Here is a 69952-nt window from a genome sequence, read left to right on the forward strand (position 1 = left end):
TATTACACACCAATGGAACAGGTAGCCGTGTATATTGTCGTGTATGTAGTAGTTCAAAACATCTTTAACTCAAAAATAAAAATAAATAGGGCAATTAATTTTTTGAATAGTAATGTTTCCTTTGAAAATATGTGGTGTGTATAACAGTTTAGAGTTCTATGTTCCATGAAGTATATACATATACATTGGATTCTTTGTTAAATACATCTTTTAAGTTTATTATTTAATTAAATGGACCATGAGTTTTTTTATTTGCTGAGATGATCCATTTTTAAGACAAATCTATTATCTGTCCGACAGATCTATTATCTGTCCAACAAATGAGAAAGTAAAAGTAGATCATTTTGCTAATTAAAAACTTGAAAAGGGTTGGACATTTTGCTAAATGCAAACTTAAAAAGGCTTAATAGCCAAATTTTCTCCATATAATATGTACAGATTATTCTTTCACAATTTCAATTTCTCTAATAAACCCATGATCTCTCCGTTGACACTCTCTGTAACAGCGCAAGGTCAGGTTTTTTTTTCATTCTTTTTTGCTATTTTCTTTGTTATATATATTTGGCAGAACACTTCTTTTTATTCGAATCCCAGTGACCACTAACTGTAATAATGGATACTTTTAATGCTTTAATACTTTCTGGTTAGTTATCTCTAGATAATTGTTGCTCTTATAACCCCCAAGCAGCTAGCGGATATCAAATAAATAATTTATATGTATGTGGGGTAGCAAATTCACCCTAAACCTATTTGATCTGTTTAAATTTTCTTCATCTGTTGGGCATGAGCTATTTGTAGGAGAAACAAAAAAAATAATGTTTAATAAATGTACTACGATGAGAAAATACAAGTAATGCTTTGAGTGTCCTATTAAAGAAACTGTAGTCAAAGGAGATTAAATTCTTAACTTCTTAAACGTCAATTTAATCATTAAAGGAGGAATTCGAACTAGCAATTTATAGAGTTCATGAGCTGTTTTCTATATTATGTATAGTTTACTTCCCAGACCCCAGAATTTTACTGGGTATGTTGTTGCATATTTTTCTTGAACACTATGTGGATATTTGGATGAGTACCGTGTTAATTGATATCTTTAAAAAGAAGGAACGAAAGTTCTGTCAACTTGGCCCGAGGATTGAGCTATGGCTCATTTTTTAGTTCATCTTGATCTAACTTAACTTAGCTCAAGTTGACTTAGGGTTGGATTTGGCGATGACCCATTTATTGATTTAGCCCATCTTAGCCCATATTGCCCATTGCCACCCCTGCATGATCCTATCCAAGCAAAAAAAATCTTCATATGTTTCATGTGAAATGAAGAGAACTATATCCGTGCTCTATCCGTGTTGAGCTCACCTTTGGCTTCTCCTAGCAGAGTGGATCTAGGATTTTAACTTTATCAGCTTAATATTTATGACTTTTAGCATTGAATTCATTATATTTTTTAAGTGATGGGTTCATATATACTATTTGTTGCACTTCTCATGAATGTTTACGTATAATTTATGCTCCACGTTAAAAATATTGTGTTCAAATAAATTCTATACAAATCCATCTCTCATCTCTGGGAAACTGTTGAACATTGTTGAACCAAGTTCAACAATTTTTTACAAATTAGTCCGGACTTGGATCGGCTAATTGTTGGACAGAGAACAAAGGAAAAATTAAAAGACAAAGAAACAAGGTAAGCTACGAGAAGAAGAAAAACTGCGTCTCTTTTATTTTTATTTTTTTAACTTAACGTACTGTAAATAATAACACACTAGATGCCTAAATATATAGGCTAACAGATAAAACAACTATCCCTAAAATATAGGTCCTATAACATTTCAGCAACACTCATTAAACTTGAGTAAACATAGGAACCTACTTAACAGAATCCAAAAGACTAGTTCTACCAAACTACCCATGTCCTACGTTATTTGTTCCTACTTTGTTTTGAATCATTATTCAACATTCCCACTTGATTCAAAACTACATACACCAATCATTCCTCTGAAATAGACAATCCTTTGATAAAGCCTTGGTCAGTACACCAGCCAACTGCTCTTGCGTCTTGCAATATTCCAACAATATTTCCTCCTTTGCTACTAAGTCATGGATAAAATGATAACGAATATCAATATGCTTTGTCCTTCTATGGAATCTTGGGTTCTTTGTCATGGAGATTGTTGTTTTATTGTCGCAAAATATCTTCGTTGCTCCCTTCTGCTCTTGTTGAAGATCTCCTAACACTCTTCTTAGCCAGACTGCTTGACAAGCTGCTGAAGTTGCTGCAATATACTCAGTTTCTAAGGTTGATAATGTTGTTGTAGCTTGCTTCTTTGAACTCCAAGTCACTGCGCCAGAGCCTAGAGTGAAAATATTTGCTGAAACACTTCGTTTATCATCCAATGAACTTCCATAGTCGCTATCCATGTACCCACACAATCTGAAATTATTGGTACATTAGTACCAAATACCAAAGTTCAAAGTTCTAGCAATGTACTGCAAGATTCTCTTTGCTGCTTCATAATGTACCTTTGAAGGTTGCTGCATAAACCTGGAAACAACACCAACAAAGAATGCAATATCGGGTCTAGTGTGCGTCAAATATATTAGACCTCCAACCAAACTTATGAACCTCCTTGCATCTGTCAACTCTTCTTCTTCATTCACCTGCTGCAATTTTTCATTTATATTCATTGGTGTAGCCACAGGCTTGCAATTAAGAATGCCAAATTTATTGAGAAGGTCTCTGCCATATTTCCTTTGTGAAAAAAATATTCCATCATCGGTTTGGTGGACTTCAAGGCGAAGAAAATAATGTAATAACCCCATATCCAGCATCTCAAACTCATTCATCATTTGAGACTTGAAATTATCCACAAGAAAATTAGAAGAACTAGTGTAAATGATATCATTAACATAAAGACATACAATGATGAAATTATTACCTTCCTTCTTCACATACAATGTGGGTTCGTTCTCACTTCTCATGTATCCATTTTCCTGGAAGTAACCATCAATCTTGCTATACCATGCTCAAGGGGCTTGCTTCAAGACGTACAATGCCTCTTTCAGCCTGAACAACTTTGTTTCGTTGCCTTCCTTTATGAAACCTTCAGGTTGCATTACATAAACTTCTTCTACAGTAAGTCTCCATTGAGAAATGCAGACTTGACATCAAATTGGTAAACTGGCCATTGCAACTGTACAGCCATTGCCAGAACCAGTCTTACTGTCTCAAATCGAGCTACCGGAGAAAATATTTCTTCAAAATCAACACCATACTGCTGTGCATAGGCTTTTGCCACAAGATGAGCTTTGTGTTTTTGTAGGCTACCATTTGCAAAAAAAAATTTCTTAAACACCCACTTCAAACCAATTGCATTTTTTTCTTTTGGTAACTCCATTATTTCCCATGTTCCATTCTTTTCAATAGACTGCATTTCATCCATCATTGCTTTCCTCCACTCTTCTTTTTCGGTAGCTTCTTCATAATTTAAGGGATCTGAAATAAAGAGAGCAAATTGACAAGTCGCATAGAGGTTATTAGCATACTTGAAATTTGTCTTTTTTGGTCTTATTGATCTTCTTAATAGAATTATCTCATCTGAAGACTCTTCATGAGTTGCTGAAATTGGTGAACTTGGTAACTTAATTGAAGAACCTAAAAATGGACTTGCAGGGGTTGACTCTTTTCTATCATCTTCAATGATTCCAGGAGGCATAGGAATCTCTTGTCGGACCAACTTTTTACTCCACTCCCAGCTTGCATTTTCATCAAATATTACATCTCTTCTAATTGAAATCTTTTTATTAAGAGGATTATACAATCTACATGCTTTAGATTGAGTACAATAGCCAACAAAAATGCACTTTTCAGATTTTTCATCAATCTTTTGATGAGCTTATGAGTTTACTAAAGCATAAGCAACACTCCCCAAAATTCATAAATGACTTACATTTGGTCTCCTGCAATGCCAAGCTTCATAAGGGGTTTTTTTCATAACAACTTTTGTTGGTGAAAGATTCAATAAGTAAGCAGATGCTACCACAGCTTCTGCCCAGAATTGATTTAAAAGTTCCTTTGCTTGCAACATACTTCTTGCCATCTCCACAATGGTACAGTTTTGCTGTTCAGTGACCCCATTCTGCTCTGGAGTATAAGGAGTTGTTAACTCCCTATGGATGCTATTTTTTTCACAAAACGAATTGAATTCGTTGGACACGAACTCTTCTCCTCTATCTGTACGAAGAACTTTGATACTGCAGCTACTTTGGTTTTCCACCAAGGCTTTAAATTTCTGAAACTTTTCAAATGTTTCTGACTTGTTCTCCAGAAAATACACCCAACACATGCGACTATAATCGTCAGTAAACAACAAAAAGTAACGCCTGCCACCTAAGGACTTAGTCTGTATAGGACCACATAAGTCAGCTTGTATTAGCTCTAAACAATTAGAAGCTCTCCATGTTTTTCCAATGGAAAAAGGTTTTCTGGTTTGTTTCCCATAAATGCTCCCTTTATACAAATTGAGAGAACTAATTTGTAATAGTCCAAGAACCATACCTTTATCACCTAGCAATTTCAAGCCCTTTATATTGAGATGGTCGTACCTTAAATGCCATAACTTTGAGTCATCCTTTGCACTTGCAGCAAAAGCAAAATTTTCCATATTGGAACATCTAGTGGAAATATATTAGTTGGCGTCATGGTGATGCAAACCTTTTTGCCTTACTTCTTGTTTGTAATGACACGCATCGCCATCAAACCAAAGAGAATATCCATCAGTCATTAGTTGTCCAACACTTAACAAATTGTATCCTAGATCAGGTACAAACTGAACATTATCCAACACTTTTACTTTGTCGTGGCTAGTGTCGACAATCACCTTGCCTTTTCCTTCAACCTGCATTTCTTTTGTATTGCCAAGCTGCACCTTCTTTCTTTGCTTCTCATCAAGCTCTCGAAACATAGATTTGGCGCCTGTCATATGATTTGAACAACCACTCTCTACAAACCATAAATCACTTGACTTATGGTCTGTATCAATGCAAGCCATAAAAAGATAATTCTCTTCTGCATTTTCTTCTGTAGCAAAATTATTTTCTGGTCTTTATACCAACAATCAGCCTTTATATGCCCATACCGATGGCAATGGTGACATTGAATGTCATTCTTTGTGTTGCCTTGCTCATTGGACTGCTTGCGCCCATTATTTGTACCTCTACCTCTTTCGTAACCATGACCTCGACCACCGCGAAATCCTCCTCTTCCTCGACCTCTACTTGTAGGGCCATTATTATCTCTAGATTTAGCAACTGTATCTTTTACTTGGAATACTTTCTCTTTATTCTTCTCTATAGATCAATTGATTTTCATCTCATGAGCTTGAACAGATCCCATCAGTTAATCAAAGAAAAATACTGATAAATCCTTAGATTCTTCTATAGCAGCAACTACATGATCAAATTTTGGATTCAGGCTTCTCAATACCTTTTCCACAATGATCTGATCAGTAACTTTCTCTCCATAGGATCTCATTTGACTGACAATTGTCATTGCTCTTGACAGAAATTCAGCAATGGTTTCTCCATTATTCATCATCAAGGTTTCAAAGTCACACTGAAGTGATTGCAGTTTCACTACAATGACTTTTGAATCACCTTGAAATTCTTTCTGCAAAATGGACCATGCTTGTTTTGATGTGGTTGCAGTTGCTATTCATGAAAAAACGTTGTCATGGATAGCCTGTTGGATAAACACCAGTGCTTTAGCATCCTTTTTTTTATTATCTCGCAGTCTATTTTCTCCATCAGGATCTGCATATCCACGTTCTACAAAATCCCAAAGATCTTGAGATTTGAGTATAGTTTTCATACGTATACTCCAAAATTCGTAGCTTTCTCCCTTGAAGATGGGAATGAGTGGTTGTGCCACACTCAATGAACTGTCGTTACTCAGCATGTCTGTGATACCAAAGATTGTTGGACGGAGAACAGAGGAAAAATTAAAAGACAAAGAAACAAGGTAAGCTACAGAGAAGAAGAAAAAATGCGTCTTTTTTATTTTTTTTAACTTAACATACTGCAAATAATAACACACTAGATGCCCAAATATATAGGCTAACAGATAAAACACTATCCCTAAAATATAGCTCCTATAACCAACTAAAACTCTATTTCAGCAACACTCATTAAACTTTAGTAATATAGGAACCTACTTAACAGAATCCAAAAGACTAGTTCTACCAAACTACCCATGTCCTACGTTACTTGTTCCTAATTTGTTTTGAATCATTATTCAACATTAATAACCACTTTGTTACCTTGCCTGAAGCAATATCACACCTATTTCCTCAAATTAATTTAAAATTCTCATCGTCTGCTTAAGATTTAACATGTGGCATACTTCATTAATATTTTTTGATTTGATTTTTTCGCTAAATTATGAAGTTTGTTAATGATTGTTTTCATTTATTTTAATAAAAGGTGACAGAGCAATTAAGTTCAAGGTAGTTAGATTGTAGTTTCCACAACAAACCAATTGATATGGATGTTGTTGAGACTTGTGGAAAAAGAACTCGATCTATTCCAGGGCCTTCCATCCAACATATCTTTCCATCAATTGATGAGGATGTTGTGGGCTTTAAAAAAGATGCAACAAGTATAATACAGAAATTGACACAAGGAAGAAAGGAGCTTGACGCTATATTGATCTTTGGAATGTCCGGGCTTGGTAAAACATTCTTACTTTGATGTTAAAGTATGGTGTTCTGTTTCTCAAGAATATGCCGGTAGAACGTTGTTGGTCGATCTGCTTAAGTAAACAACTCATGGTAAGAGCAAAATCAATGAGGATGGTGACAAAGCTGACATGTTACGCAAGAGTCTAATAGACAAGAGATACCTAATTGTATTAGATGTTATTTGGGATGTCAAGCCATGGGATGATTTGGGCTTATGTTTTCCTAAGGATGAAAATGGAAGTAGAATAATGATAACTTGAATTGAAGAACTGGCTAAACATCTTCAACACTACAGTGATCCTTATCCTCTTAGATTTTAACGAGGACTGAGAGTCGAGAATTATTGCTGAAAAAGAATTTCGAAGAGAGAGTTGTCCACTGAGTTTGCTGTAAGCAGCACTACAAGTTGCCGAACAGTGTACGGGATTGCCTCTTGCCATTGTTATAGTTGCTGGTTAGATTACTAGGGAAAAGAAAAGGGAGGCGCCCAGCTTGTGGCTGGAAGTTGCAAATGATCTAAGTTCTTATGTTTTAGGACAACGGAGCATAAAAGTGATACAATCAAGTTATGATCACTTAGAAGGCTACTTAAATTCTTCCCTACTTTATATGGCATTATTTCCAGAAGACTATAAAATTCAAGTGTCGGATTTGATTATCTGGTGGATGGCTGAAGAGTTTGTACTAAATGTCGACAAGGAGAATATGGATGAAGCATGTAAAATGTATTTGAAGGATCTACTAATAGAAGTCTAGTAATAGTCTTTCAAAGGAGTTCTAATGGTGACATAAAAAACTGCATACTTCATGATATAGTGCATGAGTTCTGCTTGAAAAAACTTACAGAAGAAAATTCTATGCAGCCAACAGTGTCATACAACCCATATCAACATTCGTATTCCAAGGTACCATGGTTAAGCATTTATATTCACGACGAACTTGTTAGACAACTAGATCATTCTGAATATCAATTGGATAACATTCCAATGCTCGAGTCCAACAAAACAAACTGTTTTGATGAATGTCCTATGTTGTCTGTTGAGTTCATTGGTCATCCAAAATTCAACACATGGAATATATCAAATCCTTTACTTGTAAAGATAAGACTCATTCCAGTGTTGCATTTTCCATATGCAAAGCTTCCAAGTTCTTGGCCCAGCGCAATACAGTCGCTACGTCACTTGAGGTAACTTGTGATCTTTGTCAAAGAATTTGATTTCAAGTGGATATCTTACCTGTTTGATCTTCAAACTCTAGTTGTTCATTCATCTAATTCTCTAAGGATATCGCCAGCAGCTATCTGGAAAATGACGAAGCTAAGGCATATTGGTATACACAACTTGTCCTTGTTATAGGAAGATAATGATCATGCATTTTTTAAGGAATCTTCAATAACTTTGCTAGAGAACTTGAAGACATTCCGTGCTTATCGTAAACATGTGGATGATAGGACTCCAAGGTTCTGGTGGAGATTTCCCAATATAGAAGAACTCAGCTGCCTCCTTATTGAAGATTTACCTAGTTGCCCTATGTTTCCCTCAGTGGAAGTTCATACTCGGATTCTATCTCTTGATCTGGTGGTAAGGTATATGGGATTCGGGGATCCAGTTGGACGGGATAACTACTTAGTCTTCCCTTCAAATCTTAGACTTTTGTGCATTGGCGGTTGTTTCTCAACGAAAAAAATGATTTTAAACATTGCAAGATTAAAGAATCTTGAGAGACTCACATTAAAGAGGGAATTTCCTTGGGGAAAAATAGAGTACGATTGCTGGGATTTCACAAATGTTGAGTTTCCTGCACTCAAATACTTGGCATTACACTGTTGAGGATGGGCGAGTGTAAAGCTTCAGAGGAATTCTTTCCGCTTCTTGAGCAACTAGCTATAAAAGAATGTCACTACTTCAAGGTGATCCCTCCTAGCTTTGTCGATATTCCAACACTGCAACTTATTGAATTGTAATACTGCACCAATTCACTTGTGGTTACAGCTCTGAACATTAAAAAGAAAATAGAAGAAAACACTGGATGTGATAGTCTCTAGGTAAGCCAGTTGTATGGGTAATCATTACCTCTTTGTGGGTGATCAAGAAATAAAGACTGAACCTAATTCAACTCCAAATCTAGTTCATGAGATGAGGATTCCCCAGACCGGAGTCCAATCTTCCATTCCACATTCGATGTGGAACTCACCAGTGGTTGGCTAGCTCTTTCTGCTTTACTTTCTTTTTTCCGACAAAGATTAATGAACTTACTAGTACTACAAAGATGTACTTAATTAGTGTTGAACATTACATTATGCTGATCGATACATATAGTATAGAAACTCTGTTCGAGAAAGAAGTTAACCAAACAAATTTAAATCATTCACTTGTATAACCTTTAGGCATCAATTCTTCTTCTCTAAGTTGCGCTTTCTTTCCTCATACTGTTTTCTTCAAATTTCACATTTGTAGATATAGCTTTCTGCAATGACTTTTATTTTCCTAATATTCTTCGTCCTTATTACTATATCTGTTATTCCCCGTAGCTACACAATTGAAGAGATGAAAGTAGTTGTTCTGATTTGTGGATGGCTTGATTCTTCTATTATTTCCATAAGGTTAGCTTTTGTGTCATCTACGAGCTAATGTCTGCTGGATTCCAATGGCTTTTTAGTTATGAAATTTGGTAAAAAGTTTTTCACAACTTGTATTTGTCATGGATCAAAGTGCATGTTTCAATCTTACAATGCAATTACAACAACGTACCCAGTGTAGTCCCACAAAAGTGGGGTCTGGGGAGGGTTGAGTATACACAAACCTAACTTCTACCTTAAAGCTGAGGTCGAGAGGTTGTTCTTGATAGAACCCTAGGCTCAAGAAATCTTAAAACGCTATTGTAAGGACAAATTTGTGAAAGTTCTTATACTGTTGGGAAGTGTAGAACTTGTTGGCTCCTACTTCAGTCTACTTCTGTACCCTCACATTACCATCTGTCTTTTTGACTTGGGGATCTTCAAAATTTGACACTCAGGTTGCAATTCAACTACATATACTATTAGTCTTTGGTGTGTCTCTGCAAAGGTGAATCTTGATAGTCATTGACAAAATGCTGGATTTAGTCCAGCAAATATTTCTCTGTAGGTTTTATCTAAAAGTTGTAAGACTGAGGTTTTAGTTAATGTTGTTACACCTAAGTTTAATCTGGTGTTTGCAAAGACTCCTGTTATTCTGGTTAAAGTGCTTCCTAGAATTCCTAGGACTCAAACGAGGACTTCTAATTAAGAGTGAAGGGATCTCATCGATCCCACCACATTCCTTAGTGGTTGTCAATTAGTGCTTTCATTATTCATAATATTTTTGTATATTAGCTTTTTTTCTATGGCCTTCATTTTCCTAACATTCTTCTAGTGAATTTCTTATTTTATGTTCTTGGTCATACGGTTAAAGAAATATGAATGGAGTTGTTCTGATATGCTTCATTTTGTAGTATTGGGTCATCACTTATGTTAGAAGCAAGGCAATATGGGAACCATAAAGGCTACGAGTTGTAAACAGTAAAAATGCAGCTTTAAATTTCTACAAAATTGCACGGAAGAAGAAGAGAAAGCTGAAATTTTTTGAGTACTCTTTTATATTTCTAGATAGCTCACTACATAGGCTATACATATATATAATATAGTGTGTGTGAGGATTACAAACCATAAAATAAGCAAAAATATCTCACACTAACCTATTACATATGTGGTTCACTAACCACCACTCATTTTAATTAAAAAGACTTGTCTACTACAAAAAATCTACTAACTAGGAGTTTCTAATACTCCTTCTTAAGATTTTTCATTGAAACTCCCTACAACGACCTTTGAAACTCAAACTTATTGGTGGGAAGACCCTTGGTTAGAATATCGACTTGTTGTTCTTCACTTCTGCAATACACCAACTTAACTTCGTCATTATTCTCGGCATCTCAGAAAGCATGAAATCTGATGTTGATATGTTTCGTCCTTCCATGTTGCACTGGATTTTCAGCCTAGCAATGGCTGATTTATTGTCCACATAGTCCACTTTGGTTCCTTTGGCAAAAGATCCAATTCAAACAAGATTTTTCTCAACCAAATTCCATGATTTGTAGCCGATGCAACGGCTACATACTCGGCTTCAGCTGAAGATTGAGCTACGATATCCTATTTTTTGATGCTCCAAGAAAAAATGTCTACACCAAATGAAATGGAGTAACCAGTTGTGCTTTTTTTATCGTCAAATCATCCACCCCAATCACTATCTGAATAGCCAATAAGAGCTTCATTCTCTACACTTCTATACCAAACGCCATAATCAATTGTCCCTCTAATGTACCTCAGCACCCTTTTAGCAGCTCCAAGATGCTTGGTGCTAGGACATTGCATATATAGGGACAACAAACTAGCAGCAAACATCACATCTGGCCATGCAGCAGTCACATACAACAAGCTTCTAATAAGGCTTCTATAAAGTTGACTCTGCCCTCTCTTCTTCATCATCCTTCATTAACTTTTCATTTACAACAAGTTGAGTTGCAATAGGTTTGCACTTATCAAGCCTGAACTTTTTTAAGAGACTCAAGGCATACCTCTTTTGGGATAAGAAAATTCCTTCAGAAGATTGAGAAATCTCCATTCCCAGGAAAAACTTCATTTCTCCTGGATCAGACATTTCAAAAAATTTTAACATCGCACTTTTAACTTCTTGAACCACAAGAGAGTTTTCACCTATGATCATTAAATCATCAACATAAATAGATATCACAATCAACCTCTCATCAGCTTTTTTTTTTAAGTATAAAGTAGGCTCATTTAGGCATCTGTTGAAGCCTTGAGATAACAAAAAGTATCCAGCCTACTATATCAAGCTCTCGGAGCTTGTTTAGGGCTATAGAGAGCTTTTTTAAGCTTATACACCTTGTCTTCCTCACCTGCAACTATAAAACCTCCAGGTTGTTCAACATAAATATCTTCCTTAAGAAATCTATTTAGAAATGCATATTTGACGTCTAAATGGTAGATTTTCCACTTGTATTGTGTTGCAAGAGCAACTATAAATCTTACTGTTTCATGCCTCGCAACAGGAGTAAATGTATCTCCAAAGTCTACTCCATGCTACTGGGAATAGCCTTTAACTACGAGTCTGGCTATATGCTTGAAAATGGAGCCATCTGGATTGAATTTTGTTCTGTAGACCCATTTAACTTTGATGATGTTCTTTTAGTCAAGCCTATCAACCATCTCACAAGTATCATTTTTATTAATCATGTCAAGCTCCTCCTCCATTGCGGAAATCCAAGCTTCATGTACTGTTGCTTCTTCAAAAGAGGAAAGTTCAAGAAAAGTAAAATTGCATTGCTCATAAACTTCAACTAGTGACCTGGTCTTCAAAACTGGAGAATCAGTAGTCAATTCAACATCTGAATAGTGTTCTAGTCCAGTAGGACTAGAAGAAATATCACTCGTCTGCGGATTTAGAGTTGCAACTGAAGTACTCCCTTCTTTATTCTTTACAACAATATCTCGATCCCAATCATAGCGGCTAGACTCGTCCACCGCAAGATCTCTACTGATAAGCACTTTTTTGATACTAACATTATACACTTTGTACCCTTTTACAGTAATGCAACAGCCCAACAAAATACATAGTTCTGCCTTGTTGTCCAATTTTTCTCTTTTAACATACGGAACATGGGTATAGCACACATATCCAAATACTTTCAAGTGTCATACAAACAACTTTATACCCTTCCATGCTTCAAATGGCGCCATATCTTGGAGTGCTCTAGTTGATAATCTATTCAGCAAATAGACGGCAGTATTGACTTCCTCAACCCAAAAATATTTAGGCATATTCTTTTCTGCCAACATACATCTCACCATCTCTATTACAGTTCTGTTCTTTCTCTCAGATACCCCATTCTGTTCTAGAGTGTAACTAACAGTGAATTGTTGTTGAATACCAAAATCTTTACAGTACTTGCTGAACTGATGTGAGATATATTCAGTTCCATTATATGACCTGATATACTTCAATCGACAACTACTCTCCCTTTCTACCATAGCCTTAAATTCTTTAAAAATAGAAAACACCTTAACTTTGCTACTTAAACAATAAACCCATGTCATTCGAGTTAGATCATCTATAAAAAAAATAAAGTATTAATTTCCACTCAAAGAAGCTATCTTCATTGGTCCACATCTATCTGTATGAACCAACTCTAGCTTTTCCTTCGCCCTCCAAGGACTTCCTTTAGGAAAGGATCGTTTATGCAATTTATCAAATTGATATGACTCACAGACATCTCGACACATGTCAATTTTGGGTACATCAAGCACTATACCCTTGGATTGCATATACACCAATGAACTAAGGTTGTAATTACCGAACCTTTTGTGGCAAAGCCAAGTATCACTCATTTCAACATTGAAAGGGCAACTTTCAGCATAATAGCATAAAATTGGAAAGGAATTGCCAATCATGCTAATTTTAGCTATTTCACACTCTTTAGGATCATACATGACACATTTTTTATCCTTAAAATTAAGTGAATAATTATTGTGAAGCAACTGAGAAACACTCAACAAGTTTTGATTCAAGCTTGGCATAAGTTTTGGTATTTGTCTTCTTACAAATACCATAAAATGAAAATTTTCCTATCCTCGATGATTCAACTTGGTATCCACCAGATTTCACCTCTCCAGAATGGTCTAAAGAAACTTTTCTACCTTTCTTTTATTGCTTGAATTTATGCCTTACTTGAAAGGCATCTTTGACTATCCTTACACTTCTCATAGTTACCTGTTGCTCTTAGATTTGCAATTTAAAGATCGGCTCAGCTATTGAAAGACTAGTCAAGTTACAAGACTCTTAAATAGCTGAGATTTTTTATTCAAACTTGTCCGGAAGGCTGACCATGATCTTATCTACAACTTTCTGAATTGGAAAGTTTTTACCAAGTATCCTTATTTGGTTTACAGTATCCATCAGCTTGGAAGAGTATTCTTTCACACTATTGAAGTCCTTCATCCTCAAGAGCTCAAACTCCCTCTTTAAAGTTAAGGCCTTGATAGACTTGTCACATCCCAAAAACCTCATGGGTATGACTGGCTCCTGCTAACAACACTTGTCGAGAGAACCAACTTTCCACACATTCACAATATATACAACACTGAGATAAAAATGTGTACAACTTCAAATGCACGAAATAATCATTAAACACAAAGTAATGATCCAGCAAGATATCGCGTAATAATTTACAAAACAACAGTAATTTAGGTAATAAATCTCTAACCCAAACCCCGCACTAGACTATGGAGTATCTAAACAAAGTTTGATGAGTTCAGCTTACAGGCATGCAACCCAACAAAAAGAAATATAAGCTAAAAATAACTAAAGATGGATGACAGCCTCCACAAACAATGTGAAGGTTCACCTTAGCAACAGAATCCACACGTAAAGATCATCAGCCACAGGTCTCTCTCTATGCAACCGTATCTGCAGGTATGTAAGTAAGGAGTGAGCTATATAAATATAACCCAGTAAGATCCTCAGCTCACTATTTAAGTACTCCTAGGACAAGTATTAGAAAATACAAAAACACCAAGAACATATAGTTATTACACATAGGAAGTATATCATAATAAAATATCCAACGAGACCAACAACTATTCCTCAAAAACTATATATGTCAACACAATTTATACCAAGTACTTATCACCATTTGGAATCAAAGTAATTACCCAACACCAGAAGTTCTAACCCACATATGCCAAATATCAAGAGTAAACACAATATTCAGGAAACATACACAATGTCCCATATCAAATCAAAAAGCATACACAATGCTCAAGGGAAGCATACACAAAGCTCAAAAGAAGCTTACACAATGCCCCAATGGAATTAGAGAGCATACACTATGCCCCAATCTCACAGTACACAATCATATCATATCATGAAATAATTTATAAAGGAGTATTAGTATTCTTAAACAGAAAGTATATGTGTCTTGGCTTGAAGACCATCGATTCTGCCAAGCACACGTTCATCCCAACACATGGACCGGGCAGATATAAATATATCTTAAAAACAAATTTAAAAAGCAAGCACCCAAAGCTTAAAGTCTCACTTACCTCGCGAATGACAAGTTCCTCAACCTTGAAATGTGTAGTACACCAACCAAATAGCCTCCAATGATTTCAATCTAATAAAAATATTACTTAACGATGTCAATTGTGCTAGCCGATGTCATCTCAATACTCCTAACCTTCTAGTTTAAAGCTAAACCTTAGTATCTCATAGCTTAAGCAATGAATTAAAAATTATCTATATCCAACCTAATTTCTCAATAATAATCTCATACAAATTAGTTACCTAACCATTTGATCTCATTAGCCACAAACATTATAAGAAACTCTTAAATGTGTATTCAAAACTCCACTAATGCAAAGAATTTGCAAAGTTGTACAGAAAGTACTTTTGTTTTCACGTTCAGTAAGTTAACATATCTAAAATCAATTAATATCAATACAAAATTAGGAGTCCCATAACATGAATATGATCCCTTTTCTCTTTACTTATTCCTCAATCATTACATCATAAAAAATAATCATTAACTAATCAATAGCTTCCACTCTATCTCGTTAACTCCATTAGGACCAATCTTCCAAAATACTCTTTGTGTGCACAGTTTTCACGCAAAAGAATTAGGAACAAGATACATACCTTATAAATATAAAGTTTCACAGGTAAGTGTTACTGGCTAATGTTATTCTGCGTCGTTGGCTTGCTCTCTTCCAAGAGTAAAGAGATCAATTACCTTAATTCTTTTCTTTTCTACTCCTTTGAAGAAGTTGTTGCTTTTGAAAACTTAAGAAACTGTTTACCTTACCTTTTACTCCCTCATTAGAATGTACAGCCACAAATATAAGAGGAGAGGATTTTTGTCTTTTGGAGGGTTTTTGTCTTTTGGCTTGCCCACTTTAATTATATTAATTAACAATAATAATAATGGCTAATTACCCACTTACCCCTTATTAAAATATGGATTATTACATTCTCCCCCACTTAAAATAATATTCGTCCTCGAACGTGACAAGAGTCATACAAAAAATGTCAAATGAGTGCGAAAATCTAACTCGCATGGACAAGTGAAAAATAAGATGATCTATGAACAACCTAGGTAGCTCAAGAAAATAATCTGAAAACACACCAATAATTTCTCAAACAATAAGAACACTGTCAATAATTATATTTTCAGCTTGTGCAACATGAACAGTAGCAATAAAATACGAACACCTAAGATCAACCATTCGACGTACCCTTACATAAACTATTATCTTTTCTTCAGTCACAAAGTCATACTTTTCCACACTAAAGTTAGGTATAAGATTAGCATACTAGATCAAAGCATAAAAAAAATATCAATCGGTTCATATCCATAATTACATTAAAGTCAAACCTAGACAAGCAAATCAACTATATGGTGTCCCTACGCTGAACAAATATCACACAACATCCATAAACTCTATCCACTAATAAAGTGTCCCCCACTTGGGTCATAACCATATATAGCACAATAAAAGTCTCAACTCTTCTTTCTAAGAAAAAAAACAATAGATGGGGATACAAATAAATACATAGAATAAAGATCAATAAGAGAATATTTCCTTCATGAGAATTAACAATATAATACATATGACTACCGCATCAGGTGCCTCGGTATCCTGTCTATCCATAGCGAACAATCTCAGTGGTCCATCCCATGTTTGAGCAACCTGTGCACCCTATCGATTTTGTCCATAAGTACCTTGTGGAGTAGCTCTAACCGGATGAGCTTGGGCTTATGCTTCTGCAATATTCCCTTGCACCTGAGTAGTAGCTTGACTAGTCCCAGAATCTCCCTTAGGAAAAAATTTATCAATTATAATGCCCTGAGTCTGTACCCCGGACGCTACACGGGGCTCATAATCTCGAAGGACCACAAGCTAACCCATAATTGGTACCTGCAGCAATAACTGAATAGTAATGTTGTAATTATATAAAAATTAGGCGAAAATCTGCCGTAAGGTTCAAATCTGAAATAAATACTGAGTACGGTACATCAATACCAAAACTGAACATCTATCTATAAATACTTTATGTCTGAAAAGCCTCTACTATCTAACAAGGAGTTGATGGGACAAGTCCCCAACTAACTACGACTATTAAAATAAACTAGGTATTAAAATACTGAAATAATAAATCTGTCCTTGAACAATGAGGACTCACCACTAGTCTACTGCTGATGGATCGGGTTGCTAAGTATGATCAGGAGCCCGTGCATCTGAACCCATGATATAAGATATCATAACACAAAAGAAAGGTATGTGTCAGTACTTTGAATGTACTGGTATGCTAAGTAAGGTAGGCTGAGATGCATAGGTTCATATGCATGAACAATACTGACTGAATAACATGAGTATAACTGAATAAGAGTACATGCATGAATACGTAAATTGTAACTGAGGTCGTATAACACTGGATACTGAGTTCTGAATTACTGATTTACTAATATCTGAGTTTACTGATCCTGTATTACTATTAACTGAGTAACTATATCTGACAGTTCTGATTTTGTGGAACTATTCTGAGTTCCATACTGAACTGAGTGACTGCGTCTAACAGTCCTAATTTTTATGGAACTAAATTGAGTTCTATTCTGAAGACTGAAACTAAGACTGTGAGAGGTAATTATCTAAACGATATACCCCTTTCTGAAAAGATTGGGGTCCAACCTGTAACCCAAGTTAGAAGGGTGTCGATATCGTACCATGGGTAAAGACAAAATGAGTCACCCTCATCTGGCAGGTGCTCTAAATAAGAACGGTGGTACCCTTAATTGAGAGGTAGGATACCTCATCAACCTTCAACTGGAAGGTTGATGTCTCAACCTATGCTGGCTACGTAGTTTTTGAACACAAGGACTGTTTCTAAGGATCACACCCTTTACAGGCAGGTGAGTCCCCATCCTTGGGTTCACTCAGTGCTGAATCCTGCTCTCAACTGAATAGACACTGGACTGAATTCTAAACTATGCTAGGCTGGACTGAACTCTTACTGATCGTACTGTCTAACTAAACTGAATTGAGTTCACTGAGCTTCGTTAACTGACGAAGTACTACTGAATTGTAACGCCCTAATTTTTCTGGAACTGGAACATCACACGGTGCTCATGATCCCAAAGGACCACAAGCTAAGCCTATACTGATATCTATACCTTAGCACTGCATAATATAGATAATAAATGTGAAAACTAGCCATAAGGTTCAAAACCTTAAAAAAATACTCAAAATTGAAAACTAAATACTGATACATCTGTCCGAAAAGCCTCTAAACTATCTGAACTGTGGAGCTGATGTGATATGTCCCCAACTAACTCCGTCTACTGAAAATAAACTAAACCTGATACAATAATAAAGTAAAGATCATCCTCGACTAAAAAAGACTCACTACTATGTCTTCTGTTGCTGACTAGGACTAAGCTATTAAGGGTACTCTAGATCTCGTGCCTCTGAACCTATGGTGTCAAATAAAAATACCATAGTGCAAATGTGTCAGTATGGGAATGTACTAAGTATGAAAATGAGGTAAGGCTAAATGCAAAGTCTTATGCATAAATAATTACCTATCTGAATAATCATGAGAATACTGAATAAGGACATATGCATGAATGCACAAACCATAACTGAAAACATCGCAACTCAAAATATTGAAACTCGAATACTACTTTACTACATCTAAACTCACTACTAATACTGAGATATTGAACAACTGAATATTTTGATATTGATAACTGAGTACTAAAGTTGAGATCAGTCTTATCTAGCGAGTGATCTCAAAAACTGATGATACTGAAGCTGATTAACTGAATCTACTCATATCAATGACTGAATTTTGAACTTTCTACTCTCGACTGACTGAATCAAAGATCAAACCTCTCTAACAGATGATCCCAGAATCTACTATCAATGATAAGAAAAGATTATGTCTGAGATCAAACCTATCTAGCGAAAGATCTCTAAATCTGATAATGAGAATACTCAACTGAATCTGAGACTGAGATCAAGCCTATATAACGGGTGATCTCTGGATCTGATAATGAGATTACTCAACTAAATCTGAGACTGAGATCAAGTCTATCTAACGGGTGATCTCTAGATCTGATAATGAGATTACTCAACTGAATTTGAGACTGAGATCAAGCCTCTCTAATGGGTGACCTCTGGATCTGATAATGAGATTACTCAACTAAATCTGAGACTGAGATCAAGCCTATCTAACAGGTGATCTTTGGATCTGATAATGAGATTACTCAATTGAATCTGATACTGAGATCAAGCCTATCCAACAAGTGATCTCTAGATCTGATAATGAGATTACTCAACTAAATCTAAGACTGAGATCAATCCTATCTAACGGGTGATCTCTAGATCTGATAATGAATTACTCAACTAAATCTGAGACTGAGACCAAGCCTATCTAATGGGTGATCTCTGGATCTGATAATGAAATTACTCAACTGAATCTAAGACTGAGATTAAGCCTATCTAATGGGTGATCACTGGATCTGATAATGAGAATATTCAATAATTTTATGAGGGACCATGTCTATCTAGCGAGTGGTCCATGAATCAATGGAACTATCTGAGTTCCTTACTGAGATAGATGATTGTATCTAACAGCCCTGATTTTTAGTTTTACTCTGAAGATTGATACTGAAACTATAACTGTGGGAGTGCTCACTTAATCGACATGCCCCAAATCTGAACTGGTGGGGTCCAACCTGTAAACCCAGCTGGAAGGGTGTCAATACCATGCCATGGGTAAAGACCTCTCTGGTCAAGCCTCTCTAATGGGTGATCCTTACAGGAAGTCAAGCCTAAGGCAATATAATAGTCAAGCCTCTCTAACCGGTGATAAGTTTTTTTCTAATGGGTGACTCCTGCATCCTACACTGTCTACGCAGTTTTGAAGTTCAGGGATTGCTCCTAATGACTCTACCTCTCTAACGGGGAGCCTCCATCCCTGCACTCGCTCGATGCTAGCTCCTACTCCCAATTAAAGGCTATGAACTGATTCTCAACTAAACTATACTGAGTTGAACCTGATACTGATCATGTTTCTCGAATGATCTGACTGAGTTAAGCTGAATTTACTTAGTTTTGTATCTGACAGAATACTACTAAATCTCGTTATCTGACTGAATGATATTGATTACGGGATAGATTACTCGAATACTACTGAGAATTGGACTGAACACTTGAATACTACTAGATCTAAGTTGAGTACTGAACTGAGGCTAGAATATTTGCTATACTGATATTACTATGATCTCTTAAGCTCTGTAATTGTCTGAGAATACAGAGTTTTATAACTCGTTGGCTTCTGAGAATCGTGGCTCGACTAAGATTATCATGAAAACTAATACGGGCTCTAGACTGTAGCTAAATTGTCGGGTATAAATACCCCCAGGACTAGATAACATAAAAGTAAAACCTAACTATTCTTGAATAATCAAGACCACGGACAATCATTCACCATCACAATTACTAAAGCATTTCTTCAATCATCTAGGAATCATAAAAATGTAATAACATAGGGAGACATGCTATTGGCTCATACTCCTTTCAACAAGGTCTTGCATCAAACACTTAGCATGAATTAAAGAAGACATAATTGGTGGAATTTCATGTTATCATGTCACAATTCATTCACTAAGAATTTTCAATAAACACTTGGCATGCATGGGCTTGCACACAATTGGGGATTTCTAGTCAACATGCTATAATGGCTCTAATTCTTTCACTAAAGCATTTTATCAAACATATGGGGAGCATGCTTTGCTTATTCAACAATTTGTACACTTAATTGACATAAACACATCACCTAACAAGCAACTTGAAGAGGGTTTATCATGAATATCACATACTGGGGTCAAAGCTTGAAAACCTTGCAAACAAACATGAATCAAAACTCAATAATAGCATGAATATCAATTTCAACTCATACGAATCATGAAAACTCATAAACGTAAGATCTTTGAAATTTAAAAAAGGGTTCTTGAGCTTCTTGGATGAAAGGGACCCAAGAATCAATATCTGCATACCTTAGGAAACTCTTTCTTGAAGGCTCTTGGAGAGATTCTTGATTTCTTGATTTCTCTTGATTTTTTTGAAGAAGGAAGAAGGGTTTTGATTTTGTAGAAATCCCAGCTTTTGATGTTAAAGATAAAGAATGAAATTGTGAGCCTTGATCGGATATAAATAGAGGTTGAAAAGAGTGTAAAAAGACCAAAAAGTTCTTTTAAAAATCAACTTAAAGTGACAAATCGGGGACTAATTATTGAGGCTACTATTTGTGACACTACTGAGACTGTTCTATAACTACCACAGCTCCAGGTGAACAACTAAGTTTTGGGGTATTAAATACCCCAGGACTTGATAGCATGAAAATTAAATCATAGTATAAATTTAAAAGGGCAAAACCATATGCACTTGATCATAACTTATTCGTAGAGACATTTATCAAACACTTGCATGATATAACTTGCACATAAGCTAACATGACATGATTGTTTTTCCCTTTTTCTTTGCTTACATTGGTAATTTAGCAAACACTTAGAGGACATAATCCATGCACATGACACTAACCACATATAGACACCATAATTCAAATCCCCATTTACCATTTCAAGGGTTTAACATGGATTCACATAATTCTATATATATATATCAAATAACTCCACATGAAACTTATAACAACACATGGATTAGAAACCTAATTAATCATTATAATCATGAATATAATCAAACCCAACATGAAATTCATATAATCAATACACTTGAGATTTTAAAAATAGATTCTTGAACTCCAAGGGTGGAAGGGACCCTTGGATGAACACTTGGCATACCTTAACAATTAAATTCGGAAAGATTGATGGCAAGTTCTTGAGTCTTGAATTGAATTTGAAATCTCCTAGGGTTTGTTCTTGAGAGCAACTTGTGAAGAATGAATAGTTTTTTATCTTAGAAGGGTTTAATTTTGTGTTTTAGGGCTGATAGATGTGGGAAAAACACCCAAATGCCCCTGAGGACATGGTTTTTTTAATGATTGAAAACTGACCTAGCAACGCACAGAATAATGTGCCGCATCGATGGCATCAACACGACGCATTGAGTCCATATCGATTCACTAGAATTTGCACTGGAAGCTGGAGAAAAAATACTATCAACGCGATGGGCGACGCGGCGCATTGAGATCGCATCGATCTACTGGTTTGAGCTTTCAAATGAGTTTCAAATAAAGTCTGGAAAATCTAAAACTTATCCGAGAACACCTACTGACATTCCTGATCATGAAGTAACCTAAAAATCAATATTTAAAGGTCAAAAGGGTCATGAAAAAGGATTGCCAACTTGCGAAGGCTAAAATAACATTAAGTCTGAATACTTAGATAAAATTTTCTAAGTCTGGGACCCCTTAAAAAGCTTAAAGGACTGAGGCAATCTTAGGATTTTGTGGGGTCTTACAATATCTCCCTCTTGGGAATATTCATCCTCGAATGAGGCTGGATGAGCTGAGAATACTGATAGACTGGATTTAGATATAGGGCATGCATAATTGTAACATAATTTCATGATTGACACTTCTAATATACTGAAATTTTGTATCAAAAATGCATATCTCATGCATAAGTACATGCATGAACATAATTCATGAATGCATGACTGGAATTACTGATAAGCTGAGTTTCTCATGCTAAACATGCATATCTGATGCATGAATACATAACTGAAAATTCAATGGTAACTGATACCAAGTCTATAAAGGAAAATCTGATCATGGAACTGAGTAAATTCAAGGAAAAACTGTTACCTTAGGCTGAGTCTGAGTTTGTGAAGAAGAGGTAAGGATACTTGGTCTGCATATCTACCTCTTCTTCCCAAGTAGCTCCCTTAACAGAATGGTTCCGCCAAAGAACTTTGACTAGAGGGACCTCTTTGTTCCTCAATCTGCAAATCTAATAGTCAAGGATTTCGACTGGAATCTCCTCATAAGAGAGGTTGTTATAAACATCTATACTCCCTACAAGGACTACAACTGCTGGGTCACCTATGCATTTCTTTAAAAAGGAGACATGGAACACTAGATGGACTGAAGCTAAATCTGAAGGCAACTCAAGCTCGTAAGCTACCTTTCCAAAATAGCTGAGAATTTGGTAAGGACCGATATATCGGGGACTGAGTTTTCACTTCTTGCCAAACCTCTTCACTCCTTTCATAGGAGAGATCTTCAAATATATATAATCACCAATCTCAAACTCGAGATCCTTTCTCCACACATCTGTATACGATTTCTGTCATCTCTGAGCTGTTTTAAGACTTTCCCTGATCAGCTGAACCTTTTCTAAGGTGTCAAACACCAAGTCAATCCCTACTACTGCAGCTTCTCCCACTTCAAACCAACCAATGGGAGACCTATATCTTCTTCCATAAAGCGCCTCAAACGGAGCCATCTGAATGCTGGAATGATAGTTGTTGTTATATGTGAACTCAATCAAAGGCAAGTGGTCATCCCAACTATCTTTAAACTCTATCGCACACGCTCGCAGCATATCCTCTAAAGTATGAATGGTCCTTTCTGCTTGACCATCTATCTGAGGGTGAAAGGTTATACTAAGGTGGACTTGGGTACCAAGACCCTTTTGGAAGGCTTTTCAAAAATAAGAGGTGAACTGCATACCTCTATCTGAGATAATGGATAATGGAACTCTGTGTAATCTGGTAAACTCTCTGACATAGAGCTTGGCATAGTCCTCGGCTGCATAAGAGGTATGGACTAGTAGAAAATAAGTTGATTTGGTCATTCTGTCTACAATAACCCAAATTAAATTATACTGACGACGAGTACGAGGCATACCCATTACAAATACATATTCACCTCTTTCCACTTCCAAGTGGGAATACTAAACTCCTACATAGCCCCACTAGGCCTCTGATGCTCAATCTTAACCTGATGACATGTTGAGCATTTGGCTACAAACTCTATAATGTCTCTCTTTATCCCACTCCTCCAATAGATCTCCCGCAAATCATGATACATCTTAGTGGTCCCTAGATGAATAGAGTAACGCGCACCATGAATTTCTATAAGAATCCGCCGTCTTAGGTCATCTAAACCTGGCACACATAGACGACCCTAACAACGCAGAACATTATCACTCTCTTAGGAGAAAACCTCTCCCTTCTGATCTCTGACTGATTCTTTCAACTTAGCTAAACTGGGATCAACTTAGCTAGACTGGGATCCCTATCCTATTTTTCCTTCACTTTAGAAACCAGGGATGATTCTGAATTATTCTGTACCCATATACTACCTTATGCTAAATCGACTAAGCGGATACCCAGTCAAGAAAGCTGATGAAATTCCTGAGCTAACTTCTTCTTACCATCCTCTACATGAGCAACACTACCCATAGACATCCTACTTAGAGCATCAACCACTACATTGGCTTTACCCGGATGATACAGGACGTTCATGTCATAGTACTTTAACAACTCAAACCACTTTATCTGATGGAGGTTTAGGTCTTTCTGAGAGACCACATACTATAGGCTCTTATGGTCAGTGAACACATCAACGCACACTCCATACAAATAGTGCCTCCAAATCTTTAAGGCAAATACTATTGCTGCTAACTTAAAATCATGAGTAGGATAGTTCTTTTCATGGGGTTTGAGTTGTATAGAGGTGTAGGCTATGACCCTACCTCTCTGCATGAAAACGCACCCCAAACCAACTCTAGAAGTATCACAATCACAACAAAGCCGTCTGAACCATCTGGTAGAGTTAACACTGGGGTTGTAGTGAGTCGAGTCTTCAACTCTTGAAAACTCTTCTCACAAGAATTTGACCTCTAAAATTTAACCTTCTTCTGAGTCAATCTGGACATAGGGGATGCAATAGACAAAAATTCCTTAACAAACCATCAGTAATAGCCAGCCAAACCTAAGAAACTCTAGATATCTGATGGGGAGATAGGTCTGGGCCAGTTTATCATTGCTTTGGTTTTTTGGGGATCAACTCTAATGCCATCACTGGAAATAGTATGGCCGAGGAAGGCTACTGACTTTATTCAAAATTCGCACTTACTAAATTTGGCGAACAACTGATGGTTTTTAAGAGTCTGTAATACTATTCTGAGATGGTCTGCATGATCATGCTCACTGTAGGAGTAGACAAGGATGTCATCTATGAAGGCTATGATGAACATATCTAAGTACTGCTTGAACACACAGTTCATCAAGTCCATGAAATCTGTTGGGGAATTAGTAAGACCAAATGACATGACTAAGAATTCAAAGTAACCATACTGAGTTCTGAAAGCTATTTTCAAAATGTCACATTCTCTAACTTTGAGCTGATGATAGCCTAATCTGAGTTCTATCTTAGAAAAGTAACTGGCACCCTGAAGTTAGTCAAACAAGTCATCGATTCTTGGAAGTAGATACTTGTTCTTGACCACGACTTTATTTAGCTAATGGTAGTCTATACACATTCTGAGAGAACCATCTTTCTTATGTACGAATAGAATTTGGTGCACCTCATGGGGACACACTAGGTCTGATGAATCCCATATCTAGTAGATATTTCAACTATTTTTTTAATTCTTTGAGTTCTGCTGGAGCCATTCTGTATGGTGGAATAGATATGGGCAGAGTATCTAGAAGAAGGTCTATTCCGAAGTCGATTTCCCTTTTGAGAGGGACTCTAGGAAGATCTTCGGGAAATATGTCTGGAAATTCATATTCTACTGATACTGACTCAAGAGTAGGGGGTTTATGATATAGAGTCTTGGACTCGAATAAGATGGTAGACACATCCCTTAGATATCATTTTCCTTGCCTTAAGGTAGGAAATAATCTGACCCCTAAGTATTGAAGTACTACCCCTCCACTCTAGGATGGGCTCATTCAAAAATTGAAAATGAATAATTCTATTTCTGCAATCGACTGAGGCATAGCAGGAATAAAGCCAATCCATGCTGAGAATAACATCAAAATCGGTCATCTCTAATTCGACTAAGTCTGCTGAAGTGACTTTCTGAATTACTATAATTGGACAGTTACTGTATACCCACTAGGCTATGATAGATTTACCCATTGGGGTAGAGATTGATAAAGGCTCTACTAGAATTTTGAGACAGAGTCCAAAGTCAACAGCTATATAGAGAGTTACAAAAAATAAAAAAACCCTGGATCTAGCAAAGCATAAACATGAAAATGATAAACTTGTAACGTACTAGTGACCACATCAGGAGAAATTTCTTGATCCTATCGGGACTGAAGGGGATAGAGTCTGTTTGGGTGTTGCCCACTGATAGCACTGGAAGCGGCACCCTACTGATTTGGGAGACCGGACTGAGCTGAGGGGCGGTTATGATGACCTTGGGAACCTGACTAGGGATAATTTTTGACTCTGTGACCTGGCTTGCCACACCTAAAACACACATCACTGCCAGCCCTACAGATACCCTGGTGGTTTCTGCCATATTTCTGGCAAAAGAGATTGGTTCGGGCGCTGCTGACACTACCCTAAGGCTTAGGGCCCGGCGCCCTGTCTCTATTGCCATCTCTAAATTTTTCCACTGGAGCACTGGCTAAAGATGGAGCTGGAACTGAGGGTTTCGGGCAGAACTAAGAACAATTCCCACCCTCTGACTTAGGCTGAGCGAAGTTGAAACTATCTTTTCTTTCTCTCTCTTATTCTTACTCTCTTTCTCTCTATTCTTAGCCTCCCCTATCTACTGAGCATGGACCATGAGCCTGGATATGTCCATCTTCTTAATCAATATTGCAGTCCTACACTCCTTGACCGCACTATTGGACACGCCAGACACAAACTTACTTATTTTAGATCTGTTATCTGCTACCACATGAGGAGCGTATCTAGCTAATTGAGTAAACTTGATAGAATACTCTTTCACTGTTATGTTTCCCTACTTCAGGTTAATAAATTCTAGAACCTTCACTTTCCTTAACTCCAATGGGAAGAACCTATCCAGAAAAGCAGTGGCCAACTCCTCCCACTCTATGGTCCCTGCATCTGCGTCCCTCTCTGCTTTTCACTATTTTAACCATAAGTGAGCCATGCCCTGCAACTAATATGTAGCTAGCTCAACACTCTCACTAGCTGTTACCTCTATAATATCTATAACTTTCTATACCTAATCAAGAAATTCCTGAGGGTCCTCATCTGATTTAGACCCAGTAAAAGATGAAGGGTTTATTTGGGTGAAGTCCCAAATCCTGGATGCAGCAGTATTGGCCACAGAGTTGGCTGAAATGGCAGCTGGTCATTCATTCTGGGCTGCCACAAAATGAGCTAGAGTGGTAAAAACTGCTCTAAATTCAGCGTGGGAGACATATTCGTCCAGAGGATCTGGCTAGATGGGCTGAGGTGCTGGATGGTCCCCCATTCCTCTTACCTTAGTTCTCTTTGGAGGCATATTCTGTAAATGAAAGAGAAACTAGGATTAGACAGAGAGTTTAACTTAAGCTTGTGCTCACCCGCACGACATGATTACTGAAAGAAGGGAAACTTTTCCTAAAACATCTAATAGTCTTCTGTCCATAAGTGTGGCGCGCTACACACCCATGCACAAGACTCTACTAGATGTGGCTTTCAGACTTCCTAGGACTCTATTGAACATTAAGCTCTGATACCAAGTTTGTAACGCCCCGAGTCTGTACCCCAGACGCTATACAGTGCTCATAATCCCAAGGAACCATAAGCTAACCCATGACTGGTACCTGCTGCAATAACTAAATAATAATACTGTACTTATGTAGAAATTAGGCAAAAATTTTCCATAAGGTTCAAATCTGAAATAACTACTGAGTACAGTACACCAATACCAAAATTGAACATCTGCCTATAAATACTTTATGTCTGAAAAGCCTCTACTATCTAAACAAAGAGTTGATGGGACAAATCCCCAACTAAATCTGACTACTGAAATAAACTGAGTACTGAAATACTGGAACAACAAATCTATCCTCGAACAATGAAGACTCGCCACTAGTCTGTTGCTAGTGGATCGGGCTGCTAAGTATGATCGGGAGCCCGTACGTCTGAACCTATGATATAAGACATCATAGCATAAAAAAAGGTATGCGTCAGTACTTTGAATGTACTAGTTTGCTAAGTGAGGTAGGCTGAGATGCATGGGTTCATATGCATGAACAATACTAACTGAATAACATAAGTATAGCTAAATAAGAGTACATTCATGAGTACATAAACTATAACTGAGGTAGTGATAGCACTGGATATTGAGTTCTGAATTAGTGATTTACTGATATCTGAGTTTACTGATACTGTATTACTGTTAATTGAGTGACTGTATCTGATAGTCCTGATTCTATGAAACTATTCTGAGTTTTATACTGAATTGAGTGACTGTGCCTGATAGTCCTGATTTCTGTAGAACTGAACTGAGTTCTATTCTGAAGACTGAAACTGAGACTATGGGAGGTAATCATCTAACCGACATGCCCCTTTCTGAATGGATTGGGGTCCTACCTTTAACCCCAATTGGAAGGGTATCGGTACCGTGCCACAGGTAAATATAAGCTGAGTCACCCTCATTTGGCAAATGTTCTGAATGAGAACGGTGGTACCCTCAACTGGCAGGTAGGACACCTCATCAACCCTTAACTGGTAGGTTGATGCCTCAACCTATGTTGGCTACGTAGTTCTGGAACACAAGGACTACTGACAGGTGAGTCCCTGTCCTTGGGTTCACTCAGTGCTGAATCCTACTCCTAATTGAATAGACACTTGACTGAATTCTAAACTGTACTAGACTGCACTAAACTATTACTGATCGTACTGTCTAATTGAATTGAACTGATTTCACTGAGCTCCGTTAACTGATGAAATACTATAGAGTTCTGTTGACTAACTGGATTTACTGAGGTCTGAACTGAATACTGAACTGTAACTGTGACTGATGAGGCTACTATTTGTGATACTACTGAGACTGTTCTGTAACTACCACAGCTCTAGGTGAACAGCTAAGTTTTTGGGTATTAAATACCCCCAGGACTTGATAGCTAGAAAATTAAATCATAGCATAAATTTAAAAGGGCAAAACCGTATGCACTTGATCATAACTCATTCATAGAGATATTTTATCAAACACTTGCATGATATAACTTGCACATAAGCTAACATGACATGATTATTTTTCCCTTTTTCTTTTCTTACATGAGCAATTTATCAAACACTTGGAGGACATAATACATGCACATGACACTAATCATATATAGACACCATAATTCAAATCTCCATTTACTATTTCAAGGGTTTAACATGGATTCACATAATTATATACATATATCAAATAACTCCACATGAAACTTGTAACAACACATGGATTAGAAACCCAATTAACCATTATAATCATGAATATAATCAAACCTAACATAAAATTCATGTATTCAATACACTTAAGGTTTTAAAAATAGATTTTTGAACTCCAAGGGTGGAAAGGACCCTTGGATGAACACTTGACATACCTTAACAATTAAATTCTGAAAGATTGATGGTAAGTTCTTGAGCCTTGAATTGAATTTGAAATCTCCTAGGGTTTGTTCTTGAGATCAACTTGTGAAGAATGAATAGTTTTTGCTCTTAGAAGGGTTTAATTTTGTGTTTTGGGGCTGATAGACATGGGAAAAAGACTCAAATACCCCTGAGGATGCGACTTTTTTAATGACTAAAAACTGACCTAGTAATGCGCAGACCAATGCGCCGTGTCATTGGCATCGACGCGATGGACAACGCGCCGTGTTGATTCAGTATCAGTTCACTAGAATTTGCACTAGAAGCTGGAGGAAAAATACTCATCGATACGATGGGCGACGTGGCGCATCGAGATCATGTTGATCCACTAGTTTGAGCTTTCAAATGTGTTTTAAACGAAGTCCCAAAAATCCAAAACTTGTCCGAGAACACCTACTGACATTCTGATCATGAATTAACCTAAAAATCAATATTTAAAGGTCATAAGGGTCGTGAAAAAGGATCACCAACTTACGAAGGTTAAAATAACACTAAGTCTGAATACTTAGCTAAAATTTTTTAAGTTTGGGACCCCTTAACAAGCTTTAAAGGACTGAGTTAAGCTTAGGATTTTGCGGGGTCTTACAGCAATATGTCTCTGCTCACCACAAGTATAGAAAGCCCTATTTGTTCCGTAACAACGACCACTATGATTTCTACCACAATTGAAACACCATGGATGCTGACTTAACTGATAAGAACTGTTACCCTTCCTCTGCATCTGTTGCTCGCCCTATCTAGCTGAATAATTATTCCTCAAAGACTAACCCATGGACTCTGACTGCGTAGGCCTGGACTGCCCATAATAAAAACTACTATTACCCCCAGATTGAGCACCGCTAAATACACCTGAATTACGTACCTTTTTGTTTTCTCGATTAATCTTTTCAATATCATAATAGGACTCAGAACGGAGACTATTTTCAAACACCTCAGAATAGGACCCATTACGAATATTGCGTATCACTGGACCATAATAACGAGCCTCAAGTCCATCCACAAATTGTCTTACTTTCTCCCTCTGATCTGCAACTAAAGATGGAACATACCTGGACAACTCAGTAAACTTAGTTTCGTACTCAGTGACTGTCATGGATCCCTTTCGTAACTCATTAAACTGGCGTCTCATGTCATCTTGTTTGCTCAAGGGAATAAATTTGTCCAAGAACATAGCTGAAAACTCTAACTAAGTGATCGGTGGTAGCCCTGTTTGTCTGCCCCTCAAAACGGAAGTCCACCATGCCTCGAGAGACCCAGAGAACAGAAAAGTGGTAAATTTTACACCACAAGTCTCCTTTAATCCCAAGGTAGTAAGTATTTTCTCGCATCGATCTAAAAACTTTTGAGGCTCAACAAAAGATAGTGTAACATCAAACTCAGGTGGCTTAAGATCCATGAAATTCTTAAGATCTGTGGATTGCTCTATAGCTGTAATCGAATGATCAACTGGTTGAGGTTCCTGAGAAGTTGCAACATTCAACTGAACTTATGCTTGCATCTGTAAAGTAGACTGAGGAGTTGGAGTTCGACCCTGATTAGGCATTAATGCCTTTAGTATATTAAACATTCTTACCACAACGTCGGCAAGCAATGTAATAGTAGGTACAGCAATAGGTGCTGCAGCTGGAGTATCATGATCAACCTGGTCCTGTACTCCCTCAAGAGCCACAACTTAGGGCTGGCCCCTACTCCTAACACCATGTTGAGGATTAGTCTGTGCCTTAGTTCGAGGCCTGGTTGGATGAGACCCAACTTGACCACCACCATGGGTAGAACCATGTCCAGCACCACGTCCAGTAGGTGCGTTAAATCGACTAGCAAAGGAAGAACCACGTCTCTTAACCATCTGCGAATAATATTTAAAGGTTAGACTAAATTCAACTCAAGGCACGAATAATGAATGATAAAGGAAAACTTCCTAGATGTTTTGTAGCTCCAAGTTCATAAGTATGGGCGTCTACATACCAATGAACAAGAAACTACTAAACACTTCATGACCCGAACCTACAGTCTAGGCTCTGATACCAACTTTTTCACATCCCAAAAACCTTATGGGCGTGATAGGCTCCCGCTAACAACACTTGTCGGGAGAACCAACTTTCCACACATTCACAATGTATACAACACTGAGATAAAAATGTGTACAACTTCAAATACATGAAATAATCATTAAACGCAAAGTAATGATCCAGCAAGATATCGCATAACGATTTACAAAAATAATAGTAGTTTAGGTAACAAATCTCTAACCCAAACCCCGCACTAGACCATAGAGCATTTAAACAAAGTTACATGAGTTCAGCTTTTAGGCATGCAACCCAACAAAAAGAAATATAAGCTAAAAATAACTAAAGATGGATGACAGCCTCCACGAATAATGCGAAGGTTAACCTTAACAACAGAATTCACACGTAAAGATCGTCAGCCACAGGTCTCTCTCTTCGCAACCGTATCTGCAGGTATGCAAGTAAGAAGTGAGCTATATAAATATAACCCAGTAAGATCCTTGGCTCGCTACTTTAAGTACTCCTGGGACAAGTATTAGAAAATACAACAACACCAAGAACATATAGTTATTACACACAGGAAGTATATCATAATAAGATATCCAACGAGACCAATAATCATTCCTTGAAAACTATATATGTCAACACAATTTATACCAAGTACTTATCACCATTTGAAATCAAAGTAATTACCCAACACCAGAAGTTTTGGGCCACATACACAATGTGCCAAATATCAAGAGTATACATAATACTCGGGAAACATACACAATGTCCCATATCAAATCAAAAAGCATACACAATGCTCAAGGGAAGCATACACAATGCTCAAAAGAAAGCATACACAATACCCCAATGGAATTAGGAAGCACACACAATGCCCCAATCTCACAGTACACAATCATATCATATCACAAAATAATTTATAAAGGAGTATTAGTATTCTCAAAATAGAAAGTATATGTGTCTGGCCTTTAAGACCGAAGATTCTTCCAAGCACACACTCATCCCAATATATTGACCGGGCAGATATAAATATATCTTAAAATTAAATTTGAAAAGTAAGCAACCAAAGCTTAAAGTCTCACTTACCTCATGAATGACAAGTTCCTCAACCTGGCAATGTGTAGTACACCAACCAAACAGCCTCCAATGATTTTAATCTAATAAAAATATTACTTAACGATGTCAATTGTGCTAGCCGATGTCAAGTCTCAATACTCCTAACCTTCTAGTTTAAAGCTAAACCTTAGTATCTCATAGCTTAAGAGATGAATAAAAAATTATCTCTATCCAACCTAATTTCTCAATAATAATCTCATAAAAATTAGTTACCTAAATATTTGATCTCATTAGCCATAAACATTATAAGAAACTCTTAAATGCGTATTCAAAATTCCATTGCAAAGTTGCACAGCAAGTACTTTTGATCTAAAGTCAATTAATATCAATACAAAATTAGGAGTCCCACAACATGAATATGATCCCTTTTCTCTCTCTACTCATTGCTCAATTATTACATCATCAAAAATAATCATTAACTAATTAATAGCTTCCACTCTATCTCGATAACTCCATTAGGACCAATCTTTCGAAATACTATTTGTGTGCACAGTTTTCGCGCTAAAGAATTAGGAACAAGATATGTACCTTATAAATATGAAGTTTCGCAATTAAGTGTTACTGGCTAATGTTATTTTACGTCGTTAGCTCGCTCTCTTCCAAGAGTAAAGAGATCAATTACCCTAATTCTTTTCTTTTCTACTCCTTTGAAGAAGTTACTGCTTTTGAAAACTTAAGAAACTGTTTACCCTACCTTTTACTCCCTCATTAGAATATGCAGCCACAAATATAAGAGGAGAGGGTGTTTGTCTTTTGAAGGGTTTTTGTCTTTTGGCTTGCCCACTTTAATTATATTAATTAACAATAATAATAATGGCTAATTATCCACTTACCCCTCATTAAAATCTGGATTATTACAAGACTTCACTCTGTTGCTGCCTTCAAACTCCTCCCTCAGTTTATCCCAGGCCTCCTTAGCTGTTTCACAAGCCATAATCCTTGTAAACATCACTTCCGTAAGACGAGTGTATGCAAGTGAGAGATTTTGGAGATCTAATCACTAACTCATCATACTTTTTGATTTCATTGAGAGTTGGGTTGACTCTCAATGGCTGGACAGTTGGTTCTCCTTTCTCAACGACCTCCCACAAGTTGAAAGCTTTCAAATAAGCCTTTATTTTAATGGCCCAAATATGATAATTTTCGCCAGAAAAAATCAGAGGACCCATCATTGGTTGATTTTCTGGTGCCATATTTTTCAGCAAACAGATCAAAGAAAAGAACCAGCTATAAGATGAGCCAATCAACAAAATCAGATTCAGATTCCGTAAGAAATGGGCTCTAATACCATGTTAGAAGCAAGGCAAGATGGGAATCGTAAAGGCTACGAGCTGAAAACAATAAAACTGCAGTTGTAAATTGCTACAAAACTGCGGGGAAGAAGAAAGGGAAGATGAAACTTTTTTAGTACTCTTTTATATTTCTAGATAGTTCATTACATGGGTTATACATACATACATATACATATATATATATATATATATACATACATACACACACACATATAGTGAGTGTGTGTGAGAGAGAGAGAGGATTACAAACCACAAAATAAGTAAAAATATCTCACACTAACTTGTGACATATGTGCCCATTAACCACCACTCATTTTAATTAAAAAGACTTGTCTACTACAAAAAATTTACTGACTAGGAGTTTCTAGAGAAATCTTAATTTTTCTAACAACTTAGTGTTCGAGGATTCCAGTATCTTTATAGTTATGTAATTTAGAGTATCTCCATTTCTATTTGTTCATAGATCGATCAATGCACATGTCTCAATCTAATATTGTTGTTGTTGCTTATTTGGTTGGGAAGAATGGAACTTCTTGTCTCCAAATTCATTTTTTCCTTGTTTGAATGTAACTTAGAAAATTAAACAGCATAGAGGCTGAAGATATGATTGAAATTCATACATATAATGTTTTTAATCATAGGGGCCGCTAAAGGGTAAGACTAGTAAACCATTTGCTTTAAGCTCCAAAATTTTGAGGCCTCAAAAATTTTATTGTGAAATATATTTCAGAAAATTATCTAGAAGACAAATTAATAAAGAAAGCAAAAACTATCTATTTTTTATCAAAAATATTTTAGAATTTGAATTAAACAATTCAAACTTCATATTAATAAATAAGTTTTCACAACAGTTTTCACAACAACATCCAAGTTAATATATTACAAACAAATGACCAACATCTTATTAACTAGAATTAATCTTTACCTTTATTATAACCATATTAATATATAAAGTGAAAGATTATGTTTCTTTTTAAAATACTACTCCAAAAACAATTAATATATAAGAATAAAAAAGACAAATCTAAATTATTATAATATTAGTTTTGTATGTATATATATATATATATATATATATATATTATAATATTAGAAATTAAACTAGACAGTCGAGTAGACCGAATTAAAATATCCAACTTGAACGCAAAGTAAAAATTCTGGATCTGCTTATGAAAATCTCTCATAGATTGCTCCTAGACATGTCTAGTTCCAAAAAGTTTATACGTCATAACAAACATGTTTTTTAATTCATTTGTTAGGCTCTTTTGTTTCTCCTTTAATAGTATAAATATAAATGCATTTTAACATTAATTTTGATCTTGAATATTCAATGCATAAAAAAAACAACCCGATGTATTAAACATTCGATTACACATGAATGCAAATCATACATAATTATAGATATTCAATGCATATGAATATTAAATCTGCTCAAAAACAATGTATCTTTTTCGTATCTTTCTCCAAGCAAATCATGTGAGATCACTACTTAATTGTGGATTCTTTTCCCTCTTCTATTTCAAAGCTTGTTAAAAACCACACCATCCAACTCCTCCATATGCTCTCACAAGTTCCTCAACACTCAATCCCCATGAAAGAACACCAAGTAACATCCAAAAGCTCACACACAATGATTATCAACAAGCTCATATTATCCTGTATTTTCTTCATCTTTCTCTTGTACTTGATACTTAGAGCAAATTCCCCATCATTCAAGCTAAGAAACTTATCAATAAGCTACCCATCGACATGCAACAAGATTCCGTCATCTCTGGCGGAATCACTTCTCCACTATGCCACTACCAATAGAACAATCCAACAACAACACGCAGAAATATCAGTAACACTTAGGGTCCTTGAGAAGAAATCACCATGCAATTTCTTAGTCTTTGGGCTTGGACATGATAGCTTAATGTGGAGTTCATTAAACCATAATGGACGAACCATCTTCATCGAAGAAAATATACATTGGATCGACAAAATTACAAAAGAAGTACCTTCACTAGAAGCTTACCATCAGATTTATGACACTAGACTTGATCAAGCTCCTGAGCTTCTAAGTATCGGTAAAAGAGAAGATTCTTGCAAAAAGCTTGTAGGTGATCCAAGAAATTCTAAGTGTCCACTTGCCCTAACAAATTTTCCAAAAGAAGTGTATGAAATTGAATGGGATTTAATCATGATTGATGCACCAACAGGTGCATATTATGACTTACCAGGGAGGATGAAAGTAATATATACTGTTGGATTATTGGCTAGGAACAGAGAACATGGAGAAACTGATGTATTTGTGCATGATTGTCTTAGGTATGTTGAAGATAAGTTCTCTAAGAACTTTCTTTGTGAAGGATTCATTAAAGAACAAGTTATGAATCTTAGGCACTTCACCATCCCAAGTTATAGAGGTGGTTCTATTAAGTCCTTTTGTCCTTAAGTCCTAGTCTAGTCGAATTTTATCACACTGAATTTTATTTTGATTTGAGAGTCTTTTAATTTCCATATAGTTTCATTTGAACGAAAAAAGATTCTTAGGTGACAGCCAAGAATACATGTATTTAATTTATTTTTCCTTTTTATTTTATATATTCTTGAAAGATTTGATGTGGGTTTATGCAAAATTTTCTGGAATGAAATCATTTCCCTAGTGGATTTTTTTAGAATCATCACTTTTTGTGTTTCTCTTTTCGACATTTATCCGAATCTTAAAAAGTTGAACTTAGCTATATTCCCACCATTCCTAGATTTTAAAATAGTTGCACTTGACCATATGAATCAATTAAAACAGAGATATATTTGTTTTCAAATTTTCATAAAATATTTCCTTTTTTAGTTATTTCTTTAGTCTGATATTGTTTTGTTCTTAGAACATTTTAGACAAATTGTGAACACAATTTTTGAAGTATATAAAGCATGTTGCATTAGTTGTAGATGGAAACAAAACATAAAAATATAACTCAAAAGAAATTAATTATTCATAAAAATGGTTTGATCAAAAGATCAATTTTAGCCACTGGAGTTGGCAAGGATGATAATTGATATTGATAAAATTGAACATCCAATTTTTAGGAAATGGAGATATCATTTCTATTCCACCTTAAATAAATTAAACGTACAGGCCAATTATTCGATGTAATTGATTTATTTAATTTGGAAAAATTTTCTTTCACGGAAATAATTATATTATTAAACTAATATCCCTTTATCTTAAATGTTTCAACAAATATGTAAGCAAGAAAAGAAATACATATATATGATATAAATTGATGATCGTAAATCAGCAAGCACAAAAAATTGAAATATGCTAGTAAATCACTTAGGGTCCATTTGGTTATGAGATATGAAATCATGATATAGAATAATTTGAGGTGAGTTGAAGTTTTGTTTGGACATGCAATTTGAACTTTTAAATTGTATGTTTTCTCATAAACATGTAAACTTTACAAGTTGTGAAACTTATTAGATTTTTTTCAAATTATTATATAATGTTATCAAATGAGCAAACCATAATTGATAAATAGAATATCGTAATGTGCTAAGGTATTGCATTGATAAAATTGCATATCTCCATGCTTTTTTATAAATTAATGTTTGTGATTACAAACTTTCAAGTATACATAATTTTATAAAGATCCACTAGTTAAGTTGTTCTTTAATATAAGTCTTTCACATGATACGTACAATCTTTTCACATCGAGCATGAGTTTTTTTTTACAAAATATAAGCTTATGAGTCAAATTTTATTTTAAAAAAAAAATAACTTGAAATCATGATTTGGATTCTAAACCATGTTTTTTTCTTTTTTTGAAATTTTGGATACATTTCATTGAGTTGAAAATTATAAGATGAAATCACATATCCAAACACTTAATTATGATGTGAAATTGCATGTCCAAACGTCTAATTAATTTATTATTGAAAAATTAGAGATATTAACAATATGTATTTGCTCAATCGATGGTGTTTGATAAAAAAATTATGATGTTAAAACTTAAAGGTACGAGGATTTTACTAGCTCAGCTGATTGATGATCAAAACTTTTATTATTTACTTTGAAAACTTTCACCAATTTTAGATTCCTTACGTTATAATCTCTTTTCCCTAATGCCAATTTTGGAAAGAAAAAAAAAAGGTGATATTAGAAGTCAAATTTTACAAATTGTACAAGGTAAATTTGTCAATCTTCTATATATATTATAAAGGACGAAGCACCTGAAGAAGCCAACTGGCAGCATAAGAATAAGCCACTTGGCAAATTTTAGGACAAAATTTATAATATTGTAATAAAAAATTTAAAATTATTTGAATTTAGAAATATTAGGCTTTTAAAAGAAAAAAAAAATTTCATTAGTTTAAAATAAAAAATTCATAGTTGAAGAGTCCAAATAAACTCTAAATATTTTATAATGATAATAATCTATAAACAAATAATATTAGTAGTAATAATAGTAGTACATACGTGTGATAGTGGTAGTATACTAATAATAATAAAATATAATAATTTTTATTTTATTTTTGGGTTTTCCCTCCGATGTCCGGTACCCATATTGGAGCCCAACTAATCCGAATTCGCCAGATAGGGCCCCATTCGGGGGGTAGCGCTCCCAACAGAGTTTTCTCCATACTTAGGATCGAACTCTCGACCTCTGGTTAAGGGTGGAGCAGCCCCATCCGCTGCACCACAACCCATGTTGGTAAAATATAATAATAGTAGTCGTAATAATAGTAGTACATACGTGTGATAGTGGTAGTATACTAATAATAATAAAATATAATAATAATAATAATAATATAAATAAATAAATAAATAAATAGTATATTTAGGTATTAAAAAATTAAACTTATGTTAGACATTATAAGATAAGTATGTACTATGTTTGAAAATTATGGATAAGGAAGAATAATAATTCATTTTCTTTTAATAAATAGATATTGTATTTGAATTTGAATATAAATTTAAATTTGATTTAAATGAAATTTAAATAGAAGTGGATTTCTCTTTTCTTAATATCTCTTTTATATCTATATAATCAGTAGTAGTGGTGGAATCAATAATTATGATATGTAAAATTGATGTCATTTGAGGGGAACTAACTTTCAGTGCTTTGCTACTACTGTTGATGGATGATAGTTGTTGGTTCACTTGATACTTGATTGCAAGATTTAGATTGTACTCAAGCAGTTTCATGAGACAGGCTAAAACTGTTTTTTCAGTTCTTCTATCACTCATGTCGATATTACCTATGATGGGAAGTGGATATTAGGGACAACTGATACTTATTTGATATTGGTATGCACCTTATTTGTTGACAGGAATGGAAGTATTAAAACTAATTTTGTTGGCCGCATGGGGAATAAGATTTCGGCTCCAAGATTTTTAAATCTAAACTCTCTTGATTCACATATGGCTGGAGCTAACAAGTTTTGCAGTGCTCAATTTTCATGGGTATGATTCTTCTTTTCTTTTGCCCTTCTCATTTTTACTTTGCAGCAGTATATTTGACTATCATGCCTATTTATTTTCCTTTGTACATAATAATTTTGCTTAGTCCATTCCTTATGATGTATGTTAAAAGGAAAGGACTTGACATTGAGGTGTCCTGTTTGTGACGCATATATATTAAGTGTCCATGTCTTCATTTTCGCTTAAATAGGAATATGACAACCATAAATTTCTAGATGTCAGTAGCTATTGAATGTGGTACAGTTTGCAGCTCTAGAGTGACTTCTCCTCTTTCACAAACTTATCTCGTTTAAAATTTAAGTTATATAATATATTTAAATATTAAATTAAAGATGAAACTATAATAATAATAATAATAATAATAATAATAATAATAATAATAATAATATATGATAGTTTTAAGGAAAAGTGCAAAATAATTGGGCAATTATAATTTTGTGTTAATAATAACTTTACCATTGAATCCTTTAAAAAGAATACATGCATAAAAGGGTTAAATTATCAAAAGATAATTAGACCAATAAATTTTTAATTTTAAATTAAAAAATTATAAAATAAAATTACATATTAGAAATAGTTAGTTATCACATTAGAGAGTTTTAATTGGACTCTTATTAAGTTTTGAATTAAAAAATTAAGTATTTGAATTTGAAATACATTATCCTTTTAATAAAAAGATTTTCATTATCTTAAAAATAGAAACGGAAAGAAAATAAAATAAAATAAAATAAAAAACGTGCCAAAAAAGAAGATAAACTATCAAAAGACAATTAAGACTAATAAATTATTAATTTTAAATTAAAAATAATTATAAAATAAAATTACTTATTAAAAATGATTTGTTATCACATTAGAGAGCTCTAATTGAACTCTTATTAAGTTTTGAATTGAAAAATTAAGTATTTGAATTTGAAGTCATTATCATTTAAATAAAAAAAATTGTCATTATCATTTAAATAAAAAAAAATCCATTATCTTAAAAATAGAAACTCATAATTAGAGAGTTCTAAAACAAATTTGTTATTTCAAACTTATCTATTTAAAATTTAAATGCAATAAATATAGTTAAATATAATCTTATATTTCATAAACTTATCTATATCAAATATAATGATAAATAGATTATTATTATTATTATTATTATTATTATTATTATTATTATTATTATTATTATTATTATCATTATTATTTAGAAATATAAATAATATATATTTTTGTGTGTATCTAAAATTTATCCTTACTCGCGATTATTTTAATATTGTAAATATAAATTAAAATTTAATAATTAAATTCAAAGTATATATCTATTTGAAATACATTTATATATCTAAGTTGTCAATTTATTTTTTATAAAAAAAAATTAACAAACAAACAAAAGAAAAAAAAATAAAAGAAAATAAAAACGTGCCAAAAGAGAAGAAGATAAACTATCAAAAGATAATTAAGACTAATAAATTATTAATTTTAAATAAAAAATAATTATAAAATAAAATTACTTATTAAAAATGGTTAGTTATCACATTAGAGAGTTCTAATTGGACTCTTATCAAGTTTTGAATTAAAAACGAAAAAGGTTTAAAAATACCCCTGAACTATCTGAAATAGCTCAAAAATGCCCCTCATTAGATTTTTGGCTCAAAAATACCCCTTCGTTAAATATTTGGCTCAAAAATACCCCTCCCCCCTCTAACGAAATTCAAAAAAGGATCAAAAATACCCCTGAACTAACTGAAATGACTCAAAAATACCCCTCTGTGAAATATTTAGCTCAAAAATACCCCTCCTCTTAACGAAATTCCACCAAACATGTCACCTAGATAAAAAAAACTACGTGACTATGCCACATTATCATCCACATGTAAAATGTTAGTATTTTTTAATTATATGACATTCCTTTCTTCTTTATTTTTATTTTTATTTTTATTTTTATTTTTTTGCAAAGCAGTGAAACGAAAAAAATTAAAAAACCGATCTTTTGCTAATTACTTAATTAGTGTTTTAAAAGTTCTAAATTTCACCTTTTCATTAGTGTTTTAAAAGTTCTAAATTTCATCTTATTATTGTCGTTTGGGATGAGGGACAGCTTGATCTTGATATGATGTTAACTCGAAGGAGCAGCTAGAATTTTAACTTTTAAGCTAGCAAATGTTGATATACTAATAATTGAGTTGAATTTACTACATGCAAATTCATTTTTAAAATAAATAAATTCCTTTTAACACTTGTTTAATCATTCGAAATGAATTCATTTTTCTAAATTCAGTTTTGATGAATAATCTTATTATTTTTAGAACAAGTTTGAAAAGAAGTAAAATGACTAATATTGATAAATTATTCTTTAATTATGTCATTCATTAACTTTTTGAAGATGTGTGTCACATTCAAAGATTCATTAATTTTAGATTAGAGGAGTTATTTATTAAATCATTTCAACATAAGCAGTTTGAGTAAAAGCTAGCAAAGTCAAACACATCTTTTGAGTAACTAATTTGAAGTTTAGTTTGAAATTTGTTACTTTTACGAGTAAATCTTAATTTTAACTTTTATAATGACCTAATAATTAATGGGTTTATCAGTTTAATAAGACTCTTTTGTTGGGTTTCACACTTTTAAACCTATTAACAGGAAAAAACTTATTTTTTAGATGATCAAAGGAATTTGATAATAGTGATGTTACATTTAATAATTTTTTTCAAAAAAAATATTATGTAACCACCGTCTGTCTACTTTGATTAAAAATGAAAACGCCGCATAAGTTTTGTCCGTTTCACTGACGTTTTTAAATAAAAATAAAAATAAAGAAGAAAGGAATGTCATAAAATTTAAAAAATACTAAGATTTTACATATGGATGGTAATGTGGCATAGTCACGTAGTTTTTTTTATCTAGATGGCATGCTTGGTGGAATTTCGTTAAGGGGAAGGGTATTTTTGAGCCAAATATTTAACGGAGGGATATTTTTGAGCCATTTCAGATAGATCAGGGGTATTTTTGATTCTTTTCCGAATTTCGTCAGAGGGAGGGGTATTTTTGAGCCAAATATTTAATGGGGGTATTTTTGAGTTAAAAATCTAACGAGGGGTATTTTTGAGCTATTTTAGATATTTCAGGGTATTTTTGAGCTTTTTCCGAATTGAAAAATTAAATATTTAAATTTGAAGTCATTATCCTTTAAATAAATTATTTTTCATTATCTTAAAACTAGAAACTCATAACTTATCTATTTAAAATTTAAATTCTATAAAATATAGTTAAATATAATTTTATATTTCATAAGTTTATCTATATCAAATATAATGATAAATATATTATTATTATTGTTATTATTATTATTAACTAAAATTTTGATAAATAGTCTCTAAAATTTTGATAATAATGAATTAAAGGAATATCAAAATATAAAAATTTAAGTAACTTAAATTAGCATTGTATGTTTTGAAATAAGCAAGAATATAAATATCAAGAAAATGGTCAAAATCCCCCCCCCCCCCAACTTTTACCCCAAATCCAACTACACACTTATACTTTGTGGGGATGCTATGACCCCCCTGAACTATTTTAAAGAGGAATTATTACCCCCAAAAACCTGACAATCATTTATTTTGGATAAGGTGTGATGCACGCGCCAACAACATTTTGACACGTGTTTTTTTGTTTAAAATTAATTTTTATTTACTTTCTTTTCCATTTTTATCACTTTTTATCTTTTTTCATCATTTTTTCACCATTACTTCTCATCTCTTCTCCTTTTCAAACATTATTATTCCTACTTTTATGCAAATAATTTTTTGACGACCTTGAAGTGGAAAATAATGAACAATACCGAATTTAAAATTTTCAATGATCTTGAAGTCGAAAATAATAAACAACATCGAATTTGAAAATTTCTGACAACCTTGAAGTGGAAAGCAATGACCATATAATTATTAAATTTTCGACGATCTTAAATTCGGAAACAACGAACAATACCAATTTCAAAATTTTCAACAACCTTGAAGCCGGAAACAATGAACAATACGGAATTTAAAATTTTCGATGACCTTAAAGTTGGAAACAATAGAGAATTTTAAAATTTTCGACGACCTTGAAGTCGGAAATACTGGACAATACCCATTTTAAAATTTACGACGACCTTGAAGTCAGAAATAATGGACAATATTGATTTTAAAATTTTTGATGATCTTGAAGTCGAGAATAATAAACAACATCGAATTTAAAATTTTCGACAACCTTGAAGTGAGAAACAGTGAATAATATCAATTTTTAAATTTTCGACGATCTTAAATTCGGAAACAACGAAAAATACCAATTTCAAAATTTTCGATGATCTTGAAGCAGAAAATAATGAACAATACCGAATTTAAAATTTTCAATAACCTTAAAGTCGGAAACAATAGAGAATTTTAAAATTTTCAACGACCTTCAAGTCGGAAATAATGGACAATACTCATTTTAAAATTTACGACGACTTTGAAGTCGTAAATAATGGACAATATCGATTTTAAAATTTCCGACAATCTTGAAGTTGGAAACAATGAACAATACCCATTTTACTATTTTCGACAAATTTGAAGTCGAAACCAATTGATTAGTTCTTGATATCATTGTTTGTAAGAAAGAAGATGAAGAAGAAGAAAGAAAGAAAATGAATAAAGAAAAAGAATAATTAAAAATGAATAAAAAAAATAAAAAAATATTAAAAATAATTTTTTAATAAAAAAAATCGTTCTCACTCTCTTTAAAGAGAGTGAAACACACTCTCTTACCATGTCAGCGTTCAGGGGGTAATAATTTCACTTTAAAATAGTTCAGGGGGGTCATAGGACTCCCGCAAAGTATAAGTATGTAGTTGGAATTTCGACTAAAGGTTGGGAGATAATAGACCATTTTCTCAAATATATAAGAGAAAATAATTAAATACAGTAGAAAAAAATATGAAGATGGGGGAGTGGGGATAGGATGGGGGTAATATTTTGAACTAATTTTGAGAATATAATTTAGTAACTAGAATATATATATATATATATATATATATTACTATCTATAAATTTTAAATTGAAAAGATGTGAATAATATAGAATAAAAATTTTAAAATGAAAAAAGTCACAAGTAAATAAAATTAATATATCTATTTCATAATTAATCAAAAGGACACTTAGGGGTCGTTTAGTAGAGTGTATAAGAATAATGTAAAAATATGGTGTATTAGTAATACTTGTGTTAGTTATGTTTGCATTAGTTATGCTTGTGTTTTTCTTATGCAGTGTTTGGTTCGATGTATTAAAAAAAAACATGAATTACATAATTTCTAATTTATTTTTTTTTTTACATAATAACCTCAATATATATGTTGGAAATGATGCAAAAAAAAATTTGAGGGGTAATAGGGTCTTTAAGCATGTTAATGCCTACATTAGATCCATTGCATTTCTAATGCCATGAATTTTGAAGTATTAGTAATACACACCTTAAAACACAATAGAGTGTATAACTAATGTTTGCATTAGTTATACATAGGGTAAAAAGATATACCAAACAAGGTACTACTAATACACATTAAACTAATGCATGCATTAATATTTCAATTAACAAGTTAATAATAAATTTTAAAATTGAGCGACATAATAAATAAAATATGAAATATAAAAGTTTTCAATATTTTGTGATCCATTGTCCCATGTGTACAGCTTTGGCTATGGAATGGTGGAGACTGGAGTGGGGGAGGGGGAAAGGATTTGGGGTTGGGATTTATTTGATTAAATTCTATTTAAGATAATATGATTTAATATGCTCGAACATCACAATCTGAAAAGATTAGAAATAATATTTTTATCCACACATCATGTGGGTATGTATACTAGTTTGTATATATACATCAATCCAAATTTCAAAATCGTAAAAGCCCTCTAGAAAACGACATCGTTTTCCTGGCTTCTTCTCCCTTTTTATCTTCTTTTCATCTGTGGTAATTGTCCTCCTCATCATTCTCTTCACATTGAAAATGGCGAAAGGGAAGAAAGAGCTACTATCGTCAGCACCATGGAGGGTAGAAGACGATAAATTCAAAGACGCAAAGCTCAAAGTGACAAGCCAACCTGGTAAAACACCAACTATGCACGTTCCTGGTAAAAGAACAGTGAATTCCAAAGGCAATGAAGCTGCTGCTGATTCCCTTGAAATTGATCCTGAACTTCGTTACTCCTTCCAACGGAACTTACAGGTCTCTTTCTCTCTATCTATCTATTTATGTATCTTTATGTGAGGAGTGGAGTAAGGATTTTTATTAAGGGGTTTAAAATATGAAAAAGTAAACAGGCAATAAGTCGAAGGGTTCAACATCTGCTATATATGTTATACATATAAAATATACTTTTAATCATGTACAAATTATGTAGATGTGAGGATAGGAGTCAGTATATTTACTGAGGGGTTTAAAATATGAAAAAGTAAACACCAAGAAGTTGAAGGGGTTCAACATTGCTATATATGTTATATTCGTAAAAAATAATTTTAATCATCTATAAATTAGTGTAATTTTCCGCCAAAAGGGGAAAGTTACGCTATTTATACATGAATTGTTTTTAATGTGTATATCGAGTAAATGTGGAACTCCTTTTGGCTTTTGTTTTGTGTTTACTTCTTCATATTTTGAAACCCTTTAGTGAAAATCCTGCTCTGCTGCTGGGTATACATATACAGTATTAAACTTGTGTTGTTAGTGTATGGAAATTGTTGCTCCGCTATTTAGTCTGGGATAAAGAAGGATAGTGGTTGTAGGTTATAGGGTTAGCGTAAAACTTGTAGTCCATAGCTTATGATGAATTCTCTGGATAATTGATGTTGAAGATTGGATTTATATAGATGAACACACTATGTAGGTGAATGGCCAGTGTAATTGAAATAGCCAGCCCAAACTAATTGGGGTTTGAGTGGAAGTTGATTTAAGAATAAGGAAATATCTAACTGTATGTGGTTTGGTTTCGCTGTTTAAGTTGGATTCAAAAGGCTGTTTATTTCATATGAGTGGCTTTTGCATTCCAAGTTTGAGATAGTACCTTCTAAGAATTGCTTTTTGCGGTTTGCTAATGGAGGGAAGAAAATAGGTTTATCAACTTTTTCCAGAGAAATGGTGAATTGTTTTGATGTAATAGTGAAGATGATTCAATGAGCATTTGCTCTAGGCGAAGTCGAGCCGCAAACACAATAAGCACTACTCGATTGGGAAAAGTATAGGATGCAATTGAACTAATTTCAGGGACTTCAACTCCTTCTATGTGACTCTAGAAGAATGGATATGTCGCAATAGATTTATTCCATTTAGCTTTAAGCTTTACTCTGCCAAATAACAGAAAAAGAACGGGGGCAGGGAACAGGAGACAAAATGATACTTTCATGTATATGGTTTTCCTTTCATAGAGCTTTAATGTACAAATAAAAGATCTTTGATAACTTTCAAAGAGAAGTGATCGCACAACTCCATAAGCAAGGAAGATTAAGAAAGCGCCAGAAATTATTCAAACTGCTAAAGGAGAATAAAGAAAACAAAATGCTAAATGTTTTTGGGGTCTGACAAAACATTAGGTAAAGTTGGCTGCAGCTTTTATCCAGACCTCCCGGAATATTATATACTTTCTGGAGTTTAATTGCTTTAATTAAGCTAAACCAACTCTAGAAGTGTTATTGTCAGTTTTCCAGTTATAACCTCTGAAATGACCAGATTAAAAGTAAAGTACCAACCCACATTAATAAGAACCTACAAGAACTTGGTTCACAAGTCGATCATCAAATCCATAGCTCCTAAATTCTACATTTTCCCCCTTTTTGATGATGACAAACGATGCAAAATCACACACAAGAACAATGCAACCCAACATCCCCCTTTGGCATCATTGAAAAGAGGAGAAGTAATTAGCATAACAAGAACACCAGAAAGTAGTGCAATTTTAACATAATCCATGGCCACTCGGGCAACACTAACCACTAACCAGTACACTACCAAGTAGATGGCATAAAAAAGTCTAGTGTATTAGCCATCCAGTGGCAATAAAAACACATAGATAAAAACATTAACTGTCAAGCAATGTACTAACATATCAAGCACCACATTTGCTGCACAAAAATAATATCAAGCCTGAACACTAGCAAAGAGCACTTGATGAGAAAGGGCCAGGAATAAGGAGCTAAGTAGGGGGAGGAGAAGGAGGGGGAGTGACACGACCAACCAACATCATTTGATCAAATCTCTTGCCTAGGGTTATCTATTCATCGAGCATCTGTGTATGGAGACGAGCATATTCTGACTGGGCATCCTGCAAATCCTGGTGAAGAGCAAAAATCTCACCCTCCAATTTGACCGCATGTGCCTGTGCAAGCTGAAGCTCTGCTAGAATACTCGCCACGGAACGCTTGCCCCATGCACCAGATTCACCAAAGTCGCAATCCTCCGAAGTGCGCTGACGAAACATGTCCTGCTTGGTGCATACTTTACCCTTGCCACACGGAAGTTCAAAGTCAACAAAGATACGGGATAGGAAGTATCCATATGGCAACCCATGTTCTCCTCGATCAGGGTTGATCACCCTGGTCATATTCTTGATCATCAGCTCAAGCAAGTTGACATGCTGATGAGAATCCAAAGCCTCCATGAGGCACAAGTTACGCCGAACAGCCTCGTGGCGACGCTCAGAACGAGGCAGCAACACTTTGTTAACTAGCTCAAACATCAATCTGTGATGAGGTAACATGGAACTTTTCAACACACAAGTTGAAGAAGCCGCCCCCCCCCCCCCCCCGAGAATACTTGCCAATAAGAGTGGCATCATACTCAGGATCAATGTCATACTCAGAATACCCCATCACCGGATCCTTCAAAATCCTACTTGATGAATCTTTGGCAGTTGGTGAAACTGTTGGTTCGCAACCAAAAGGTGTAGGGTCCGATTCCGATGGTAATGTTCCTATTGGTGCTTGATTGATCACTCTCAAGGAGAAACAGACAAAGAAACCTGCATCTTCCTTTGTTTCCTCATGAACTCGTGCCTCCATTCTAAGCCGTCAACTGTGGATGCCCATGCAGCTCGATTAACTTGAAGCAAACGCAAAATTGCCTTGGCTCAAGTAGACCAGGCTGCCAAGAAACATTGGGGTAAAGATAACCCGACTCCTTCCACTGCCATTGAGCCCATTGGTGTTGGAGACAATTCAGATGAGGCCAGGTCTCTCACACCTCTCCTGTTAGGTCTTTGTCGAGTCAGCCTCATGAATCCCTCAAACCCCACTCAGTCTAGGAACCTGGTTCCTCCTCTCATGCTCTCACTTCAAAAAAGCTTAGGAAAAACACGCAGAAGTTTCTTGATCTCAGACCAGCCATGTATTATGCTGGTCAAAAAGGTATGAAAGGTCGAATAGTAGATCCCAGTATGTCCTCCAATCCGAGTATGGTGGGACTTATGGAGGTGTTAAATTCTAAAGTTGAGTTCATGTACTAGTAGGGCCTTTGCATTCACTATATACGGAAGAAGTGGTGGCATGTAACTCAAATATTATTGTGGTTGAGGAGGGTATCCTAAGTGCTGTTGTGAAAGGTATTCGGATTGATTCTGCTAAAATTGGTAGGATTTGAAGATTCCAGCGTGTCGTATATTGAGTACGACATTGATTGTGAGTACATTGCCACTCTTATTGGCAAGTATTCTCAGGGACAGGAATCGGCTTCTTTGACTTGTGTGTTGAAAGGTTCCATGTTACCTCGTCATATTTTGATGTTTGAGCTAGTTAGGAAAGTGTTTTTGCCTCGTTTTGAGCGTCGCCATGAGGCTGTTCGACGAGACTTGTGCCTCATGGAGACTTTGGATTCTCATCAGCATGTCAATCTGCTTGAGCTGATGATCAAGCACATGACCAGGGGACCTTCCAAAATCTGGAAGAGAGAAAAAATAAAGGTGACCATGTTCATAGATCATAGATGAATTTGTGGAACTAATAGCGGCAAAACCAACAAATGGTCCAAGGTATCCAAATGTTTGCACTGGGCTTAATTTTCTATCATGAAGACCAGTGTGACGCTTGACGTCGGTCATCTGAAAAGATAGAGAGCTAAATGGATTCCACATCCTAAAGTGGTCATACGTGTGAGACCAGCATGCTTCAAATAGCTCTACTTGTGAGGTGGAGGAGGTCTAAACATACAAACTTTTATTTTGGTTCTCATAGAACATAGGCCTTAATATAACAACTTAGACCCATCAAACCATTTATTTTCTCAAGTCAGCAGTTGTTTAGCATCAAAGTGGCTTTCAGTGTATTTCATGTGCCTGGACAAGCAGTACATTTAGTATATATTAGGGTAGATTTTAGAGTAGTTTTGTGCAATAAGGTAACTTGTACTAGTAGTGGTTTGATTGCAATTCCATGCCCTTCCATGTAAGTGGAGATACAGTTAGGAATTACTAAATAAGTTTCTAGTCCATAGTTGAACGAGGTGCCTTTTTCTCCATTATATAGATTTTTCTTAGTTTCTCGTCAATGTGAAGCATTTGATTTTATTGAGCCTTAGATATCAAAGGCACATGACACATCAAGAATAAGACAAAAATTAATTGAACCAACTTGAAAATACATGAAAAATAAAATGAGAAGGAAAGGGAAACTATAAAAGTAAAGTAAAAGAAAAGAAAAGGGCACTAGGAAGAAGCTAAGGACGGCGATGACAATGGGGAGCTCCTCCAGTCGTACCTAACCCTTCTCAATCCGATTAGCTCCAGCCCCCTCCACATGCAGTACACCCTTGTCTGCTTGCTCCACCTTTGTCTCGTCTTTTTGCTTTTTCAACCACCCTTTTTCTCTTCCTCCCACTCTTTTGAGCTCTTTTCCCATACCCTCTATTCCTCTCCCCACATTTGTTACTTCCACTCTCCCCCATTACATTAGTGCTTGATGCATATGCCTTTCCTCAAACTATCCTTTAGAGCATCAATAATTTCACATCATTTGATAGTGGAAAAGTTTGTGCTCAATGGAATGTCCTGTGATCTCCTGGTGCTTAAGTTCAGGGTTTGACTTGGACGCTCACCATGGTTTGAGGTTTTTGTCATGCATCAGTGAATCATATGTTAAAAAGTATCTTGCATCATAGCAATCCAAGATTAGCTTTATGAGGTTTCAGATAGTTTCTCTGTGCCAAATATCCCTGTACTTGAAATTTTCGGCTTATTTTCAACCAAATACATGCATATTTGGAGTAATCGGATGATCTAAGCTGGAAAAAGATGAAACTGGAGGGATTGGATAAAACAAAATAATGGATGTGTACTTGGAAGTTTGATTGACGATTGGACTGAAGGAACTGTGGCAAAAGGTTGGGGAAGGAAGAAACAGAGTATGGTTGAGAGAAAGAGAGAGATAAGGAATTGTCGAGGATGATGGCTAATTTTTAAAAATGTAAAGTCAATCTGGTAAAATTTTGGATCTAAAATGCTAAACCATACAATATTTAGAACTATAGTTGACAAAATCTATTATCTAAACCTTTTTATGATTGATTATTAATCTGTTTGTTCAATCCCTTTACAGCAGATTTATCTTTTCAAAACCAAATGCAGTCTAAATCCATAATTATAGCTGCGTGTCTGATAAGTGTTCCTGATATTAAGTAGATGCTCCTTTGGTAATGGATGACAAACTTCAATATCAGTATCTGCTATACTTTTAAAAGCAATGTAGCCTTTTGATATTTCTTATTTTGTTAGAAATGACAGTACCACTCTATCATCTCTGTGCAGTTTCTTCAACGTGTCTTCAGCATCGACACTGTTGTTAAACCTCTGCCTCCTACAATGGCGTACAATGTTGCTCGTAACTTGACCTTCTTCACGAGTATCTTCACGCAGTTCTTTGGTGAGTCTATTTCTCTGTCAAGTTGTTTGCAAGGGAATGGGTACTTTTGACTAGTTTGGTTGTTTTCTTCTTTTGGCTGAACTGTTTGTTCTTCTTATGAAGACTCATTATCGGTTTGCTTCTTTTGGAGTGTTTGTCCTTATGGCTTTTTGTTTGGAGCTGGGTTTTTTTTCCGCACTTTAATCCAGTATATTTTCATTATGGCAGATCCTGAAGGGATAGCAAATGCACAAAAATCTCTCGGCTTAGGACAGGAAGAGAAAGTTCGTAAGGTCCGTTAAAGGACTTGTTTAATCTCTGCAAGGAGTATTGTTGAATTTCTTTTCTTCTGTTGTACCTCTGATGATCTGGATACTCAGCAATTTTGTACTCTATATACATTTGCTGATAAATGACAAGCAATCTGTAAACTCATTACTTCACCAACATAAGTACCAGTAATTCCTGTTTTGGTAGTGCTACTAGTGCCGTTTACTTTCATCCACATACCGGTATGGACTTCTGATAATTTTCATCTTATTTAGCAAAAACATGTCAGACTTCTTCTGAATGGTAAGTATCGTTTTTCTTGATCCTTTTCGAAAATCTTTTATGTGGGAATGTACTGGGTTTGTTGTTGTTGTCTTTTCGAAAATCTTTTCATCAGTCTGGTAAGACTTGGCTGGGTAACAAAGTATTTCTACAACTAGATTTTGTGATATTAACAGAATTGCAGCAGTGATGTCTTCTTCTGCAAAGGTTCAAACAAGTGACGGGAACACATTGGAATCGGGAACCTGTTTGTAACCTTCAAGCATGCATTCTTGAAAACATAACAAGTCTGAGCCAGTTGTATAAGGAGTTGTAGGTGCAGTTGTCCTCTGCATCCAAGAACTTTAAATCTCAGGTATCCCTTTGTCTAATAGTTTTTGAAGGGAAGTGTTGAAGCAATGGTAAAGTTGCCTCCATGTAATCTATAGATCATGGGTTCGAGTAGTGGAATCTATTGATGCTTACGTCAGAATAGGGCCCTTCCACCAAGGGTGTGACCTTTTCCTGACCTGTGTGAACTCGAGAGTTTCGTGCGTGGGTTGAGGTTGACCGTTCCTTTAACTAATACTCTTCTCATCTATGTGGGATGGATGTTGTAATTTTAAGGTATCGTACCTTGGAAATTAAGAATCTTTCTTGTGATTAGTAATAGGCTAATAACAATTGGCAGATAAGTACAAGGCGGTATGTGTGAACTGTGACCACACTCATAATCTTCAACATAAACTACATATATAAATCAATTGAACAGTTACAGAACTATATAGTTAGTAAGTTCTCATTTACTGTTGAAATAATAATTGGTGCAATGATGCTCTTCATTCATTGATTCAAAATCACCTCATTTGGCTCATGGTTAGTTTTGTTTATCCTTTTGAAGCATTGTAATCCTCTAGTATGATAAAAATATGATAATCTTTTGAAGTATGATAAAATTGTAGATTCTCACACATTCCTAATATATCAGCAACTGCCTCATGATTCTCCACAATATTCCACCCATTCATAACAAGATAATATTCTCAACTAAGTCTAGTAAAGTACCCACAAAAACAAAACAGATAAAAAAGCTCAGTTCACTACACAAATGGAAATTAGTTAAAGAAATTCAATTTCCTTCCATGATATATTTTCCATAGCTAATTCATGGCAAGTTGCTGAATATTCATGGGATAAACAGCATCAGGTCCACCATTGAAAGCCTTCCTTCCGAACAAGACGTTTACTGCCTCAGTTGGATGAAATGCATCCCAAAAAATGTATTGTTCCCTGTTTGAACATGGTGTTTGGAATGGTAGACATGTTATTTGCCCTCTATTTCTCCCTACCCCACAGCATCCAAGATTTACTTCACTAAATCCTGTTACATACATCATTAACAAAGTTGAAAAGAGTAATTTAGTTAGCATTTGCTTCCAAGGATAATAATATTTTACAATATCCAAGAGATTGACTGACCATATTGTTGGGAATTAGTAAGGAGATCTTGGAACATATTCCTGATGTTAATGTAAGAAAATTTGAAGCCAGGGAGATTGGTGTTTAGGTTGGTGAGCATTGATCTAACATTGTTATGGAATGGAAGAACAAGTTGATTCACTTCCTGTGAACATGCACCATTTGGACTTTGTGCAAGAATGCTTGGAATACACCCCATTAGTCCTACTCCACCTATCACAAATTTTCTTGCTCCTAAATTATATAATCTCTGCAATTTTCAAGAATTGAAGGAGGAAAAAAAAAAGAGAAGAAAAAAGTTAGTTAATAAATTAAGTGGTAAGCAAGTACTAGTTTAGGGTGTGTTGGGGTATGAAGGGAAATGCTTTCCACAAAAAAATATTTTTCTGAAAAAAGAATAATGTCTTATTATATTCTGGTATTTGGTGAGTAAGCAAATATTATCTCAAAAGTATCTATATATAATATAGGAAAATACTATGAAGGGTGTGGGGCTAGAGTGGTCAAGGGGTGGCGGGGTTGGATTGAGAGCGTTGGAATATGGGCGGGAGTCAATTTTAGTTTCTCACTTGTGCAATTTGTTTTTCCTATTCTCTTTAAGGAAGCCATTTCTTGATTTTTAAGAAATTTACTTTCCTAAAGAATATATTTTTCCGAAAAATGTTTTCTATGCCAAACACATCCTTAGAGTAAGCTCTCGGGAGAAAATGAAGACGGAATATTATTATTCTTTAGAAGAAAAAGAGAACATCCAATTTTTTCATTAATTAGTATAAGAAATTTGGAAAGTAAAGTAATACTTATTGAAATCACAAGAAGAGAAAATATGAGACAAAAAGAGAATCTTACTATAAGCTGTTGATTATACTGCTGAGTCAAGAGATTAGCATATTCTTGAGCATTATATTGATTCTTTGTATTATAATTAGGCATAAGATAATTATTAAGGTAGTCATTGCTTCCCATTCCAACAAAGAAAATAGATTTTGCTAGTGCCTCTGCCACATCTGTTGCTCCATTATTGTTTCTGATTTGGTTCAATGTATTCTCAAAATTTGTGATTTGTTGGTTGAATGGAATGCGCCCCACCTGTATAAAATTAGTAATATAAAATTCAATAATTAGTTATTACATGCAAGATGTTACTGAAAATAAAACTAACTTGAACTTCTAGTAAAAAGTAAAAAGCGTAAAGGCACTTGGGTAGGTGTAGTGTACGTATTTAACTTCATTTATTTGTACATGGATTTATTGTTCCTACATCACAGTATCATCCATTGAGTTGTACTTGTTGAGTTTGATGCATCATTGATAAGATCCTTAAAAGGGTTACCAACCAAAATTGTGACAGGTTGGCTATGATCCTTCTACCCTTAATTAAAAATTTTGAGTTTGAGTTCAGAATATAAAATAATATTTTCCTCTTAAATGAGACATACTCAACCTGAATTCACATTAATGGAGGTTCAATATATGTGTCAATTCCTTCGGTGAAACACCAAAAAACAAATCCTTAAGGGTTGCAGGGACACATGGTCTATATTTTTCTTTGTTTCTTTTATCCAAACGCCTACTTACATTTTTGAATTCCACTTTTATGCACTAGTCGTGTAAAATACTTCTTACACTAACATGTCATTGAAGAAGATAAATACAGACAGTTTCACATTATGAGTGAAATTAATAACCCAAAAAATATGGTAAAACCCCCTTCTATAACTGGATAAACTACATCAACGGAGCAATTTAAAAAAAAAATAAAAAATTACAATAATAGTATATACAATTTTTTTTTCATCGGCAATTTCTTTTAAAAAGTTTTGCTTTGAGGTTGGGATAATTGGTGGATTCTAGATAAATTAAAGTGCCATTTCTCTGTTCGTTTTAACTTTTTTAACTAGGTATATATATATTGCCAAAAAAAAAAAAGTGCCATTTCTCTGTTCGTTTTAACTTTTTTAACTAGGTATATATTGCCAAAAAGAAAAAAAAGAAAAGAACATACAAAGTTTCTGCCAGTATTATCAAGAATGCCAGCAGCAGCAGAGGCATAGTTGATTCCAAATCTCATTTGGTCTCCTGATGCCTGGGAGTATGCTGGAATCAGGGGTAGTCCAAGCAATTCAGCTGCATGTACAATTCATGTGTTAATCATTTGGCTTTTTTATTGTTTATGATAATTTCTGTACATAATAACCTATATATAATACTAAGAGAAAATGCAATGTTTCCACCTTAAATTATACACGAAATTGCTGAGACACACCCGAACTTTAGGAGGGTCCTATTACCCCTGAACTAATAATTAAAACCATATTTTTGGCAACCTTAGTGCCTACGTGGCACATACGTGTGTCTACGTGGACCTTCAGTGTGTTGATTCACTGATATGCCATGTAGGCACTAAGGTTGCAAAAAAATACGATTTTAATTAGTTCAGGGTAATAGGACCCTCCTAAAATTCGGGTGTATCTCAGCAATTTCGTGTATAGTTCAGAGTGGAAACGGATCATTTTCCCTAATACTAATCAACATGCATGCCGGTTTTAATTAACGAGCATCGGCGTGGAAAATCAAAAGGTATAATACCAAAATAGACATTTAAATTTGACTTCAACTAGCAAGTAAACAATCCAGCTTTGATTATGTATATCTAGACACCTCAATTTGTCTCCACCATGTCAGTACGAACACTCCAATTTGCAATCAACTAGACACCTCAAAAATTATGTGTCCCATCAGCATCGAGCTTCCATAAACACATTCGGGACGAGTTGGAGGGTTTAGTTACCAGTTGAAATCAAGGTGAGATATCTAGATGTGCACGCTCAAAGTTAAAGTGCTTACTTAACTGCTAGATGAGGTCAAGTTTGAGTGTCTATTTATGTATTATATCAAATCAAAAGGAACATCAAGAATTGCGATGAAATGAATGGAACTTTCTGCTTTTTTTCTTTTTAGTTCGAGATTGAGAAAATCATAATAGAAAGGCCTTGCATAAAGTCGTAAATTGGACTAGTCAGAACCCAGGATTCTGAATACTAAGTGGGAAATCCAAAAAAGGAAAAAAAAAAATAAATCAACCTAGCTAGCCAGTTAAATGAGTACAAATCACAGGCCAATTTGAAGCCTATTAGATAAGAACTTAATGATACTTCAACATAGTGTACTCATATAGATTGCATGCATCTGGAAAATAAAGTATAACGTAGATAAAAAAAAAAAATTAAAAAAAAAAAGTGGAAATGTACATACCAATAACATCAACCATGGTGAGACCGTTAGAGAAACGACCAGTAGGGCCACCATTAAAATCAATTCCATAAGGAAAATAGTTAGCCTTTGCTAAAGAAGCCAAGTTATTGTTGTTGCCATTGTCTATCAATGAGTCTCCAAATATGAACATGGCAGGCACCATTGCACTCCTAGCCGCACCTTCTTCTTGACATATCACATTATTATTATTCACTAGCAATACAAACAACATAAAACACAAAGGAAATAGCCTAAAATCATAAGCCATATTTTCTTTGTAAAATGGATCTTCTACTTTGCTTTCTTGATTTGGATATAGTGTGAGAAGTGCAAGTTCAAAGTCTGAGAAGGTTTAATATAGTGAGGGGAAAATAAATGTGCGGTGGTTAGAGAGGAGTAAATGGATTCACCTGTATATTGCTTTATACAGTAAATGGGTAGGTAATAATTGATGAGTGAGTGTATAGGAATTCCTTGAGGATTTAATTTGCATGTAGTTGTAGTAGTAGTAACATTTTAGTCACTTATTTCCTTTTCTTTTCATTAATTCTTCACTTATAACGATCTACAAATTAAATATTACTAGTTATTTTCTCCCAAAATTCTTGGATGCTATACAAATACTTCATTTTGGTAACTTGTTAAACAAAAATGATGATATACTGTATTGTTTCTCCACCGATCACGAATTTAATTAAATTTTTGGGAAGTATCATAATTATTCGAAACGAATTAGATTTTTGCTTGTTCAATTCAAACAAGTGATTGATTAATGAGGTCAGAGCAACAAGGAATGCCTAAACGACATTTGTTTTTCAGGGCTACATAGTAAGTAGATCGAGAAAGTCGTTTTCAAAAAAATACATAAAGGAAATTACTTTCAGTTTAAGTAGATTTTGTTGGGTCTATGAAGTTTTGGTGATTGACAAAATGACTGAAACATGTTAGCTGAACTGTTCACAAATACTCAGGTGAAAGATGATGAGCCCATAGAGAGATCATTGATATGAAAAAACAAGATTGTTCGGTTTAAGTAATTACAGTTGATAAACTCAAAATAACTACCATGTGAAAAATTGAAGAATTGGAATTTGACTATAACACTTGAAGATAAGAGAGTTCGAATTGAAGAAGGAGTCATACGCGAAATAGAACTCTAAAAAATAAGAGTTCTAATTAGAGAAGTTGTTTGACTTGAACAAGAATTCTTTGGAGAGTTGTGTTTACATAGAGGGAGTGTCTTTCACAATCACTCATGCACTTACAAAGAAATTGACAAATTGACTTAGCAGTGTGCAACTTGAAGACTAAGGAACTCGTTGTTGAACCTCGTCCTAATACTTAGAAAGATAAGGAGTCTTAATCTTTATGTATTAGGTTTGGTTCTTGAGTTGTAATATTATTGATGTAATTCTAGTTTCAGTGAAGTTATAAACTGAGTTAGGTTATTGTTTTTAAGTTAGGAAACTCGAAGACTTGGGGTCAGATACCTTGAGAGGTTTGTGATTTGAGTATTGAATAGGAGTTTGAGTTTACAATCCCTAGGTTACAGAAGTCTTGTAATTTGTCATTGATGAGGCTCAATTTGATTAGTGAAATCCAGTAGAAGTGCAGGTCATGATTTTTATACCTTTTTGAGCTGGATATTTTTCATGTAAAAATACTGTCTCTTTTACTTATACTGCCATAACATTATTGAAATACGTTAGGCAACCTGTTTCGCTTGTAGGCTGCTCTTAAGTATCTATAAGTAAATTAATAGGTTGTGTGCTCATACAATTGGTATCAGAACAAGGTTATTTTAAGGGTTAATACCTAAGATAAGAACATAATGAACTCTGCACCACCTATTGGGCACATTGAAGGTTAGTCAACAATTCGACCACCACTCTTTGATGACTCTCATTTTATTTGGTGAAAGGCCATGATGGAAATGTATCTTCAAGGTGAGGATTATGAATTGTGGGACAAAATTACTGATTATCCAACAATTCTCATGAAGACGGTGGATGAAGCACAAATAAAAAAGGTTAGGAGTGAATTCACCTCAGAAAATCTTGTTGCACTCAAAAGAATGCAAAGACAACATTCTTATTTGTAGTCTTGGTCCAGCTGAGTACAACAAAATGTCTAACTACACCACTGCTAAACAAATATGGGATGTCCAAGTAAATGCACATGAAGATACTCACCAAGTGAGAAAATTCAGAATTGCATTACTTTTTACTGAATATGAGGCCTTCAAATGAAGGAAAATGGGTCATTATAAAAATGATAACTAGGTTGACTTCACTAATAAATGAGTTGTCTTCTTTAGGAAAGATTTTATCTACTGAAGAACAGTTAGAGAAGAACTTGAGAATCCTTCTAAAGTCCAAGTGGAATGTCAAAGTTATAGCTACAAGAGAAGCTAATGATCTCACTAGAATGTCCCTTGATGAACTAGTTAGTAATTTGAAGACCTATGAGTTGAACATGAAAGATCTAAAAAGGGATAAAGTAGTTAAGAAAAATTCATTGGCTCTAAGTACATGTGAAAGTGATGAATTTGAACTGGATAAAACAAAAATCTTTAAGAAATATTTTGAGAAATAATCTGACAAGAAAAGAACGGGTAGTAAAAAGCGGTCCAATAACAAAAAATAGGTTGGTTGCCAAATGTGACAAAAATGATCATCGGATTAAGGATTTTTCACTTTGGAAGATTGAGTGGAAAAAGAAAAGAGTTGAAAAGGAATTAAAGGAAAAGGCTAAGAAAATGGAAATGAAAGGTTATGCCATGGTAGCTATCTGGGGTTCAGACTCAGAAGAATCAGATAATAAAGATGTTGATGAAACTACTTTCATGGCCATTTAGAGACATGAAAGAGGAAGAAGCAACTTCTGAGGTAAGAATTCTTGAACTAAAAGAAAAGTTATTTTTTTTTAAAAAAAAAACTTATTTCATTAATAAGTGTCTTTACTGATGATTTTCAAGAACTAACCTCTGGTAGAGATGAATTATTCAGTAGTCTTGCAAGCTCAAAGTTTGACTACATTGATCTGAAAATTTGCAATTACCACTGAAAAGAAAAATTATTCCCTAAAGAAACAGGTTAGAAAACTTGATTTATCAAATCTGAATCGCAAGTCTGAAGTTTTGAAACTATCTCTCTCTGAAAAAGAAAAAAAATGTTATGAGTGATGATCAGAAAAGAATTGAGTCAAATCTTAATAAATACAAAAATAATTATTTTTATGAAAAACAGAAGGTGAGAAAACTAACTCAAGAAGTGTCTAAGCTAAAAGTGGATCTTGAAAGAGCAAATAGATGGACTAACTCATCTAGAATTGTGAATAGGTTGAGCGAAAGAACTCACAATGAAAATGTTTGGTTAGGATTCTATAAGGAAACTGATGTGATAAGAGATTGTGTTACATGTGTGAAAATCTTGAACATCCTACAACTGAGTGTCCAGTTGCTGCAAATAGTAGGGTTAGAAGTACTAATCTAGCAAAAGGATCTGACTTCAAGTTAGCTCAAGTTAACAGAAAAATTGTTAAACTAGTCAGAGAAACAGGTCCACAAACTTATTGCTTGATGGGCTAGAGAAAACTTGATTTATCCTTTTGATCATAAGAAAGGACCCAAGCTTGTGTGGGTTCCTAAAACTAATCCCTAAACTGTTTTGAAGGTAAAAGTGAAAGGAGGCAAACAATATTGGTACATGAATAGTGCTTGCTCAAGGTGTAGGACTAGAGATAAATAAAAATTCCTTTCATTTACCTCATTTGAAGAGGGAATGTATCATTTGGAGATGGTAAAAGGGATACTATCACTGGAGTTAGAAAGATTGGCAAGTCTGAATCAAGAGTTTTGGAAGAAGTCTATATGTGGATAGATTAAAACACAATCTTCTCAGCATCTCTCAACTCAATGACAAAGAAAATAAGGTAACTTTTGATTCTACAGGATACAAGGTGAAGAAGTTGGATATAAAAGAGATTGTTCTAACTACTAGGAGACATAGAAATGTGTATAAGATTGATATCATGGTAATTTCTGGTACAAATTTGACATGTCTAAGTGTAATTGAGAATGACCCCCTCCTATGGTATAAAATACTTAGACATACAAGTCTGAAACAACTAAACAAGCTAGCCTCTAAGGACATGGTGGTAGGCTTGCCTAAAACTAAGTTCAAAGCAGTGCATGTGTAAGGAGGAAGCAAATAAGATCATCCTTCAAAACTAAGAACCATGTCAGCATAACTAAGTGTCTTGACGTGGTCCATATGGATCTTTGTGGACCAATGAGGGTACAAAGAAGAGAAGGCAAGAAGTATGCTTATATTATTATTAATGATTTTTTCAGGTGTATTTGGATAATGTTTTTAGCTTCCAAGGAGGATGTTTTTAGAGTATTTTCTACTTTTATCGAGAAATAAAAAAAGAAACTAGGTACCTCACTATTTTTATAAGATCTGACCATGGAAATGAATTTGAAAATGTAAATTTTTTAAAATTTTGTTCAACAAATAAAATAGATCATAATTACTCTACTCATCGAATACCGCAACAAAATAGAGTGGTAGAAAAAAATAGGACCGTGAAAGATATGGCTAGAACAATTATGCTTGCATAAAATTTTGTAAAAAATCTTTGGGCTGAGACCATAAGCATTGCTTGTTATATTGTGAATAGATGTATGATTAGGCCCCTCCTAGAGAAGACTCACTAATTTTGAGCTACTCAAAGGTAAAAAAACCTAATATTTCTCATCTTAGGACCTTTGATTACAAATATTTCATTCATAATAATGGAAAAGATAATTTGAGAAAATTTAATGCAATGAGTGATGAGAGAATATTTTTGAGATATTTCCATCATAGTAAAGCTTATAGGGTCCAAAATAAAAGAACAATTGTATTGAAGAATGTGTGCATGTTGTTTTTTTTATGAATATTGTATTGTGTCTAAGACTAACATGCAGGATAAAAGTGGGAATGAAGAGTAGTCACAAGAATAGGTTGTACTACCCGGTCCAACTGAAGATAAGACTAGAGGCACATTAATAGGGGAAACTACTAATTAAGAAATTAAACCACCCACAACACCAATTTATGATACTGATAATGCTCATAGTAGCTCATAAAGGGTGGTGCCTAAAAGCTACAAGTATCAAGGATCTCATCTAATTGAAAATATTCTCACTAATCTTACTTCTAGAATCACCACAAGATCAAGATTGAAGAACTTGTGTGCCTTCAAGATCTTTTTATCACTTATTGAACCTAAAAAGGTGAAGAAAGTACTTTTTGATGCAAATTAAAAAGTTTTTATGCAAGAAAAACTCCACTAGTTTGAAAGATGCAAAGTATGACACTTGGTTCCACCACCACATGACAGAAATGTGATTAAAATTAAGTAGGTGTATAGGAACAAGGTTGATGAAAAGGAAATAGTTACAAGAAACGAGAAAAGACTGGTGGTCCACGAGTACAACTAGGAAAAAGGTATAAACTATGATGGGACATTTGCCCTAGTGTCAAGATTTGAAGAAATTAGGCTCCTTGTAGCCTTTGTTGGCTTCAAATAATTCACTCTCTATCAAATGGATGTGGAAAGTGCATTTCTGAATAAAGATTTTAAGGAGGAAGTATATATGAAGCAACCACCTAGGTTTGAAATTACTGAGTTTCCTGATCATGTCTACAAGTTAGACAAAGCTTTATATGAGTTGAAAAAAGCCTCAAGGGCTTGGTATGAAAGATTGTCAAAATTTCTCCTAAAGTATGGGAACACAAGAAGTAAAATTGACCACACTCTATTTTTAAAAAATAATGGAAAGGATTTGTTAATTATACAGATATATGTGGATGACATAATCTTTGGTTTTGCTAATGTCAACATGACTCATGAATTTGCAAAGCTTATGAGTAGTGAATAATGACCATAATGGGAGAACTCAACTTCTTTTTAAGATTGCAAATCAAGCAAAATCCTACTGGTACATTGATTCATCAGCAAAAGTATGTGAAGGAACTACTCAAGACATTTTCTATGAAGGAAGCCACGGAGATAAGCACTCTTATTGCCACTACCACGAAATTAGACCTTGATAAAGCGGGTTCATCTACAAAATAGAAATTGTATAGAAGAATGATTGGATCTTTTGTACATATCACTTTAAGTAGACCTGACATTATTTTAGTGTTGAATTATGTGTGAGGTTTCAAGAAAATCCCAAGGAATCGCATCTTAAGTTTGTCGATCAGATACTGAGATACCTTAAGGGATCTACTGACTTGGGTTCTTGGCATCCTAAAGGAAGCAATTTCAAATTGGTAGAATATGCAAATGTTGATTATATGGATTATCTTATAGATAGAAAAAGTACCAACGGGTATGGCACATTTTTTTTATCATGTTTGATCTCATGGTCCACCAAAAAGTAAAATTTTGTAGACTTGTCCACTATTAAGGCTGAATGTGTAGTTAATGGATCATGTTGTGCACAATTATCATGTATTAAACAATAATTGAAGGATTTTGGTATGGATGTTGGTTATGTTCCAACTTTTTGTGATAATACTAGCATCATCAATATAGCAAAAAACTCAGTTCAACATAAGAGAACCAAACATATTGTTATTAAACACCATTTTCATAGAAATAATATTGAAAATGATCATGTATCAATCATGTTTTGTTCTATTGAAGAGTAGATGTATCAATCATGTTTTGTTCTATTGAAGAGTAGATTACTGATATTTTTACTAAGGAAATAAGTAGATAATATATTGAAAAAAATATACTGGACTTGAGGATGATTAAAATTGCATGAACTTCTTTCAATGATTGGTTAGAAAATGTATTCATTGTATACTAGCTTTTTTCTATTTAATTCAGTCTTGCACATCTAGTTGTGTGTTCTAATTTCAGTGTAATAATGATTTATTCTTAATAGTATTTTAGTTGTACAGATTTAAGGGCAACACACAATTGTGGAGATCATGCAATTTTTCTTCAAGTATGATTTACTTGAGTTAGTGATTAACTTTGCATTAAGAAATGACTAAGCACTTTTCCATGAGTTAATCCCTTATGACACACTCTCTTTGTAACCGCCAAAACTGAAAAATCCTTCTCCTATTCAAAAGTTATCACTGTCTTCCCATCATTGCTCCATATCTTTCTCCTAGTCATTCGCTTCTGTTGCATCTATTAACTCATGCATCCTTCAACTTCTCTTTCTCTTGATCTATAAAATCCCTAGTCTTTATTGAGTACTTTATCATCGCTTCAGCAATACAACTTAATTGCTCCATTCTAAGTTCTATGGCAAATTCTCTACTCTATAAATTGCTTATTCTTCCTCCTCCTCTCCAACTAAGAATGATTCTATCGATACTTTCTCTAAATTATTCGATCTCAAAAATTTCTCCCTTCCTCTTTCAAAATGTCAGACTTTAGGGCGTGGATGAGTTTCGTTCTATGGTTGATTATTTTTCTCAAAACCCCTCTTGCAATCAATCCTACAATTCTTCTTCCCTAGATCCAATCAAGAGTTCACTCCTTTTCACATTATTCCTTTTGATGACGTATTCACTTCTACTCTTATTCTAAAATGGGTTTGATCTCTCCTAGTGAAGAAACTTGGGGCTCAAATTTTTATTCATGAGAATGAACCTATCCTTGAAACATATGTATGTCCTTCCCACCTAGGAATCTTCGCACAAGAAATAGAAAAAGGTAAGAGGATGTCCCTCTTGAGTAATCTTTTCAAGCTAGTAAAAAGAAAAGGCAGCCGCCTATTATCTCTTCTTCCCCGAGTGATACACTCTTTGATGATGACTTACTCCTTCAAACTTTTCATCATGGGAGAATTGTCAAATATTCAATCCTTATACCATCAATATAACATCCCTTTAGATCTACTCCCTCTTCTATACTCTCCAATAAAACCACTCCAAAGGTATCTAAACCCTCTACTGTGAAATCCAAATGAACTCTTAAATCCAAGTCTTTAGATCGGGTCACTCGACATGGTCCATCCTCTGGTTTCGGAGCCACTAAGGATAAAGTACCTTCTCCTGCTGATGTTAAGACTACTGAATCTTCTAATTCTAACTTATAGCTGATGTACCTCCTCCTGCTGATGTTGAGATCACTGAATCTTCTAATTCTAACTTACAAAATATCCTATACTTTTAAAAGAGATTCTTTCTCAGAGGACGTATTGTTATTGGTTTTGGTGTCATGGACAGAATAGACTTTCAAAGTTGGGATCCCCTATTTCTTTAGGGTGATACTCACCGTAAATTTGAGAGGACTAAATTTTATAAGTTCTATACCAATAGGTTTTCTAATGGAGATATTTTTACCACTACTGCATGAGGAGTGTCTATCCATCTCATTGTTGAAAACATAACAAGAATACTAGACATACCACTTGGGGGCTGGTATAACTATGTCAAGTTCGAATGGCCACCCTTGGATAACATGGTGTATGCATTGGCCATCACAAGGAAATTCTCTGGAAATCCTAATCTCCTTTTGCATCGTCGTGTTCTCAAAAAGAAAATGTCCCCTCTCAATCAGCTATACTTTTATATTGTCCATGAAATGATCAAGCCTCGTAAAGAGAGGTAAACTAAAGAAAATTACTTGGACGTCACTCTCTTGAAACCGTTCGATACTGAGGTCAAGATCAACTTGCCCAGTGTAATCACTAAGCACATGAAAAAAGGAGTTTCTTAAAGACGACAAAAAGGGGCATACTCTTCCATGTGGATTTTGGTTGGCTTTAATATTTGAAGACTACTCTTTCCTTATAAAATTTTGGTTCCTTCAAACAGTTAAGGACATTATTGGATGCTTGAACCATACTGCTTTACCCGTTTTAATGAGACAAGCAGATATTTCTATACAAAGGTTGCAAAATAACTTGGCTGATAAGGTTGCTGAGTGGGAGGAAGCCAATGATATTTATGATCAAGATAAGGAGGCCCTTCAGGCCAAAATCTTAATATTGGAGGCGTATCTTTCCCGTGAAAGGGACGATAATGCATATTTCATTCGCAAGTTGACACAATTGATTATTTCTATTCCAACCACATCCTTTGCTTCATCTTTTTTAGTTCCTAAGGATCTTGTTCTGACCTCTTTATGTTGTTTTTGTTAAGTTCCTAGTTTGTTTACTTTATTGTCGCAGTCCTATTCTCATGTAGATCATATTTTGTTGAATCAATGATATATTTTTCTCTTTGTTCTATGCCTCTCTTATTTTTCACTTTCAAATGCACTTTTCTAATAAAGTTATCTTGCTATGATTGCCTTGTTGATAACCCCAGTGGTCATGAATTATTTAGTAATATACACTGGGTTATCTTATACATTGATCTTACTTTTCAATGGTACCAAAAGGGGAAAGATATGGGTTGTACAATGCTTATGAATCATTTACTAACCTAAATACTAAGGGTTATTGAATTAGTGTCTTCAGAAAAAAGTCAGGATCACAAGTACAAGAGATATGTCATGACCAAAAAAGAGGAATTTTTTAGGATATATAAAGTTTTGGTGATTGACAAAATAACTGAAACATGTTAGTTGAATTGTTTCACAGATGCTCAAGTGAAAGATAATGAGCCCATAGAGATATCACTGATATAAGAAAACAAGATTGTACAGTTAAAAGAGTAAATGAGTAGTTACAGCTGATAAACTCAAAATAACTACCGCGTGGACAATTGAAGAATTGGAATTTGACTACACTACTTGAAGATAAGAGAGTTTGAATTGAAGAATGAGACATACTCGAAATAGAACTCTAAAAGATAATAGTTCTAATGAGAGAAGCAGTTTAAATCAAAGAAGAATTCTTTAGAGAGTTATGTTTAAATTGTGGGAGTGTCTTTCACAATCACTCACATACTTACAAATTAAAAACTCAGAATCAAAATAAGCCACAAAATAAAAAAGTCATCAAAATAGGCCGCCTATTTAATAAGTTACCAAAATAGGATAAACATAATAAATTATTACGCTTTATATATATTTCTTAATGGTCAAGTGACGGAAATAAATAGCAAACACTGTTTGTAAAACGTAATAAATTATTATGTTTTACAAACACTATTTGTAAAACATAATAATTTATTACATTTTCCACAAAAAACAAAGAATAGAAAGAGCAGTGTGTTGTCACAACCATCTTTATGTCAAATCCTATAGTTTGTAATAATTTATTACATTTTACAAACCGTGTTTGTACTTTATAATAAATTATTACAAACTACACCTGTCCATGTGTAACGCCCCGAAAACGGGTCCCAAGACGTCACACGGTGCTTAGGATCACAAGTGACCCTAAGCTAACCCTTCTACTGGCATAACTCATAAGCAACTGAACAAAAAGTATAAATCTATACAAATCTACAGAAAATAACTCTTTTCTGAATATGATAGATACAAAACTAAATTTACAAGTTTTCAACTCTGCTTTTACAACCAAAACTGAAACGGAATACATCAACTTCTACTGACTGTCTATGAAGCCTCTACTAGTACTGACTATAGGTAGCTGGGTCATGACTCCCAACTATTCCAACTCAATATGGCTGGATAAACAAAATACAACACTTCTCGAACTGTATAACTAACTCAAGCCTTTGAATCAAAAGGACTCATCACCTGCTGACTGGATGCCGCGAACTGACTGGATCTAAAGATGTACACTATACCTTGTACCTATATTTCAAGAAAATGTAGCCCACATACTAATATGTGGGTCAGTACCATGAAAACGTACCGAGAATATGGGGGTGCAATGCATATATAAAATAATACCTTAATATCATCACAGTTTATAAAATTATGCATGCTGATATAAATGACTCACTTAGCTCGAATTAAAATCATCATAATCATAAGAGATTAAAATATATCGGGTGAAACATATGAGTCATCATAATAAATCTCAATTCACTTCCATATCGATTTCAAATCATCAAAGCAATCAAATCTCATAACAATTCTCTTTGGAATATATGTTCATGAAAACGATGACTTTCTCAAACTCAGTCTTTCAAACAAATATGTTTTCATCTCAGATAGAAGAATAAAACTTTTCATATTAGATAGGAGAATACACACACACACATTGGGAGTCTCTTACAACCGACATAAACCATGGGAGCTACATGGAGTCCAACGTCCAACCCACGTTGGGGAGAGCTATCCTATCCTTGCCATCAGAGTAGGACCTTAATCTTTTGTTCACTAGTGATCACTATATCAATCAGCCTTAGGCTCACATCCTACGGGGGCACGTAGTTCTAGGGGAGTACTAATCACAGCTATACCTCCCACTCGGTGCTAAAGAATACTCCCGAACTTAGCTCTGATCATTTCAAAATAAAATCCACAACAACGCAATTCAACAACTCATATCGGGAGCCATCATGCTACCCCTTTTTCATAATAAATCAATATGTGGATTTCTTTTCTCATTCGAGTTCAAAAATAACTCTTTCAAGACCAAAAGGTCAAATCATTCAAATATCAAGGTGTGTATAACACATTACTTAATCAAAGATCATAATCTCAAAGAGGGTTTAAATCCCATATATCAACACTTGAGCAAAATATTTCAAGATTCATACTTTGTATAGCAAACAAGTATAACGCATATGAAAATCTGGAAATTTAACTTAAAACATGATATTAACATCAAAACTCAAGGAATTCATCTTTAAGACATCACAAAAATATCATAGTTTCTTGAACAAGAATATAAGATAATAGTTTCCATCTCAAATTCATAATTAAACAAGTAAAATCATGTATCTTCATAAAATAATACAAATTTTTGGGCACAAGAACGAAAGGATGTTCTTGATGAAAACCCCACATATCTTTATGGTAACGGATTCGTTGAATTCATAAGGTTAAGTTTAGGGGTGTGTAAGGAGTGCCAAAAGACTTAATTTCCCTCAAAATAACTCAAAACGGAGTATTTTTACTACTTGAAACACCAAGTGTGCGCCGCATTGCTTATCACATACATTTACGTATGCGCCGCATTGCTTATCGCACACATTTAAGTATGCTACACATTGATTATCGCACACATTTAAGTATGCGCCGCATTGCTTATCACACACCTATTCCAGTAGCCATGTGCGATTGGCTAGGCGACACACTCTACTTCGCAAAGCCATAACTCTTTGCTCAGGTGTTGGATTTTGATGAAATTGGTATTGTTGCAAAGCTAATTCGATTCTCTATAATTTGGTAGGTATTGGGATGAAAAATTCCATGTATATTAAGAGATATTCACGTTTGAAGTTGACCCTTGTAGAATCGAATGTCAAACTTTGGATGAATCAATTGGTCTTAGCTCAACCTTGTTCTAGGTCATTGCTATAAACATTTTCCACCTCTAAACTACTCCATAGACTAGGATAATGATCATGCAACTTGTATTCACGTGAGAATCACTAGGATTAGAGCTTAGACGCGCAGGAATGATGGTTAGAATTCTAGCACAAAAATATGGGGTATTAAATTATCTCCCCCTTGGGAATATTTGCCATCGAATATGGATAATTAACCTGAACACACAGAGGAATATTAGTATTCTAGCTATCATGAGTAACTGATAGAACTGAATCACTGGATCTCAAGAATAATGAGCTACTGAACTGGTCTGCAAGTGCATGAATCCTCAAGAAAAATAACTATATGGTTAAGATAGAAACGAGAGTGTCAACTTATGAGTAACCATTAATTTGCACTGGATCTGATCTCATGAGAAAGGATGAGAGGTTCATGACATGAAAACTCGGGGTATTACAACATCCCCCTCTTGGGGTCGTTCGTCCCTAAATGATAATAATTTGATGAAAATACTAGGAAGAGACTGTGATACTACACAGGATACTTACGAACTGAATCTTGACTTAATATCTGAAACTAAAATTGATGCATGAACTGAGCTGAATTCATAATTTCATTGGACACAAACACATTGCCTCTTGGAATGTACATACGTATAATACTGCGGATAATAAGACTAGCTAGAAAATTAAGAATCTATAGGAGTTTATCTCCTTGCTTGCTAAACTAGATTACAGGCTATATAGACTCGATCATACTGACTACCCATACTCAAATGGAGTATTTCTTCAGCACTTTTTTATGAAATTCTATTGACACTAGGGAGCAAAGAATTTTGGGTATGCTCTGAACAAGACATTTGACTAAGGAATTACAACATTGATATAACTCTATAGCATGAAATCTAATTATATAACTCATAAACTAGGATAGGATTGCTAGGCCGTAGGCAACGCAACTTCTTACTTTTAAGCTTAGCATCACTTCTCAAATGCTCTCTCAACTATACTATTCCCCTTAAATTATATACTCATTTGATTCAACTTATAATTCTCATATTGGCACTGCGAAATCTTTCTACTAAGGTCTAAACTAAACTAAGTTCTCTCACCATGATCAAGCCTAACACTAAATCACAAGA

The 69952-nt window shown here is 34.6% G+C and overlaps 3 protein-coding genes across 3 annotated transcripts; 2 read left to right on the top strand and 1 right to left on the bottom strand.

The window, feature by feature from the left end:
* Positions 1–35372: 35372 nt before the first annotated feature.
* On the top strand, positions 35373–36361 carry LOC107856223 (glucuronoxylan 4-O-methyltransferase 3). Its single transcript, XM_016701212.2, has one exon. The coding sequence runs from the start codon at positions 35386–35388 to the stop codon at positions 36259–36261; it is 876 nt and encodes a 291-aa protein (XP_016556698.2). The 5' UTR covers positions 35373–35385; the 3' UTR covers positions 36262–36361.
* Positions 36362–44970: 8609 nt separating this feature from the next.
* Positions 44971–51638, top strand: LOC107838699. The gene is made up of 3 exons (XM_016681866.2): positions 44971–45508; positions 51069–51183; positions 51391–51638. The coding sequence occupies exons 1-3, from the start codon at positions 45290–45292 to the stop codon at positions 51462–51464; spliced, it is 408 nt and encodes a 135-aa protein (XP_016537352.1). The 5' UTR covers positions 44971–45289; the 3' UTR covers positions 51465–51638.
* A 974-nt stretch (positions 51639–52612) lies between these two features.
* Positions 52613–56832, bottom strand: LOC107838691 (GDSL esterase/lipase At1g71691). Its single transcript, XM_016681857.2, has 5 exons — positions 56428–56832; positions 55178–55299; positions 54022–54261; positions 53173–53422; positions 52613–53074 (listed from the first exon to the last, which is right to left on the bottom strand). The coding sequence occupies exons 1-5, from the start codon at positions 56693–56695 to the stop codon at positions 52854–52856; spliced, it is 1101 nt and encodes a 366-aa protein (XP_016537343.1). The 5' UTR covers positions 56696–56832; the 3' UTR covers positions 52613–52853.
* Between the last annotated feature and the right edge of the window lie 13120 nt (positions 56833–69952).

Source organism: Capsicum annuum, chromosome 1 (genome assembly GCF_002878395.1).
Source record: "Capsicum annuum cultivar UCD-10X-F1 chromosome 1, UCD10Xv1.1, whole genome shotgun sequence".
Lineage (NCBI taxonomy): Eukaryota > Viridiplantae > Streptophyta > Magnoliopsida > Solanales > Solanaceae > Capsicum > Capsicum annuum.

Excerpts from the sequence above, each read along its gene's own strand:
- LOC107838699 (XM_016681866.2), top strand. The coding sequence starts at position 45,290 with ATGGCGAAAGGGAAGAAAGAGCTACTATCGTCAGCACCATGGAGGGTA. Across the intron at positions 45,509-51,068 it reads CCTTCCAACGGAACTTACAG|TTTCTTCAACGTGTCTTCAG; the intron begins GTCTCTTTCTCT and ends ATCTCTGTGCAG. Across the intron at positions 51,184-51,390 it reads TATCTTCACGCAGTTCTTTG|ATCCTGAAGGGATAGCAAAT; the intron begins GTGAGTCTATTT and ends TCATTATGGCAG.
- LOC107856223 (XM_016701212.2), top strand. The coding sequence starts at position 35,386 with ATGCTCTCACAAGTTCCTCAACACTCAATCCCCATGAAAGAACACCAA.
- LOC107838691 (XM_016681857.2), bottom strand. The coding sequence starts at position 56,695 with ATGGCTTATGATTTTAGGCTATTTCCTTTGTGTTTTATGTTGTTTGTA. Across the intron at positions 54,262-55,177 it reads ATAATACTGGCAGAAACTTT|GTGGGGCGCATTCCATTCAA; the intron begins GTATGTTCTTTT and ends AATTTTATACAG. Across the intron at positions 53,075-53,172 it reads TACTAATTCCCAACAATATG|GATTTAGTGAAGTAAATCTT; the intron begins GTCAGTCAATCT and ends TGTATGTAACAG.